This window comes from Parasteatoda tepidariorum, chromosome 3, assembly GCF_982258835.1.
Source record: "Parasteatoda tepidariorum strain Cologne lab strain chromosome 3, Ptep-v5.0, whole genome shotgun sequence".
Lineage (NCBI taxonomy): Eukaryota > Metazoa > Arthropoda > Arachnida > Araneae > Theridiidae > Parasteatoda > Parasteatoda tepidariorum.
This window is the reverse complement of record NC_141757.1, coordinates 14842295-14910763: the sequence shown is the minus strand read 5'-3', so window position 1 is coordinate 14910763 and position 68469 is coordinate 14842295. Positions and strand designations below refer to the sequence as shown.

The window sequence follows — 68469 nt, the reverse complement described above, 5'->3', positions numbered from 1 at the left end:
AGCTAAAATATTCATATATATATATATATATATATATATATATATATATATATATATATATATATATATATATATATATATATATATATATATATATATATATATATATATATATATATATATATATATATATATATATATATATATATCGAACTTTCATTTTACGAGTTACGCAAAAAGGAGTGCTTTCTAATATTGTATCAAATATAGCCAAAGCAAAATATATCAATACAATAGCGTGAAGAGCACTCAAAAAATAATTTTACAACAAATAAAATAGAACACAATAAGTAAAAATATCACGTAAAAACAGAAAATAAAATATAAAGAAAAACATGAAATGATATCTATAAAGCGAGTAGCTAATTCAAATGAACTTGCATGAACGGGAAACTTTTGAAGAATGATTTAAAATATTTTCGTAACAAGATTGCCAGATTGCAAAATGTGAAACCAAAAGGGCAAATTGAGGAAAAAGCGCAAATAGGGGGGTTTTGTATTAAAGTGCTTTCATACTGCAGTGTTGAAGTGCGTTTTATTTGTTAGTTACCAAGAATGGACCCGAAAATGGATATGCGAAGTTGACAATTAATAATTTCAGAAAATGATCGTATATAGAATTTAATTACTTTAGTTGGGTATCCATAGTTTTTTTTATCAAGTTTTGAAAGAGTTCATCTATTTGGTTTTTGGATAAATAAATATTACTACATATTCTTTTAATTCTATTCATTTCATTAAAAGTGGTATTTAAATAGACGTTCCTAGAAACATTAGAATTCCAAATAATTATATTATTAATATTAAAATTAAAATAATTTCTTCGATCGTATAAATCAGCAAAGCAAATATTTTCTTCTTTTATAATACCTAAATCCAAAAAATTGAAATTAATATTATCCTCATGATTTCGAAGCAAGATTAATTCCTCTGGGTAAATATTATTTAATAAAATAGTATAATCTTGAAAATTAAAGACAATGAAATAATCAATAAATCTAAAAACAAATTTAATATTAAGATTATATTTTTTTTCATAATAATGCAAAAAAAAATTAGCTAAGAGAGATGAATAATTAGATCCTTGGGATATTCCATCAATTTGAGGAAAAATATCTTTTCCATTGTAGAAGAATAAAACAAAGAAAAATTATAGACATATGGAAAAAAAGGGGGGGAATAATAGGTAAAAAAATAACAAAGAACAGTTAAAAAAAAAGGATGAAATTTTATTTAAAAAACCGGAAAAAAAAGATATAATCCTTTCATTAGCCCACACGATTATATCTGCAAAACAGAGTGCTTTCTGATATTGTATCAATAAAGCCAAAGCAAAATATATTAATACAATAGTGTGAGGAGCACTCAAAAAAATTTTTTTATAAAAGTTACAACAAATAAAAAAGAACACAAAAAGTAAAAATAAGTAAAAATAACATGTAAAAACAGAAAATAAAATAAAATAAAAAGAAAAAACAGCACAAAAATGGACTATAAAGCGAGTAGCTAAATCAGATAAACTTACATGGACGGGAAATTTGTCAAGAATGACTTGAAAATGTTTTCGCAGAAAGATTGTTAATTCAATTGTTTCGCAATCTTTCTGCGAAAACATTTTTAAATCATTCTTGAAAAATTTCCCGTCCATGTAAGTTGCTCTTTTTTCGCTACTCGCTTTATAATCTACTTTTATACTGTTTTTTCTTCTTATTTTACTTTATTTTCTGTTGTTACATGTTATTTTTACTTTTTGAGATCTTTTTTATTTGTAATTTTTATAAAAAATTGTATCAATATCCTCACACTATTGTATCCTCACACAGTATCCTCACACTATTGTATCAATATATTTTGCTTTGGCTTTATTGATACAATATCAGAAAGCACTCTGTTTTGCGGATATAATCGTGTGGGCTGATGAAAAGAGTATATCTTTTTTTCCGGTTTTTTAAATAAAATTTCATCTATTCAAACCTATTATTTCCCCCCCCCCTTTTTTTCATATGTCTATAATTTTTCTTTGTTTTATTCTTCATTTTGAACTTATCTAATGTCTGTTTACTTGCTGCTTAAGCGGAATAAATGAAACTTATTATTTTTCTTAACTTTCTTCGTGTTTTCTTGTATTTATTTATATATATATATATATATATATATATATATATATATATATATATATATATATATATATATATATATATATATATATATATATAAAATTTTTTTTAACTGTCCTATATTTTATGACTAACAGCAGAATTCGAATATGTAAACTGTCACTTCTGTTTTTAGTCTTTATCCTTGTAGTCAGATATTCAAAACGAATTTTCAAAACAAATACAAAGCACCATGAATGCATATTACAATGCATATTATGCATATTATACAATGTCAGCATAACCCTTAAAATATGGGGGGGGGGAGTGGACGTAAAATATTTCAACCCTAAAAATGAGGGGGGTAACTATGGTTCCAATAGTTTGGTTAGGAAAGAGGTCAAAAATTTAGACCCCTTAATGTTAATTTTACTTTTTGCTTATTTCGTCAAATTTCAAGAACTTTTTGAGCTCATCCAAACATTTTTGCACACAATTATAAAATTCGTTTATAGAGAGATTTTTCCATGCGAAAAATAATTTTTAATAATTATTTATTATTATCTTAGTTAATAATAGTCGGAAAAATTTTGAATAGTGTAACGCTTATCGTCACTTAATTCAGAATCACAATAAAACATTTAAAATAGATTTATCGTAAATTGCAAAACGTGACGCTTATCGTCACTTAATTCAGAATCACAATAAAACATTTAAAATAGATTTATCGTAAATTGCAAAACGTGACGCTTATCGTCACCTAAGTCAGAATCACAATAAAACATTTAAAATAGATTTATCATAAATTGCAAAACGTGACGCTTATCGTCACTTAATGCAGAACCACAATAAAACATTTAAAATAGATTTATCGTAAATTGCAAAACGTGACGCTTATCGTCACTTAATGCAGAATCACAATAAAACATTTAAAATAGATTTATCGTAAATTGCAAATCGTGACGCTTATTGTCACTCAATTCAGAATCACAATAAAACATTTAAAACGGATTTATCGTTAATTGCAAAATAATTTATTAGATTTAAAATACTGTGCAGACTTCCATTCATAGAACCTTAGCAAATACAAATAAACACTATTGATTAAAGTTAAGAAATACGTGTCGAAAAGGGTTAATCACAAGTCTATAGTCTAAGTTTGATCTCTTATGAGACCTTTCCAGAATTTGGCAATAGTTTTCATAGAAAAAAAAATATAGTATAAAAGATCAAAAAAGGACAACAAACGATAGAGAGAGGGTAGAACCGAGTCATTAGAGACTCACCAGCTTTTATAATGAACATCAGTATGGGTAAGTTCTCGCCATGCCAATTAGTTTTGTTTTAAATCAAAGTATATTAAATTAATTTAATTTGTTATTTTAATTTGTTATTGATTAAATTATTATTAATTTGAGTATTTTAAATAGTTAAAGTACGTAAATTAATTCGACAATATATGCATAAAATAAACGATCACTGGTTAAAATGATTAGTAGTAGTTTGCGTCTTTGAACCAACGTAACAATAGCGAGATATGCAAATTTATACATCATTTAAAGAATGCAATTTTATATGGCAAAATACAAAATTTGAACGAAATCGATTAAATAGTTCCTGGAAAAAAAACGAACTTTGAAATGCCACTTTTTTAAAATTTTATAACTCGAGATTTTGCATGAAGGATTTTAACTCTATTTCAGGCTTAAAATAGGGAGCTTTTTGCAAAAATGCAGTGTGTTGCATTAGCAAGTGCAGGGATACTTTTCAACGAATCCAACTCAGTGCATGCTCATGCAAACCAGCAGATATTAGGGGGACCGGAAAGTAATGCAGTTTCGGAGCATTTGATCTTTTTTTACCGATCTATACCGATCTTTTACCGAGATTTAATTTTTCATCAATAATGTATTCACCCTAGTTAGCAACAACCGGATCGAAAATGAATCGAAATGGATCGAAAAATATGAATTGGTTTTCAAGATTAACGAATATTTAATGAGCCGAAACGACTTCCTTTCCTTTCTTTCCTTTCTCCCTAATAGTTTACCCAAAATGAATTACGATTGACGTTTTCTTTTGATACGGAAAATGACAGGAAAAAAAAGGACTGTGTTTTAATGACACCGCAGAGAAAACGACGTGTTTTGCATAGTTAATGAAGACAGTCGTCATAGGAAAGTAAAAAAAAACTCATTCTGGATTTTTAAAAAAAAGAAACTAGGCGCTTTTTTACTAACACTGATTGAAAAATAAACAACCTTAATAGCTTTTAAAAAACATAAACTAAAAATAAACCCTTTTAATCACTTCTCAAAAACGCTACGCGTCCTGTAATTAATCGACCAACGACCTTTTTGCATATTAATTTCTTTCTGAAGTTACATAACAGTTTTTCCTTTAACCTATGTTACTAATCTCATTTAATATCTAACGCCGTAGAAGTTCACTAATTAAAATTTTAAAGCTTTTTATTTTATTTTATTTTATTTTATTTTATTTTATTTTATTTTATTTTATTTTATTTTATTTTATTTTATTTTATTTTATTTATATAGGTATTTAGCATCAGATCTTAATAAATTCTTTAACCTCTTTAATTAAGAAGCACTGTCCCTTTATCAAAAGTTTCAAGCCAGTACTCAAAACAAATTCAAAAGATTATCATTGTTGTTCCTTTGTCGTTGTTGAGTTATTTGTGTAGATTTGTATTTCGGGAAATCATTCTTTATTCATATAGCCATTACATAATTACTCACCTTATCATTCCAATCCATATATGATAATCAATCATTTAGAACATTTGTGGAAAAATCAGAAACCACCACTAGATGGCATTGTAGATCGTAATTGTCAATTGTGACCGTAACCACCATAAAAGATTCTTGTAATAAGGCATCTACATCTTTTGTACTAGTTGTAGTATTGTCTATTGTCCTGTATTCATCATGTTGATATAATATATTCTTTTTTGGTACTTGCACCTCTGACTAGTTGTTTTTCATTTGAGTAGTTTTCCTGAATTTCAAGAAAACGATAAACGATCCACTAATAATAGTTTAACCAATCTTCAGGGTAATTATAAACCCGATCGAAATAATTTGAAGTCGAAGTTTGTCTTTCGACTTCAATTATTTCTATCGGCTTTATAATTATACTGAAGATTGGTTAAACTATTATTAAATACATCTCGTTTTCTTGAAATACAGGTTTCTGATTTTTCCGCAAATCAGAAACCACCACTAGATGGCATCATTAATTCTCAATTGTAACCGTAACCGTCATAAAAGATTCTTGTAAAAAGACATCTACATCTTTTGTAATAGTTGTAGTAGTAGTTTCTATTGTCCTGTATTCATCATGCAGATATAATATATTCGTTTTGGTACTTGCCCCTCTGACTTATTATTTTTCATTTCAGTAGTTTTCCTGTATTTCAAGAAAACGAGATGCATTTAATAGTAGTTCAACCAATCTTTAGTGTAATTATAAACCCGATGGAAATAATTGAAGTCGAAAGACAAAACATTTTCTGTATTCCTTTTTTTCTCTCAAAAGTTCGATAACATTAAAATTTTTATTTCCTCTTTCTTCGGTTCTTACTCTAAACTTCTCATCAAACTTTCTTTTACCTTTCAATTTTGAACTCCAATTCACAGTCGGGAAATAAAAGATATAATTGAGAAACGATTGGTAGATTCACATCCGATTTTAAAGCAAAAAAAATCTATATCAACTTGATTTATTACTTAGTTTTTCCCTATTTCTCTTCATGTTTAGTATCAACATTGCACTAAGTATAGTACTTGGAGGTATTGAAGTGTGACATAGTGTCACGCACCGAATTTTTGATCGCTTTATTATATCGTCCCTGCAGTCACTCTCGTAATTTATACACTTTCCCTTTTTGGTAAGTCCGCGTGACACTCTCCCATTTTCCTCTAAAGTGCAGCTGCATCGGCGCCTTTGAGGTTTCATGTGCGTTCTCCATTTCTACTTTTTCCTAACCGTAACCACTCTCAATTTTTAAAACACTTTAACTTTTACTTTACTTACGGATTAATTTAATGTATAGTCCCTTAACGTGCTGATGCTAGAGATTTTCTTTTGATGCCGCTAGATGTATGTTCAACTACTGGTCAGAGATGGCCACTGCTGGCTCCCAAACACCACTTCTTCACGAGTATCGCTGTCTTATAATAATAATAATAATAATAATATTTATATATATATATATATATATATATATATATATATATATATATATATATATATATATATATATATATATATATATATATATATATATATATATTTAAATAGTGGCAACTTAACTTTGAAACTTCCAGAAGGGTGGGCTTGCCCAAATAGGATATGGGAGTGGTGAGATGGCACTGTTGTTGATGTGTAGATTCATATTGTTTTAAAAACATATTTGTATGTTTTGATAACGAAATAAAACGGAACTATATGCATTCGTGGATGATTACTTAAATACTGAACAGCTATGGTCTTTTCTTAACTTGCAACGGAGTAAAAATCGTAGTATAGAATAGTCTACTCTGGCGAGAAAAAAAAGAATAAGAACAGAACTATATGCATTCGCTGATGATTACTTAAATCTTGAACAGCTATGGTCTTTTCTTAACTTGCAACGGAGTGAAAATCGTAGTCAAGAATAGTCTATTCTGGCGAGAAAAAAAAGAATACGAACGGAACTATATGCATTCGTGTATGATTACTTAAATCCTGAACAGCTATAGTCCTTTCTTAACTTGCAACGGAGTAAAAATCGTAGTCTAGAATAGTCTACTCTGGCGAGAAAAAAAAGAATACGAATGGAACTATATGCATTCGCTGATGATTACTTAAATCCTGAACAGCTATGGTCTCTTCTTAACTTGCAACGGAGTATAAATGGTAGTCTAGAATAGTCTATTCTGGCGAGAAAAAGAAGAATACGAACGGAACTATATGCATTCGCGGATGATTACTTAAATCCTGAACAGCTATGGTCTTTTCTTAACTTGCAACGGAGTAAAAATCGTAGTCTAGAATAATCTATTCTGGCGGGAAAAAAAGAATACAAACGGAGCTACATGCATTCGCGGATGATTACTTAAATCCTGAACAGCTATGGTCTTTTCTTAACTTGCAACGGAGTAAAAATCGTAGTCTAGAATAGTCTATTCTGGCGGAAAAAAAAGAATACAAACGGAGCTACATGCATTCGTGGATGATTACTTAAATCCTGAACAGCTATGGTCTTTTCTTAACTTGCAACGGAGTAAAAATCGTAGTCTAGAATAGTCTATTCTGGCGGAAAAAAAAGAATACAAACGGAGCTACATGCATTCGTGGATGATTACTTAAATCCTGAACAGCTATGGTCTTTTCTTAACTTGCAACGGAGTAAAAATCGTAGTCTAGAATAGTCTATTCTGGCGAGAAAAAAAAGAATACGAATGGAACTATATGCATTCGCGGATGATTACTTAAATCCTGAACAGCAAATTATCTGAATGAACAACAAAAAAAGAAGAATACGAAATGTTTTTACAACCAGTTTTTAAGCTTTTGAGGTTAAGTAACTGATTTGTAACAGTTGGAAATTTTAACTGAGATTAATCTTGTATAAAGCCATAGTGTTATATGAATCGTTTTGCGATTGAGTTAATTCAAAGTACAATAAATAAATATTTTTATTAATTTCTTTTTATTTCAATTCCAATTTTTTATACACTAAAAAAGAAAGTTGCAATTTGTACCTAGGTGTTATATTTCACTTCGTTTCCTTCTTTTTCATGTATTGATTGATATAGAAAGGCGTAAAAAGACAAAAGAAAACAAGTCCGTGCAGGAATGTTAATATAGCTGTAAAAAATCTCAAATTGCAATTTTCGGGGCGTATTATCATCGCCAATCCAGTCGTTGCCATTATCACTATGAACTGGATCTGGAAGAGAGAAAAAAATTGTAAAATCGGAGCTTTTGGCTTTTAATTCAGCACGGGCGACTTCCTTTACAAAAATGTAAGGTGTTTTGAGGTTCTTTTGGGATGTTAAGGCTGATTTACATTTGATTTGAAGTTGACATCAAAAGTAACTTTTAAAAAATCACCTCTCAAAGTTTATAAACAAGGTGTATAAAGTTGTTTCATTCGCACTTGAGGTTGATCACCTTAGTGATTTTATGAGGTGTAAATGAGGGTGAAATTGAGGTTTATGGACCAGTTTATTTTTCTTGCAAAAGATAACCTCATTTTCTTCCTCATGTGTATTTTTTTTTTGCGTCTGTCAACCTCAAAAATACGTTATTTTTTTGTAAGGGATATAATATTTCTATTAACAATACTTTAAATAAACTACGGAAAGAGCATTTATAAAATAATGTATTATTATCTTTTTAAATAAAAATAAAATAATGAAATTCCTTAAAAAAGAAGTATTTTTCTCTTATAACCACTTTCAACGTTTATAACAGTTATTTTATTTATTTTCTGCATATGTATATTCAACGAAAATTGATTCATATGTAGAGTAGATATAGTACAAGGGCACAAATTTAACTATCGGACTTGAAACCTAATTTAAGATTATTAATTAATGGTAAAACGTAGAGAAATCTCCATTCCTCTAATTAAATATTTTAAACACGATTTTTAATGTGTTATAACTTTCATTATTACCTTAATAATGTATTAAGTCGGGGTTTTGTCGTATATTTTTTTTACACCGGTCAACCTCAATACAACATCAAAAACACCTTATTTTTTCTAAGAATTACATTTTTCTGAGCTTAAACTTTACTCAGTAATTAATCTGATCAAAAGCCGACCAAACTGTGTAGGGGGCAGGGAACTGTCCTTGCATCAGAAAGGTTCTGGGTTTGAATCCCGGGCAAGGCATGGATGTTTCTTTCTCTCTGGGTGTTCTGTGACCTTTCTCCTTTGTGTGCGTGAAAGTGACCCACCCTATAAACGGGTTTGTGGTTGAATGAATGGTGTGGCAGAAATCGAATTCTTGGCCATAGATTGCGCCACTGAAAACAAGAACAATCGCACCCCCTCTGCCTAAACAGGCATAAGACAAAAAAAAATTCTGATCAAAAACAGCAATTTTAAGAGAAATATGTTGTAAATCCATTAAAAATGTTTTGTTTTAACTACAAATTAAAAATATCCTGAAAAGCAAAACATCGATTGTATACCCACAAAATGCTCGTTTTAAAACAAGTTGAAACAATTATAACGCCTTTTTAATTGAGCGGTATAGCATCTTCTTAAGACTACCAAAAATAAAAAAAGCAAATGAACAGCCGAAAATATCATACCATCTGTACGTTTGTCACGTGTCTTTTCCACCAGATATACTTCTGAACTGAAGGACCAAGGGAAGACAATAGATAATAAGAGTACATCACAATGTGTGCAAAAGTATTAGTTAATGGTATAATTATTGCATATCCTCCTGAAAAATAAAACATTTTCAATGGTAGATTTTAATATTTTTCTTTGTACGCAAAATCTACATTGTCTATCATGAGATTCCTCTGGTCGTATTAATTTTTTGCTTCTACACAATAACAGTTTTTCTTGAGCAGAGAACTATAACTACACTGCGGCTTTGAGGAGAACTCCTCCAGACAAAAAGTCTGTTGCTATGGTAACGAGCAAGAGCTCATTTCAAATGGGGGTGCAATGGAGGAATGAAGGTGTCGATTAGTTTACTCACTTTGACCTATGCTAAGATCAAGTCAAAACTATTCACCCCACACCCCTATTCGAAGTGACTTTTCCTCGTAACCATGGTACCCGCCACTACGCGAGACTGATGTCTGGAGGAGTTCTCCTGAGAGCTGCGCTGTAGGCCTCTTAGTTTAGAATTATACTGCTGTGCAATTGAAAAATCAACGTAAGCAGCATAAAATTCGAAATTGAGATTTTTATATATTTGACATCTTTGTATGGTAAACTACATAATACCAAAAAATAAAAAAAATTCAATAGGTTTTATTTTATTAGTCTTTTGAAATTTTGTTTTAGCGTACATTTCGGAATCAACCGTGAAACAATAACGCTGTTTTTTCAATTGCACGGCAATATAGCAGTGATGTTTTGAAATTAAGAAGGTAATGTTGTAATTATGAATATTACAGAATTTTTACAGTTATTTATCATGGTGGGAGCTTTTAATTTTATCATCGTCTTTAAACACTAGTTACACAATACAATTGTTTTGGTACTTATTTTTTTAACTATAAATTTCAGTTTTTTTTAAAAAATAATAATAATAATAATGTTTTAAGGTCAAAAAAAATTTTTTTTTTCATTTTCTATTATAAAATTCTATACCCTTATGAGTTATTAAAGTTAACATTGTAATTTATAAGTATAGCATTGGTTTATATAGTATAACATAGTTTTTTCTGAGATGATTTTTATAAAATTACAGAAAAAAAATGGAAAGATATGTTTATCAAAAATCAGCATAGGCGATCAGCTTAGGCGTAGCGCGCACATTTTTTTATTATAACTGTTCTTTTATTTTAAATTTTATTCAGATATTTGTATATAAATATAAATACTTTTTATTTTATTTTATTTTATAACCATCGTTGAACAGCTGACCCAATTTTTGGGTTAACGGCTACTACTGTTCAACTCCGTAGCCTTGTAATTTTGAACCCAATCTAGAAGACAAGGGAACTCCTGGATCGAGTATTGGGAGAAATTTGCCTTCGTGGAGAACTTCTTGATGGAGCTTACCCGCATTAGTGTTATATGGGGAGGAAGACCACGAGAACCTCCCACAGTTAGACTAGCCGCAAGGGGACTCTTACTCATGATCCGTCTACCACTGAGGATATTTCACGTCAGCACTGTGGTCGGTGCAAGCCGGATGCGGAATTCGTATCGACCAGCCCTCGCCGGGATCGAGCCCCGGCTCAACTCATTGAAAGGCAAACGCTCTATCCCCTGAGCCATCGTGGCTCAATGTAAATACTTTAAAAAATATGCATATATGCATAAAAATTAAACTAAACGAGCAGTTTTCTAAAAACAAGAAAAAGTCTGATCCATGACAAACACACATTGGATGGGAAATGTTACATCATCCTCTTCATTCTCCTAACTACTCTCCATTTAGACTGCCTCTAGTGTTTGGTCGTGACTCGTGGATCATTGGTTAATGTTTTAGCACTAATGACAAGAATTTTTGAAAATAAGTAATTTATAAACATGAATGTTGTTTGAACTACTAGGACTAGTTAGGACGAGAGAAGAGTACTGTTTTATTGAATAAATTGCATTTTCATGAATTTATCGAGTCGCCATTAATCACTTAAAAATAATGTATTATACTCTTAAAGCGTATGACGCAAAACATTTAAATTTATTTTTTTGAAAGAAAGTAAGTAACTCAACTTACCACAACCATATTTAACGAAATGCCAAGTTGTAATTGGCATAATCGCGTGATGAAATAGATGCAAAAATGTAATTTGAGAATTCTTTTTCCGAAGAACAAAAAATATCTGCAAATTAAGTCATTGTTGTTAAGAACAGTTAAACAAAAAGTCCCAGAAAGATTACAGATAAATGTTAAAACATATACACAGAAGAGCCATTGCATTATGACCACCCTCCATCTATAACACTGGGCTCACTCAAGTATTCATGGTTTCTCGCCCAGGAACAATGTTTTATGGGGCACATTAGGACCCATAATCCTCATAGAACAATCCCTGAGGTCTGTAAGCTACTTGAATATAGTTGCAGACCTGGTTCACCCATTCATGGCAACAGTTTTTCCTGCGGGGGATAGTGTTTACCAACAGGATAATGCACCATGTCATAAGGGTCGAATAGTCGAGGAACATTCCAGTGACTTTCAAGTCATGTCATGGCCCCCAAATTCACCTGACCTTAATCCAATAGAGCATTTTTGGTCCTACATGGAAAACCAAATTCGTGCTGCCACGCTACCCACTCGCAATGTGAGGGAATTGCAGAACCAGTTGGTGAGCGCTTGGTACTAGATACCTCAGACTACCTATCAGCACCTTGTGGAATCAATGCCACGGCAGATGCTAGCAGTTTTGAGGGCTGAAGGTGGTCCTACATGTTATTAGCAGGGTAGTCATAATGTAATGGCTCTTCGGTGCATGTGCGTGTTTATAATCATCATAATATAATAAACCTCCTTAATATATTACAACCCCTGGGCGAATTATTAGACGTAGTATAAGATTCTATGTAAAATATTAATCATCAGGTGATGCTTAACAGTTTTATTGTTTGTACGCGACTGAAACCGGTTTGCACTTGTTTACGTTCGTGTATCAATTGGTTAAATTAGACGATATATAATATAAATTCGAAGATTAGATAAATTAGGCGATATATATTATATAAACATAGAATATTTGGTATATCAGGTATTATATTAGCATATTATAATAATTAGGCGAAATTATTAGACGCTCTGTAGTTTTTTTTAATAATTATATGCTTTCCACGAGTTTATATGCAATACTTTTGTATTTAAACATACCTGTAATAGGTTTTTATTTAGGAGATTTCTCATGTACTTCCTATTTATATTTATTTTCAGCGTATTGTATTACAATGTTAACCAACCGATACACGAACGTAAACAAGTGCAAACCAGTTACATCCGCGTAAGAACAATAAAGCTGTATAGTATCACCTGGTAATTAAGAGTTTATATAGAATCTCAAAGTGCGTCACAAATTCGGCCAAGGACTGTATATTAAAAATTTAAAAAGTAAACAAGAACAAAAAAAAAAAAATACTAGAAATGTTTACTATAAATAGAGTTTTTTTTTTTTAAGAAAAATGCAGTATTTTTACATGTAAGCTTAATAAAAATACAAACAAGAAAAATACAAAAAAAAGAAGAAAAAACATCATTTCATGAGACACAAGACAATTTTAGACAATATATTTGACGAAATACTTACTGTGTCTAGAAATTCAATGAATTTTGATATATAGTAGACGTAAAACGCTTCAAGCATCTAAAAAAATGATAATAATATTTTAATGGTAAATTAAATATCTCATACAGTTTCCTTATATGTAAAGTTGAAATATACGAAATGCAGGCTTTGTCTACAATGCCTGTACTTTTGTATACAATACCCGAATATCGGGCAAATGTTAACTGATAGATGGAACACACATCTGTAAACTACTTTTCCACAAGAACGTAAACTTAATATTTCAAATACTGAGCCGATATATACAACGCAGTAATGGATGATCTGAAATCGTCTGCTTACAGACATATGTGAAAAAAGAAAATTTAAACTTCTAAAATTAATTATCAAGCATTTAAGAGAAGCGCATCAAACTTTGCTGTAGTTTTAAAAATCAACATGTGGATAAAAGATATAAATGTCAACTAGGAGAAGTCAGATAAATTGGAATAAAACTTCTGGAAGAAACACATATTAATAAATGTTCCATTCCGGTTAGAATAATTTCTTTTTATTTCCCAAGTGTGCGTTTCGAAAGATTTTCAAAATAAATTTAAAATAATTTTAATAAAAAACTATAAGTTATTTCAACCGATCAAAAAATTATAGGGGAGAGTCGGGTAGCCCCGCTCACTTAAGAAGTATTGCTTACATTTCTGAATATAATATTGAGTAATAATCAACATTTTTTTATGTTTCTATTGTTTTATCATCTAATTAAATAATACAAAAAGAATAAACCGAAAAAAGAATAGTTTTACTTAAATAGAAATTTAATAAAACATGTTTTTCAATTCTTTTCAAAATGTGTCGGGTAGCCCCGCTCAGTTACAAAAATTATGTTTTCTGACTATTTTTACAGGTGTAAATGAAATCGACCAATGTATTGACAATAGGTAAACCTCGTTTATCATTTTTATCACAAAATTATTTTATTTATTGCATATTTATATACTTTTAGTGAATTCTATCATTTAATAACAACAAATGTCATACTTTTTATCATTATTAATGTATATTAATATATTATAATATTAATATATATTTATATTAAATATTTAACGAAAATAATTTAATTTAAGTAACAATAATTAATAACAATAGTTGTTTTTCAATATAAACTTATTTGGTTGATCTCTTCTTATAAACTTAATATAAAATACTTCTTATAAAATTACAAATTCACTTTGTATTTTGATTGCATTCAAATGCTTCTGTAGATTGATTCGTTCACAAATAAGTGAAATAAGTAAACAAATAGCTTATCATAATATTTATGATTTCCTGATATTAAATTTAATTTGGATATATCAATTACATTTTAAAAATATTTAATTTTTCATTTTTAAATATATAAATTTATGTTTCATATAATATTAAAACATATATTTGTTGTTAAAAATGCATATAACATTCAAATTTGAAGCAATAAAATAATAATCTTTGCAACCATAGATTTATCGACGAAATAAAATTGGGCGGTGATACCCGACATTCATGTAAGCGGGGCTACCCGAAATCCAATTTTTTTGTAAATTTGTAATTACTCGAATTTTTCACATATTGGCTTCTTTCTTTGTGCAAATTAAACTTAAGACTGCATACTTTAATGCTGTACGTATAGAAAAAATTATTATTTTAGTATTAAAATGAAGTTTAATCGAAACATTCAACCAATTTTTCTTAATTTCATGACTACTGTATTCAACATATTTTCAAAACTATTGTTTACCACGTTAACAGCTGCATAAATGCTTGAAACTTTGAAAATAAACTTTTTTTAATGTAACAATTAATGTCCGATGGCCCATTGACTTGAAAAAATATTCTATGCATATGAAATTGACAGTGGGCGGGGGTACCAGCTGGGCGGGGCAACCCGACTCTCCCCTACTTGGATCTCAAATTATCATCGCGTATCTTGCAGCTTTGAAGGTCAAAGAGAAAATTTGTTTTATTTTTAAAATCAGCTTACTAAATGGAGTTTAAACCAGTTCGGAACAATTTTCCAGGCACTGAACTAAAAACAAGCCTTGTTGATATGTGTTTCAACACAGCTATTCGGGGCACTTTTCTACTAGGTTATAATTTTTTTTAAAAAAAAGAAAATCAACAAAAAAGTTGTGATAGCCTTATGACGATCACTGGTCACTCATTGGTCAAATGCTTTTTCTTTCTAGATTGACTCCGTTAAACGACACAACATTTCAAATCATGGGTCGCAAAAACTGTCTCAATTGATGTTTGTCATCGGATTGATTTTCATATCCTGCCTATGTAGTACGTGTTTCAAGACGTCACGAAATACATTTCCTTCTTCAGCATTCGTATTCAGAATAAAATCACCCTCAGGCCAGTAATTATACTTAAAATAAATTAAAATAATATTATTAAAATTAAAATAATAAAAAGAATATAAAAATACTTTAAATTATTATTATGTAAATACATTAAAAATGCCTGCTAGTGAAAATAAAAAGAAAAACAGCAGCGGTTGCCCTAGCAACGCATGCAATGACGACGCATGCGCACTGTTTACTTTTACTCTTGAACACAGTTGAAAAGTGTGTGGACGCCATCAAATCCAACCAATGACCCATTTTGACAATTTCAAAAATCAGAATTTTTTGAGTGAGCATATATGGCGTAACTACCACTATAAATATTAAATACCAATTCACTAGTATATAAGACATGTTAACTTGATTCTATCATGAGGTACCTTTTGATAGATGAAGGTTGACATAGTCTAAACTTAATTCCCCACATTGGTGACCCGGACGTGACAAGAAATTGTCAATATTGATTGATGAATCCACATTAAAACAGTTGATTTGTTTAAAATATATATATATATATATATATATATATATATATATATATATATATATATATATATATATATATATATATATATATATATATATATATATATACTGCTCCAAAAAAATAAGAAATCCGGTGAAGTAAATAAAGTCTCCCGGTTAATAAATAATATTGAGCGAAATGCTAGAAAAAAAATAATAATAGCGAAAAGCTATAAAAAAATGATGGGAAAAAATAGCGAAAAAGCTATAAAAAAAAAAATAATAATAACGAGCGAAATGCTTGGAAGAAAAAAATGAAATATAATGAGCAAAAATTGAAGTTAATGAATAAACAGCATTAATCAACTAGTGGTATCTGTTCATCGAATTCTATCACAGATAAAATTCTGGAAGGGGAGTAATGTGGCGTAACTACCACTATAAATACTAAATACCAATTCACTAGTATATAAGACATGTTAACTTGATTCTATCATGAGGTACCTTTTGATAAATGAAGGTTGACATAATCTAAACTTAATTCCCCACACATATCTTGAGTTTCTAAAATATATTAAAATCACCAACTTTGACAGCAGCATCATCATTCGAAAAATCCATAGGTTCGCATATCCAGTTGAAGTTATTAAACCAGCCGTAAGCAGCAAACTGCAAGAAAAATTTCATAAATCAAGAAGTGCTCCAAACACTAATATAAATTGCAAAATAAAATAAGACGTTTTCACTGCACAAAAAAAAAAATGAAACGCCGTGAATAAATTTTGATCTAGTGATTGGATTTCCATCTATTTGGACTCAATGTTTCGAGAACTTCAAGCGATACAAATATGCTAACTAGTTAGAGCAGACGACATTTTAAATTGCGAAATCAGACACAAAACGTATTTTCGCCTAATAGTGGCTTACTTGACCGATTTCGCTCAAATTTTGTATTTCGCCACACAAAAATGAATTCTTTAAAATAATTAAAAAATATTAGTATTTTGTTATTGAAAAATGTTTCGACTATTATCATGTAACATAATTAAAAATAATAAATACTTATTAAAATATTTTTTTTGTGAAATTATCTTTAAGTAAACGAATTTAATAACTTAGTAGAAATTTTTTTCAATTCACTTAAAATGTTCGGGACTTCTACCTGAGCCTGGCGCAAGCAAATAATCGCCAAGAAATGTAGAATTGCGCCAAATTTCTTACTACCATATGGGAAATGTTAGCTTGGTGCCATGTGCTCTATTGTAAGAATTCTTTGGGGATAAAACTGTTTTGTTTACAATTCATTAATATTTGTTTACAGTTGAACTTGTTCTGCTTACTATTAATAAATATTTGTTTATAGTTGAAGAGCTTTAGACTTTTATTCCGTTGACTGTTTTGTCATTCGCTTCTCTTTGCGACTTGGCTCGCGTCTTGTTCACAATTGGCAACATTTGTGACAAGCTAACGGAAAAGTATCAAATACTCTATAGATACGAAAATATGTGGTCGTAAGTTTGGAAACTAAAATTTACATAAAAGGTACTAAATTTACGACTGACCAAACAAATACTAGGAACATTATATTTCCAAGATTACGAACAATATTTTTAGTTTTTATTTCAAAAATATTTTTAAAGACGAATATTTTTTTTTAAATCAGCGCACGCGTTTACCTTTTTGATAAGGCTATAGTTCACAAACTTCGGTGTCATTTAAAACTTAAACATTTCTTTTTGTATGAGAATAAGTAACCTTTAAAAATTATTGAACATGTGTTTCTCTTCAAGTTCTTTTTCTTTTCAATTATTTTTAGTTGATACACTTTTTGCCAGATACCATGAATATTGTCATGTATGTTTCCATAATCCGTATTGTTTTTATATATTCCAAACAGATACAGTCACTGAACAAATTATTAGACGCACTATAAAATTCTATGTAAAATCTTAATTATCAGGTGATAGTATACAGCTTCATTGTTTTTATGTGACAGAAACCGGTTTGCACTTGTTTAAGTCTGTGTATCAATTGGTTAAATTAGACGATAAATAATATAAATTCAACTATAGGATAAATTAGACGATATACAATATTATATAAATATAGAATATTTATTATATCAAGCACTATATTAGTATATTATAATAATTAGATCAAATTAGTAGACACACTGTAGTTTTTTAATAATTACATGATTTGCACCAGTTTATAGACAATGCTTAAATAATTAAACATACATGTAATGGGTTTTTATTCAGGAGATTCTTTCATATACTTATATACTTCCTATGAGTATTTATTTTTAACGTATTGCATTACAATGTTAACCAATTGATACAGGACGGTAAACAAATGCAAACCGGTTTCATCCGAGTAAAAATAATAAAGCTGTACAGTATCACCTGATAATTATAATTTTACATAGAATCTTATAGTGCGTCTTATAATATGGTCAAGGGTTGTATATTTTCTACATAACTTTAATTCTATTAATAGTATGTAAGTTTAAATTTCTAAAAGGAAATTGTATAAATAGTACTATGTATAAAGTCAGACTTGCCATATTTATCACCAAATAGGGTAAGAGACATAAAATTTTACAAGACGAAATTTCAGAAAGGCAAATAATTCTAAAAAAGTATGAAAATTCTTATTTCCTTTTGGATAAAATTGTAGAAAGCTGAATTATCCATTTGAATAAATAAACAAATAAATATATTTTAATTATTGCTGATAATAGACTTGACAAAATAAAAATACACACAACTGTAAAATTACTGAAACCACATAACATTCCAACATAAAATTTTCAAATATACAGCTCTCAAAATAAATTTATTAATTTTTTTTTCTCAACAGTTTCTCTAACACCACAGGAAATCCAATGGTATGCCTGCTGTTGATGTAGTATGGGTACCTTGATCCTTATAGGTTATTGAAACGTGGCATTTGTTTACATTAGCAACTGTTCTTTCCATTCTATTTCGATTAAGCCAAGCCCACCAAGTACCAGTTGTCTTAAGTGTCACACTTAAATTTCTTTAACAAAGATTCTTTCACAAAGATTTCATTTCTTTCACTGAATATTTCTTACTTAACACAAAGACAGGTACGATACCATGCAGAACAAAAACAAACTAATTATGCATCGAAGTTGCCAGGTACACAGAACATATGTCATGGTTACAATAAAATGCATAGCCAAAAAACAAATCTTATTTAAGTAAGAGACGTAGAAGAGAAATAATTATACTTTAACAAATTCGATGTGCGATGCGTCGCTGTATTTAATTAACTTTGTGTTTATTAATATTCCAACTTATGTGAAAAAACTTGGCTCGACTTTATCACGCCATTTTGTTTATAAACGATCAGATGATGCTGACGTCATAGATCACGTGTGTCTTCTTCTTAAAGTACAAGTACCAAATTATGTAATTTAAAAATCCATCAACTAATCCTTATGTTGTTTAAAAAGCAGCGAGATAAAATTTAAAAGATCCGCGATGGCTCAGGGGATGGAGCGTCCGCCTTCCAATGAGGTGAACCAGGGTTCGATCCCGGCGATGGCTGGTCGATACGAAATCTGCATCCGGCTTGCACCGACCACAGTGCTGACGTGAAATATCTTCAGTGGTAGACAGATCATGGATGAGAGTCCCGTTACCATCAGGCTGACCGTGGGAGATTTTCGTGATCTTCCTCTCCATGTAACGTAAATTCGGGTTAGTTCCATCGAAAAAGTCCTCCACGAAGGCAAACTTCTCCCAATACTTGATCGAGAAATTCCCTTGTCTTCTGAATCGGGTTCAAAATTACAAGGCTACGGAGTTGAACATTAGTAGTCTTAAACCCAAAAATTGGGTCGGCTGTTCAACGACGGTTATAAAATATATAAAATAAAATAAAATGTAGTTTAAAAGAATTATGCCAAAATATCTTTCAGACAGTGACAAAATGACACTGAATTAAAAATAAAATAAAGACCAATTTACTCACCCTATAAAACATCCATCCACTTAAAGCTACAAGAACAATGTTGTAAAGAAGCATCGGTGTTCTTAAATCATATGGATTCCTGTTTTTCATCATCTTAGGTCCAATTATTTTGATATAAATAAGAAAAATGATAACACCTGCGTATGTCTTGTATGGTGAATCCATCAAAGGATAAGAAATTACTCGTGGATCTAAAAATCACAAAGTTGGTTTTACGCTTAGGAAATTTAAATATTTGACTTTTATTAAATTTTCTATAATCATAAATAAGTTTTAACACATTGAACTCCGCTCGTTTTCTTAATTAAATCCCCGTCCTGCCATACGCGCTGTTTATTAGTGCTAGTATTGTGATATAGCAAATCGTAGCACACCACTGACAGATTAACATAAAAATTAAAGTATTTGTAATAAATAAAAATCAATTAAATTTTTAATAAATTTTCAGTAATTACTTAATAACTATGACATTTTTTTTTAGTTTTATCTTAATTTTTACACACTTAATAATGAATTTTTAGTTTTATACTAATTTTGTTACCGATGAGCAGCGTGGCATTTAATATTTTACTCTATAAGCGTCGCTGAACAGCAGACCCAATTTTTGGGTATACGACAACTAATGTTCAACTCCGTTGCCTTGTAATTTTGAACCCAATACAGAAGACAAGGGAACTCCTGGATCAAGTGTTAGGAGAAATGTCGCCTTCGTGGAGGACTTTTGATGAAACTAACCCGCATTTGCGTTATTTGAAGAGGAAGACCACTAAAACTTCCCACGGTTAGAATGACGGCATGGGAACTCTAACCCATGATCTGTCTACCACTGAGGATATTTCACGTCAGCACTGTGGTCGGTGCAAGCCGGATGCGGAATTCGTGGCATTCAATATATTGAAAATTAACGTAACTTTAAACAATAGTGTTTTTATTATAATAGTATCTATTATGTAGTGTCTCATATAATACTAGAACCCCCTACCGCTTGCTAGATTGCATCGCAATTTACGCTCGCTTAATTAACGTATTTTTACCCTGTTTCGTATATATATCGCGTTATTCGTTTTTAAAGTAAAGTTCTAAAACTAGGTAACATATACATCCTGTGAAACTTTTGATTCATATATATTTTTGTGCTCTTCGAGTTCGGCTGTCTTCAATCCTTTGTTGCCAACGCGAAAAAGAAATTTTATCAGTTTTTTTTTTGAAGTTATACTTCTTATGCGACTTCCAACAAGGTTGGGTTAAACGTTTAACGCTACATTTTTATTGGCCGGGAAATCACGTGGTAGGATCCAGTTTTCCCTCATTCATTTCCATATTGTTTTGGTTATCAGTAGCATAAAAATAATAAAAAAAGTATTGTTTTTCTATAAATATTTTTTTAGTTTGTTTTCATACACATATAACTTAATAGGATAGTATTTTTTTATTTTCAAATTTAGTGGATAACAATTGTAAAAAATGAGTGAAAACAATCCGACGGACAATACGACGGATTTAGGGTTATGTCAAGGTACATCTCTTGTGAATATCAATTGATTGTTAGGTTTTCTCTTCTGAAATTACATTATGACGCATTTCCATACATTATTAATGCAAATACATTTTCCATGGCGAGACGATAAGGCAACTACAAGCACTTCCACTGGTTCAAGAGGTCCACGAGGGAAAAATGCACAATATTACCGTGATTACAGAGCATGGAAGCGAGCGGATCAGGAAAAAGAGTCGTTGAATAGAACTAGTGATCCTTCTACGACTGCTGATTCTTCCACAATTAACGTCGCATGTTGCGAAGTTTAACTTCTTCCGCGCGGAGGGACTCCACGCTAAACATAATGCGCATTTCTGTTTTATAGAATAAGAATAAGACAGAGAGATAGTAACACTAATTTAATGTTTGGTGAAGTAAATAGAGTGGCCTGCCGGGATTGCTTTATATCTTACCGAAATATTGCTGCTCGCGTTGGTCGAGATCCCATGACTGTTAGCAGAATATGGAATAGATAGGTTCATGGCGGTCATATGGAATGCCATGCAGGATCTCAGTAGCGCCCCATCACTAACGGCCGAGAAGACAGACCTGTTATCCAAATGGCCTTAAGGGATCGTACAGCTACGTCACGAACCCTGAGTCAATAAATGGAGTGGGGTCATTTGTAAGACAACAATTGTCTGCACGAACAGTTCGTCAACGTTTGCTGCAGCATTGACTGCCAGCATGGCGACCATATCTTCGGTTACCTTTGACGCTGCATCACAGGCAGGAGCGCCTCCAATCAACCACGAATCTTGACGCAGAAATGGCATGACGTCGCCTTTTCAGGCAAATCCAGGTTCTGTACACAGCATCATGATGGCCGCATCCGTGTTTGCGACATCGTGGAGAACGTCCATTGGCAGCTTGCATTCGACATCGTCTTACTGGCCCATCACCTGGAGTAATGTTATAGGGTGCCATTGTATACACGTCTCCATCACCCCGTGTTCGCATTGCCGACACTTTGAACAGCAGCCGTTACATTTCTGATGTGTTAGGGCCAATTGCTCTCTGCCTTATCTTTGAGGCCTCCATAACGCTACATTTCAGCAGAGCAATGCACGACAGCATGTTGCCCGCACTGTTTTCACCTTCCTTGACACAGAACATGTTTGCCTGTTACTCTGACCAGCACGTTCTCCTGATCTTTCACCAAATGAAAACGTCTGGTCAATGGTTGCAGAACGACTGGCGTGCCACCACTCGTCAGTCACTACGGTCGATGAATTGTGGCATAATAATGAAGCTGTATAGAATGCTGAACCCGTCCATGCTATCCAATCTCTGTTCGACTCGATCCCCAGGAGAATAACTGCTATTATTGCTACCAAGGGAGGCTGCTCTGAGTACTGATTCCTCAAGATCTATACATCCAAATATCCTGAAAATTTAATCACTTGTTTTTCCAACCATAATGTATGTGCCCAATAAATAACATCCTGTCATTTGCAATCCTTCTTGGTGTAGCAATTTTAATGGCCAGTAGTGTATATGTGTGTGTATATGTTATATAGAAAGGTAAACTGGAACTTACCTCCATATTTTAGGACATAATCTACATCTACCGCAATATTATGAGAATGAGAATCCATTATCTCGGTGGCCATTTTACAGTAATCCAATCTGTAATAAATGCATTGTAAAATATATTTTGATTTAATAATTTTCTATAAAGAAATATATATCTTTTATTTTTTTAGGATACAAGCAAATTTGCAGGGGAAAGTTCGAAAATACCGGACGTCGCAACGATAATAAACCTTACAGCGCTTCAATTCCAAACTGCCTCTCAAGCAGCAGCATTTTTCCTGAAGCAGGCATAATTTATTTCAGAAATTGGAAATCGAGAATAAATTGTTGCCTTTCTACTAGAAAAAAAAAGTATTTTAAATCATTTTAACGCTTCAAGTTTGGCACACTTGTGTTAATATTTTTTTACATCATCCATTCAACTTTCTCCATTAATTGAGATATTTGTTTTCTTCAATTGTTAGCTACGAATTTTACTAAATTTAGATTATAAAAAATGCCAACTTAGAAAGTTAAGTGAAATTGCCCTTACATTGAAAACAAAAAAATATCGAATAACACTTTATTAAAAAAAAATTTTTTTCCGTAAGGAGTCAGCTTGGAATTGAAGAAAAAGAGCTGCACGCTTTGTAATCTAGCTACAGAATCCTAAAGTTTTCTCTTTTTTAATTCCTAAGCAGATATTTAAATAAATTCCTCAAATTTTTCTATGAATGATAAATAGGCCCTTTAGTTCAATAAGGTAAATGATATTAAATATAAAAAAATTAGTAAAATTTAATCAAATTAAAAAAAAACATTTTGATATCTTATCGGCCATTAAAACCCTATTTTTATTAAGTTTAAGTTTCATAATATATTTGACAAGTTAAATAATTTGTTTCCAGTAAAAGATTTTAACATAAATAAAAGATATAAATCTAATAAAATTCTTGGTAGGACAATTTTTAATTATAGCAAAAATAGTTCTTTATTACATATTATAGTTCATTATTAGCAAAAATTTAGAGAAAATGAATATATCCGATTATGAATGTCACTGTGATGGAGAGAAATATTTTGACTTTGTTGATAAATATCATAAATATATTACTACCGGTAATTTAAATATTATATAAAATTTGAAACTAATAAATTTCAATCTTAAAAGACCCTAAATATAGACCCATTCTATCAGTAAAATTCTAAAATGTTTCTTTAATGACCTCAATAACTTTTGTCTAAAGATCTCAATTTAATTCTCGTTACCTTCTGGTTTGTTAACAGAATGAAAATGTGCTGTTCATTACTAATTTAAAAACATTTTTTAAATAATGAAGGAATTTGAAAACCTTTTTTAATAACAGTAACAATTCATCAAATTTTTCTGAAACTGATCGAGCAATTTAGCAACTTCAAAAAAAAAAAAAAAAATCATTACCCCCATATACAAGGTTAACATTAACTATGGAATCTACCGTAAATTCTATTTTGGACTTTTAAGTAAGGAATTAATGAATTGTATACATTTTAAGTTTAGTAATTTAAATAACAATATTATCATTAAAAAAATTTGTTTTCGTTCAGAGGTTAAAAATTTAAAATTAATTCCATATTTAATAATAACAATAATAGCAACAATTCTACATTTTTTTTTCTAAAACTGATCGAGCATTTAAGCATTCACAAAAAAAAAAACTTTAATTACCCCCGTATAAAAAGCTAACAATAATTATGCAATCTCTTGATTTCCAAGATTTCTTTTCCTTTTGATGTCATTTTGAGTTACTACTATGATTATAAACGTATCCTTAATTGCATCTCTGATTATTGGGAAATTCTAATTATATATGTCTTTTTAATAATTATCTTTACAATGGAAAACATTTTTTTGTTCAAATAGATAGAATACAAGAGGAATCTAATTTTTCGTCGCATCTAGCTTGCATATTTTTTCACTTTAATGAGAGAGAAAATAAATTATACTCTTAATATTAAATATGTTTTTAGATTTATTTATGATTTAATTAACCTTAATTTTCAAATTTATACAATTTTGTTAAATAATCTTTTCCCCGAAGAATTAATCCCATTTTGTAATCGTGACGATAATATTATTTTTACTATTTTGGATTGAAGTAATAAAAAAGAGGAAAATATCCACATTGTTGACTTATTAGATAAAAGAAATCAATTATTAAATTCAATATAAATTAACTAATTACATGAAATTCTAGTGTTTCTATAAGCATTCATTTAAGTACTATTTTTAATCAGATAAAGAGAATTAAAATAATTTGTAATAAGTGAAACAAATCGAGAAACTTCACACTATTATAATGATATATTTTGCTTTGGCTATATTAATGCTATATTAGAAAGCATACTAATTTACGTGTGAGTCGACCACAAATTACATCTTTTTGTTCGAAATTGTATCTTTTTTCAGAGTACAATAAATTTGGTAAATAATTACCTAATTCTACTCTTATCACAAATCATTTTTATGTATAAATGATATATTCTATAATGAAAATAAATAAATGCAAATACATATTTTTTCATTATATCCCAGTCAATTTTTTATAAGAATCTTAACAATGTAACTCATATTGTTACGCTTGTCACATTAAGAAATGGTTTAAACAGATATAATTGCATTTTTGCACAAGAAATAACGTCGAACATTGAAAATAAAAATTTAAATACCTTTCTGAATGCTTGTCCTAGCAAATATTGTTCTTTCTATTGAAAAAAAGATAACTTTCGACTGTTTTCAAGTAGGCCTTCACTGTTTCTTCAGTACATCGCTATTCTATTTTTACAAGTAAATGCTCGGATCCAAGCATTTCCTCCATAATTATGGCATCATAATCTTTAAGGTCATGCGCGTGATAAATATCAGCCCATCATATAATAGAGGAAATAATTAATTTGAAAGGGAGAATGATTAAATACCTTAACAGAAGTAGTGATAGAAATCTAAAACTGACTGTGACTAACTAATTGATCGAAATGTAATACAAGTCCTCAGCTTGAAAAAATAATGTGTGTGTATTTCAGTAAATTTACAAATACTATTTTACAGTTTTTAAAGATAATTATAAGCAAAATATTTGACTAAACTAATTATTACTTTTATGCAAGAGCTAAAATATTCATATATATATATATATATATATATATATATATATATCGAACTTTCATTTTACGAGTTACGCAAAAAGTAGTGCTTTCTAATATTGTATCAAATATAGCCAAAGCAAAATATATCAATACAATAGCGTGAAGAGCACTCAAAAAATAATTTTACAACAAATAAAATAGAACACAATAAGTAAAAATATCACGTAAAAACAGAAAATAAAATATAAAGAAAAACATGAAATGAAATCTATAAAGCGAGTAGCTAATTCAAATGAACTTGCATGAACGGGAAACTTTTGAAGAATGATTTAAAATATTTTCGTAACAAGATTGCCAGATTGCAAAATGTGAAACCAAAAGGGCAAATTGAGGAAAAAGCGCAAATAGGGGGGTTTTGTATTAAAGTGCTTTCATACTGCAGTGTTGAAGTGCGTTTTATTTGTTAGTTACCAAGAATGGACCCGAAAATGGATATGCGAAGTTGACAATTAATAATTTCAGAAAATGATCGTATATAGAATTTAATTACTTTAGTTGGGTATCCATAGTTTTTTTTATCAAGTTTTGAAAGAGTTCATCTATTTGGTTTTTGGATAAATAAATATTACTACATATTCTTTTAATTCTATTCATTTCATTAAAAGTGGTATTTAAATAGACGTTCCTAGAAACATTAGAATTCCAAATAATTATATTATTAATATTAAAATTAAAATAATTTCTTCGATCGTATAAATCAGCAAAGCAAATATTTTCTTCTTTTATAATACCTAAATCCAAAAAATTGAAATTAATATTATCCTCATGATTTCGAAGCAAGATTAATTCCTCTGGGTAAATATTATTTAATAAAATAGTATAATCTTGAAAATTAAAGACAATGAAATAATCAATAAATCTAAAAACAAATTTAATATTAAGATTATATTTTTTTTCATAATAATGCAAAAAAAAAATTAGCTAAGAGAGATGAATAATTAGATCCTTGGGATATTCCATCAATTTGAGGAAAAATATCTTTTCCATTGTAGAAGAATAAAACAAAGAAAAATTATAGACATATGGAAAAAAAGGGGGGGAATAATAGGTAAAAAAATAACAAAGAACAGTTAAAAAAAAAGGATGAAATTTTATTTAAAAAACCGGAAAAAAAAGATATAATCCTTTCATTAGCCCACACGATTATATCTGCAAAACAGAGTGCTTTCTGATATTGTATCAATAAAGCCAAAGCAAAATATATTAATACAATAGTGTGAGGAGCACTCAAAAAAATTTTTTTATAAAAGTTACAACAAATAAAAAAGAACACAAAAAGTAAAAATAAGTAAAAATAACATGTAAAAACAGAAAATAAAATAAAATAAAAAGAAAAAACAGCACAAAAATGGACTATAAAGCGAGTAGCTAAATCAGATAAACTTACATGGACGGGAAATTTGTCAAGAATGACTTGAAAATGTTTTCGCAGAAAGATTGTTAATTCAATTGTTTCGCAATCTTTCTGCGAAAACATTTTTAAATCATTCTTGGAAAATTTCCCGTCCATGTAAGATGCTCTTTTTTCGCTACTCGCTTTATAATCTACTTTTATACTGTTTTTTCTTCTTATTTTACTTTATTTTCTGTTGTTACATGTTATTTTTACTTTTTGAGATCTTTTTTATTTGTAATTTTTATAAAAAATTGTATCAATATCCTCACACTATTGTATCCTCACACAGTATCCTCACACTATTGTATCAATATATTTTGCTTTGGCTTTATTGATACAATATCAGAAAGCACTCTGCTTTGCGGATATAATCGTGTGGGCTGATGAAAAGAGTATATCTTTTTTTCCTGTTTTTTAAATAAACTTTCATCTATTCAAACCTATTATTTCCCCCCCCCCTTTTTTTTCATATGTCTATAATTTTTCTTCGTTTTATTCTTCATTTTGAACTTATCTAATGTCTGTTTACTTGCTGCTTAAGCGGAATAAATTAAACTTATTGTTTTTCTTAACTTTCTTCGTGTTTTCTTGTATTTATATATATATAAATGCTAGAAAAAGAATTTTTCTTTTAGTCCCAGAATTGTTAATGCATAACACATAACATATGTTTTCTGTAAAATAAATTTTATTTATTTATTTCATTTGTTTTGAGTTTGAAAGAAAATTGCTTCAAAAAGCTTTCCTTTTTAAATGTATTAAAACCATTGAATTTGGATAGTTCCCCAGAAAGTATGACATTTATTTCTCCTGCATTATTTAATTTACTTCTGTCTTTTTTTAGACTATTATAGCTGACCAATTGCTTGTTTAAAAAGTAATTTTTTTTTAACTATCCTATATTTTATGACTAACAGCAGAATTCGAATATGTAAACTGTCACTTCTGTTTTTAGTCCTTATCCTTGTAGTCAGATATTCAAAACGAATTTTCAAAGCAAATACAAAGCACCATGAATACATATTATACATGTTATACAATGCATATTATGCATATTATACAATGTCAGCATAACCCTTAAAATATGGGGGGGGGGTGGACGTAAAATATTTCAACCCTAAAAATGAGGGGGGTAACTATGGTTCCAATAATTTGGTTAGGAAAGAGGTCAACAATTTAGACCCCTTAATGTTAATTTTACTTTTTCCTTATTTCGTCAAATTTCGAGAACTTTTTGAGCTCATCCAAACATTTTTGCACACAATTATAAAATTCGTTTATAGAGAGATTTTTCCATGCGAAAAATAATTTTTAATAATTATTTATTATTATCTTAGTTAATAATAGTCGGAAAAATTTTGAATAGTGTAACGCTTATCGTCACTTAATTCAGAATCACAATAAAACATTTAAAATAGATTTATCGTAAATTGCAAAACGTGACGCTTATCGTCACTTAATTCAGAATCACAATAAAACATTTAAAATAGATTTATCGTAAAGTGCAAAATGTGACGCTAATCGTCACCTAAGTCAGAATCACAATAAAACATTTAAAATAGATTTATCATAAATTGCAAAACGTGACGCTTATCGTCACTTAATGCAGAACCACAATAAAACATTTAAAATAGATTTATCGTAAATTGCAAAACGTGACGCTTATCGTCACTTAATGCAGAATCACAATAAAACATTTAAAATAGATTTATCGTAAATTGCAAATCGTGACGCTTATTGTCACTCAATTCAGAATCACAATAAAACATTTAAAACGGATTTATCGTTAATTGCAAAATAATTTATTAGATTTAAAATACTGTGCAGACTTCCATTCATAGAACCTTAGCAAATACAAATAAACACTCTTGATTAAAGTTAAGAAATACGTGTCGAAAAGGGTTAATCACAAGTCTATAGTCTAAGTTTGATCTCTTATGAGACCTTTCCAGAATTTGGCAATAGTTTTCATAGAAAAAAAAATATAGTATAAAAGATCAAAAAAGGACAACAAACGATAGAGAGAGGGTAGAACCGAGTCATTAGAGACTCACCAGCTTTTATAATGAACATCAGTATGGGTGAGTTCTCGCCATGCCAATTAGTTTTGTTTTAAATCAAAGTATATTAAATTAATTTAATTTGTTATTTTAATTTGTTATTGATTAAATTATTATTAATTTGAGTATTTTAAATAGTTAAAGTACGTAAATTAATTCGACAATATATGCATAAAATAAACGATCACTGGTTAAAATGATTAGTAGTAGTTTGCGTCTTTGAACCAACGTAACAATAGCGAGATATGCAAATTTATACATCATTTAAAGAATGCAATTTTATATGGCAAAATACAAAATTTGAACGAAATCGATTAAATAGTTCCTGGAAAAAAAACGAACTTTGAAATGCCACTTTTTTAAAATTTTATAACTCGAGATTTTGCATGAAGGATTTTAACTCTATTTCAGGCTTAAAATAGGGAGCTTTTTGCAAAAATGCAGTGTGTTGCATTAGCAAGTGCAGGGATACTTTTCAACGAATCCAACTCAGTGCATGCTCATGCAAACCAGCAGATATTAGGGGGACCGGAAAGTAATGCAGTTTCGGAGCATTTGATCTTTTTTTACCGATCTATACCGATCTTTTACCGAGATTTAATTTTTCATCAATAATGTATTCACCCTAGTTAGCAACAACCGGATCGAAAATGAATCGAAATGGATCGAAAAATATGAATTGGTTTTCAAGACTAACGAATATTTAATGAGCCGAAACGACTTCCTTTCCTTTCTTTCCTTTCTCCCTAATAGTTTACCCAAAATGAATTACGATTGACGTTTTCTTTTGATACGGAAAATGACAGGAAAAAAAAGGACTGTGTTTTAATGACACCGCAGAGAAAACGACGTGTTTTGCATAGTTAATGAAGACAGTCGTCATAGGAAAGTAAAAAAAAACTCATTCTGGATTTTTTAAAAAAAGAAACTAGGCGCTTTTTTACTAACACTGATTGAAAAATAAACAACCTTAATAGCTTTTAAAAAACATAAACTAAAAATAAACCCTTTTAATCACTTCTCAAAAACGCTACGCGTCCTGTAATTAATCGACCAACGACCTTTTTGCATATTAATTTCTTTCTGAAGTTACATAACAGTTTTTCCTTTAACCTATGTTATTAATCTCATTTAATATCTAACGCCGTAGAAGTTCACTAATTAAAATTTTAAAGCTTTTTATTTTATTTTATTTTATTTTATTTTATTTTATTTTATTTTATTTTATTTTATTTTATTTTATTTTATTTTATTTTATTTTATTTTATTTTATTTTATTTATATAGGTATTTAGCATCAGATCTTAATAAATTCTTTAACCTCTTTAATTAAGAAGCACTGTCCCTTTATCAAAAGTTTCAAGCCAGTACTCAAAACAAATTCAAAAGATTATCATTGTTGTTCCTTTGTCGTTGTTGAGTTATTTGTGTAGATTTGTATTTCGGGAAATCATTCTTTATTCATATAGCCATTACATAATTACTCACCTTATCATTCCAATCCATATATGATAATCAATCATTTAGAACATTTGTGGAAAAATCAGAAACCACCACTAGATGGCATTGTAGATCGTAATTGTCAATTGTGACCGTAACCACCATAAAAGATTCTTGTAATAAGGCATCTACATCTTTTGTACTAGTAGTAGTATTGTCTATTGTCCTGTATTCATCATGTTGATATAATATATTCTTTTTTGGTACTTGCACCTCTGACTAGTTGTTTTTCATTTGAGTAGTTTTCCTGAATTTCAAGAAAACGATAAACGATCCACTAATAATAGTTTAACCAATCTTCAGGGTAATTATAAACCCGATCGAAATAATTTGAAGTCGAAGTTTGTCTTTCGACTTCAATTATTTCTATCGGCTTTATAATTATACTGAAGATTGGTTAAACTATTATTAAATACATCTCGTTTTCTTGAAATACAGGTTTCTGATTTTTCCGCAAATCAGAAACCACCACTAGATGGCATCATTAATTCTCAATTGTAACCGTAACCGTCATAAAAGATTCTTGTAAAAAGACATCTACATCTTTTGTAATAGTTGTAGTAGTAGTTTCTATTGTCCTGTATTCATCATGCAGATATAATATATTCGTTTTGGTACTTGCCCCTCTGACTTATTATTTTTCATTTCAGTAGTTTTCCTGTATTTCAAGAAAACGAGATACATTTAATAATAGTTCAACCAATCTTCAGTGTAATTATAAACCCGATGGAAATAATTGAAGTCGAAAGACAAAACATTTTCTGCATTCCTTTTTTTCTCTCAAAAGTTCGATAACATTAAAATTTTTATTTCCTCTTTCTTCGGTTCTTACTCTAAACTTCTCATCAAACTTTCTTTTACCTTTCAATTTTGAACTCCAATTCACAGTCGGGAAATAAAAGATATAATTGAGAAACGATTGGTAGATTCACATCCGATTTTAAAGCAAAAAAAATCTATATCAACTTGATTTATTACTTAGTTTTTCCCTATTTCTCTTCATGTTTAGTATCAACATTGCACTAAGTATAGTACTTGGAGGTATTGAAGTGTGACATAGTGTCACGCACCGAATTTTTGATCGCTTTATTATATCGTCCCTGCAGTCACTCTCGTAATTTATACACTTTCCCTTTTTGGTAAGTCCGCGTGACACTCTCCCCTTTTCCTCGAAAGTGCAGCTGCATCGGCGCCTTTGAGGTTTCATGTGCGTTCTCCATTTCTACTTTTTCCTAACCGTAACCACTCTCAATTTTTAAAACACTTTAACTTTTACTTTACTTACGGATTAATTTAATGTATAGTCCCTTAACGTGCTGATGCTAGAGATTTTGTTTTGATGCCGCTAGATGTATGTTCAACTACTGGTCAGAGATGGCCACTGCTGGCTCCCAAACACCACTTCTTCACGAGTATCGCTGTCTTATAATAATAATAATAATAATAATATATATATATATATATATATATATATATATATATATATATATATATATATATATATATATATATATATATATATATATATATATATATATATATATATATATATATTTAAATAGTGGCAACTTAACTTTGAAACTTCCAGAAGGGTGGGCTTGCCCAAATAGGATATGGGAGTGGTGAGGTGGCACTGTTGTTGATGTGTAGATTCATATTGTTTTAAAAACATATTTGTATGTTTTGATAACGAAATAAAACGGAACTATATGCATTCGTGGATGATTACTTAAATACTGAACAGCTATAGTCTTTTCTTAACTTGCAACGGAGTATAAATGGTAGTCTAGAATAGTCTATTCTGGCGAGAAAAAGAAGAATACGAACGGAACTATATGCATTCGCAGATGATTACTTAAATCCAGAACAGCTATGGTCTTTTCTTAACTTGCAACGGAGTAAAAATCGTAGTATAGAATAGTCTACTCTGGCGAGAAAAAAAAGAATAAGAACAGAACTATATGCATTCGCTGATGATTACTTAAATCTTGAACAGCTATGGTCTTTTCTTAACTTGCAACGGAGTGAAAATCGTAGTCAAGAATAGTCTATTCTGGCGAGAAAAAAAAGAATACGAACGGAACTATATGCATTCGTGTATGATTACTTAAATCCTGAACAGCTATAGTCCTTTCTTAACTTGCAACGGAGTAAAAATCGTAGTCTAGAATAGTCTACTCTGGCGAGAAAAAAAAGAATACGAATGGAACTATATGCATTCGCTGATGATTACTTAAATCCTGAACAGCTATGGTCTCTTCTTAACTTGCAACGGAGTATAAATGGTAGTCTAGAATAGTCTATTCTGGCGAGAAAAAGAAGAATACGAACGGAACTATATGCATTCGCGGATGATTACTTAAATCCTGAACAGCTATGGTCTTTTCTTAACTTGCAACGGAGTAAAAATCGTAGTCTAGAATAATCTATTCTGGCGGGAAAAAAAGAATACAAACGGAGCTACATGCATTCGCGGATGATTAATCTTGTTAAATCCTGAACAGCTATGGTCTTTTCTTAACTTGCAACGGAGTAAAAATCGTAGTCTAGAATAGTCTATTCTGGCGGGAAAAAAAGAATACAAACGGAGCTACATGCATTCGTGGATGATTACTTAAATCCTGAACAGCTATGGTCTTTTCTTAACTTGCAACGGAGTAAAAATCGTAGTCTAGAATAGTCTATTCTGGCGGAAAAAAAAGAATACAAACGGAGCTACATGCATTCGTGGATGATTACTTAAATCCTGAACAGCTATGGTCTTTTCTTAACTTGCAACGGAGTAAAAATCGTAGTCTAGAATAGTCTATTCTGGCGAGAAAAAAAAGAATACGAATGGAACTATATGCATTTGCGGATGATTACTTAAATCCTGAACAGCAAATTATCTGAATGAACAACAAAAAAAAAGAATACGAAATGTTTTTACAACCAGTTTTTAAGCTTTTGAGGTTAAGTAACTGATTTGTAACAGTTGGAAATTTTAACTGAGATTAATCTTGTATAAAGCCATAGTGTTATATGAATCGTTTTGCGATTGAGTTAATTCAAAGTACAATAAATAAATATTTTTATTAATTTCTTTTTATTTCAATTCCAATTTTTTATACACTAAAAAAGAAAGTTGCAATTTGTACCTAGGTGTTATATTTCACTTCGTTTCCTTCTTTTTCATGTATTGATTGATATAGAAAGGCGTAAAAAGACAAAAGAAAACAAGTCCGTGCAGGAATGTTAATATAGCTGTCAAAAATCTCAAATTGCAATTTTCGGGGCGTATTATCATCGCCAATCCAGTCGTTGCCATTATCACTATGAACTGGATCTGGAAGAGAGACAAAAATTGTAAAATCGGAGCTTTTGGCTTTTAATTCAGCACGGGCGACTTCCTTTACAAAAATGTAAGGTGTTTTGAGGTTCTTTTGGGATGTTAAGGCTGATTTACATTTGATTTGAAGTTGACATCAAAAGTAACTTTTAAAAAATCACCTCTCAAAGTTTATAAACAAGGTGTATAAAGTTGTTTCATTCGCACTTGAGGTTGATCACCTTAGTGATTTTATGAGGTGTAAATGAGGGTGAAATTGAGGTTTATGGACCAGTTTATTTTTCTTGCAAAAGATAACCTCATTTTCTTCCTCATGTGTATTTTTTTTTTGCGTCTGTCAACCTCAAAAATACGTTATTTTTTTGTAAGGGATATAATATTTCTATTAACAATACTTTAAATAAACTACGGAAAGAGCATTTATAAAATAATGTATTATTATCTTTTTAAATAAAAATAAAATAATGAAATTCCTTAAAAAAGAAGTATTTTTCTCTTATAACCACTTTCAACGTTTATAACAGTTATTTTATTTATTTTCTGCATATGTATATTCAACGAAAATTGATTCATATGTAGAGTAGATATAGTACAAGGGCACAAATTTAACTATCGGACTTGAAACCTAATTTAAGATTATTAATTAATGGTAAAACGTAGAGAAATCTTCATTCCTCTAATTAAATATTTTAAACACGATTTTTAATGTGTTATAACTTTCATTATTACCTTAATAATGTATTAAGTCGGGGTTTTGCCGTATATTTTTTTTACACCGGTCAACCTCAATACAACATCAAAAACACCTTATTTTTTCTAAGAATTACATTTTTCTGAGCTTAAACTTTACTCAGTAATTAATCTGATCAAAAGCCGACCAAACTGTGTAGGGGGCAGGGAACTGTCCTTGCATCAGAAAGGTTCTGGGTTTGAATCCCGGGCAAGGCATGGATGTTTCTTTCTCTCTGGGTGTTCTGTGACCTTTCTCCTTTGTGTGCGTGAAAGTGACCCACCCTATAAACGGGTTTGTGGTTGAATGAATGGTGTGGCAGAAATCGAATTCTTGGCCATAGATTGCGCCACTGAAAACAAGAACAATCGCACCCCCTCTGCCTAAACAGGCATAAGACAAAAAAAAATTCTGATCAAAAACAGCAATTTTAAGAGAAATATGTTGTAAATCCATTAAAAATGTTTTGTTTTAACTACAAATTAAAAATATCCTGAAAAGCAAAACATCGATTGTATACCCACAAAATGCTCGTTTTAAAACAAGTTGAAACAATTATAACGCCTTTTTAATTGAACGGTATAGCATCTTCTTAAGACTACCAAAAATTAAAAAAACGAATGAACTGCCGGAATTATCATACCATCTGTACGTTTGTCACGTGTCTTTTCCACCAGATATACTTCTGAACTGAAGGACCAAGGGAAGACAAGAGATAATAAGAGTACATCACAATGTGTGCAAAAGTATTAGTTAATGGTAAAATTGTTGCATATCCTCCTGAAAAATAAAACATTTTCAATGGTAGATTTTAATATTTTTCTTTGTACGCAAAATCTACATTGTCTATCATGAGATTCCTCTGGTCGTATTAATTTTTTGCTTCTACACAATAACAGTTTTTCTTGAGCAGAGTACTATAACTACACTGCGGCTTTGAGGAGAACTCCTCCAGACAAAAAGTCTGTTGCTATGGTAACGAGCAAGAGCTCATTTCAAATGGGGGTGTAATGGAGAAATGAAGGTGTCGATTTGTTTACTCACTTTGACCTATGCTAAGATCAAGACAAAACTATTCACCCCACACCCCTATTCGAAGTGACTTTTCCTCGTAACCATGGTACCCGCCACTACGCGAGACTGATGTCTGGAGGAGTTCTCCTGAAAGCTGCGCTGTAGGCCTCTTAGTTTAGAATTATACTGCTGTGCAATTGAAAAATTACGTAAGCAGCATAAAATTCGAAATTGAGATTTTTATATATTTGACATCTTTGTATGGTAAACTACATAATACCAAAAAATAAAAAAATTTCAATAGGTTTTATTTTATTAGTCTTTTGAAATTTTGTTTTAGCGTACATTTCGGAATCAATCGTGAAACAATAACGCTGTTTTTTCAATTGCACGGCAATATAGCAGTGATGTTTTGAAATTAAGAAGGTAATGTTGTAATTATGAATATTACAGAATTTTTACAGTTATTTATCATGGCGGGAGCTTTAAATTTTATCATCGTCTTTAAACACTAGTTACACAATACAATTGTTTTGGTACTTATTTTTTTAACTATAAATTTCAGTTTTTTTTAAAAAATAATAATAATAATAATGTTTTAAGGTCAAAAAAATTTTTTTTTTCATTTTCTATTATAAAATTCTATACCCTTATGAGTTATTAAAGTTAACATTGTAATTTATAAGTATAGCATTGGTTTATATACAAGTAGTATAACATAGTTTCTTCTGAGATGATTTTTATAAAATTACAGAAAAAAAATGGAAAGAAATGCTTATCAAAAATCAGCATAGGCGATCAGCTTAGGCGTAACGCACACATTTTTTTATTATAACTGTTCTTTTATTTTAAATTTTATTCAGATATTTGTATATAAATATAAATCCTTTTTAATTTATTTTATTTTATAACCATCATTGAACAGCTGACCCAATTTTTGGGTTTGCGACTACTACTGTTCAACTCCGTAGCCTTGTAATTTTGAACCCAATCTAGAAGACAAGGGAACTCCTGGATCGAGTATTGGGAGAAATTTGCCTTCGTGGAGAACTTCTTGATGGAGCTTACCCGCATTAGCGTTATATGGGGAGGAAGACCACGAGAACCTCCCACAGTTAGACTAGCGGCAAGGGGACTCTTACTCACGATCCGTCAACCACTGAGGATATTTCACGTCAGCACTGTGGTCGGTGCAAGCCGGATGCGGAATTCGTATCGACCAGCCCTCGCCGGGATCGAGCCCCGGCTCACCTCATTGAAAGGCAAACGCTCTATCCCCTGAGCCATCGTGGCTGAATATAAATATTTTAAAAAAATATGCATATATGCATAAAAATTAAACTAAACGAGCAGTTTTCTAAAAACAAGAAAAAGTCTGATCCATCTGACACTACGTCTATGATGACTAGCATTGCTTCTATGCTCTTTAAATTTAGAAGCTGTCGAAGCCATTATTGTTGACGTGCACTTGACCTAATTACAAAACTTGCACTTGCACTAGGTTATAAACGATCAGCATTAAAGTACAGGATAGAAATTATCACCTTAAAGGAAAAAGACTGAACTCATACGGCAGAAGCGAGTAAATAAATGACAAACACACATTGGATGGAAAATGTTACATCATCCTCTTTATTCTCCTAACTATTCTCCATTTAGACTGCCTCTAGTGTTTGGTCGTGACCCGTGGATCATTGGTTAATGTTTTAGCACTAATAACAAGAATTTTTAAAAATAAGTAATTTATAAACATGTATGTTGTTTGAACTACTAGGACTAGTTAGGACGAGAGAAGAGTACTGTTTTATTGAATAAATTGCATTTTCATGAATTTATCGAGTCGCCATTAATCACTTAAAAATAATGTATTATACTTTTAAAGCGTATGACGCAAAACATTTAAATTTATTTTTTTTTTAAAAAGTAAGTAACTCAACTTACCACAACCATATTTAACGAAATGCCAAGTTGAAATTGGCATAATCGCGTGATGAAATAGATGCAAAAATGTAATTTGAGAATTCTTTTTCCGAAGAACAAAAAATATCTGCAAATCAAGAAAAAAATTTAAAGTTAAGTCATTGTTGTTAAGAACAGTGAAACAAAAATTCCCAGAAAGATTACAGATAAATGTTAAAACATATACACAGAAGAGCCATTGCATTATGACCACCCTCCATCTATAACACTGGGCTCGCTCAGGTATTCAAGGTTTCTCGCCCAGGAACAATGTTTTCATGGGGCACATTAGGAGCCATAATCCTCATAGAACAATCCCTGACGTCTGTAAGCTACTTGAATATAGTTGCAGACCAGGTTCACCCATTCATGGCAACAGTTTTTCCTGCGGGGGATAGTGTTTACCAACAGGATAATGCACCATGTCATAAGGGTCGAATCGTCGAGGAACATTCCAGTGACTTTCAAGTCATGTCATGGCCCCCAAATTCACCTGACCTTAATCCAATAGAGCATTTTTGGTCCTACTTGGAAAACCAAATTCGTGCTGCCACGCTACCCACTCGCAATGTGAGGGAATTGCAAGACCAGTTAATGAGCGCTTGGTACCAGATACCTCAGACTACCTATCAGCACCTTGTGGAATCAATGCCACGGCAGATGCTAGCAGTCTTGAGGGCTAAAGGTGGTCCTACATGTTATTAGCAGGGTAGTCATAATGTAATGGCTCTTCGGTGCATGTGCGTGTTTATAATCATCATAATATAATAAACCTCCTTAATATATTACAGCCCCTGGATGAATTATTAGGCGTACTATAAGATTCTATGTAAAATATTAATCATCAGGTGATGCTAAACAGTTTTATTGTTTGTACGCGAGTGAAACCGGTTTGCACTTGTTTACGTTCGTGTATCAATTGGTTAAATTCGACGATATATAATATAAATTCGAAGATAGGATAAATTAGGCGATATATTATATAAACATAGAATATTTGTTATATCAGGTATTATATTAGTATATTATAATAATTAGACGAAATTATTAGACGCTCTGTAGTTTTTTTAATAATTATATGCTTTCCACGAGTTTATATGCAATACTTTTGTATTTAAACATACCTGTAATGGGTTTTTATTTAGGAGATTTCTCATGTACTTCCTATGTATATTTATTTTCAGCGTATTGTATTACAATGTTAATCAATCGATACACGAACGTAAACAAGTGCAAACCGGTTACATCCGCGTAAGAACAATAAAGCTGTATAGTATCACCTGGTAATTAAGAGTTTATATAGAATAGTACAGTGCGTCACAAATTTGGCCAAGGACTGTATATTAAAAATTTAAAAATTAAACAAGAACAACAAAAAAAAAGAAATACTAGAAATGTTTACTATAAATAGAGTTTTTTTTTAGGAAAAATGCAGTATTTTTACGTGTAAGCTTTGTAAAAATACAAACAAGAAAATACAAAAAAAAAGAAGAAAAAACTTCAGTTTCATGAGACACAAGACAATTTCAAACAATATATTTTGACAAAATACTTACTGTGTCTAGAAATTCAATGAATTTTGATATATAGTAGACGTAAAAGGCTTCAAGCATCTAAAAAAATGATAAAAATATTTTTAATGGGAAATTAAATATCTCATACAGTTTCTTTATATGTAAAGTTGAAATATACGAAATGCAGGCTTTGTCTACAATGCCTGGACTTTTGTATACAATACCCGAATATCGGGCAAATGTTAACTGATAGATGGAACACACATCTGTAAACTACTTTTCCACAAGAACGTATACTTAATTACTCAAAAACTGAGCCAATATATACAATGCAGTAAAGAATGATCTGAAATCGTCTGCTTACAGACATATGCGAAAAAAGAAAATTTAAACTTCTGATATTAATTATCAAACATTTAAGAGAAGCGCATCAAACTTTGCTGTAGTTCTAAAAATCAACATGTGGATAAATGATATAAAAATCAACATGTGGATAAAAGATATAAATGTCAACTGGGAGAAGTCAGATAAATTGGAACAAAATTTCTGGAAGAAACACATATTAATAAATGTTCCATTCCGGTTAGAATCATTTCTTTTTATTTTCCCAAGTGTGCGTTTTGAAAGGTTTTCAAAATAAATTTAAAATAATTTTAATAAAAAACTATAAGTTATTTTAACCGATCAAAAAATTATAGGGGAGAGTCGGGTAGCCCCGCTCACTTAAGGAGTATTGCTTATATTTCTGTATATAATATTGAGTAATAATCAACATTTTTGTATGTTTCTATTGTTTTATCATCTAATTAAATAATTCAAAAAGAATAAACCGAAAAAAAAATAGTTTTACTTAAATAGAAATTGAAAAAAACATGTTTTTCAGTTCTTTTCATAATGTGTCGGGTAACCCCCCTCAGTTACAAAAATTATGTTTTATGACTATTTTTTCAGGAGTAAATGAAAATGACCAATGTATTGACAATAGGTAAATCTCGTTTATCATTTTTATCACAAAATTATTTTATTTATTACATATTTATATACTTTTAGTGAATTCTATCATTTAATAACAATCATTTAATAACAACAATATTTGTTGTTAAAAATGCATATAACATTCAAATTTGAAGCAATAAAATAATAATCTCTGCAACCGTACATTTATCGACGAAAGAAAATTGGTCGTTGATACCCGACATTTATGTGAGCGGGGCTACCCGAAATCCAATTTTTTTGTAAATTTGTAATTACTCGAACAATTTTTCACACATTGGCTTCTTTCTTTGTGCAAATTAAACTTAAGACTACATACTTTAATGCTGTATGTATAGAAAAAATTATTATTTTAGTATTAAAATGAAGTTTAATCGAAACATTCAACCAATTTTTCTTAATTTCATGACTACTGTATTCTACATATTTTCAAAACTATTGTTTACCATGTTAACAGCTGCGTAAATGCTTGAAACTTTGAAAATAAACTTTTTTTAATGTAATAATTAATGTCCGATGGCCCATTGACTTGAAAAAATATTCTATACATATGAAATTGACAGTGGGCGGGGGTACCCGCTGGGCGGGGCTACCCGACTCTCCCTTACTTGTATCTCAAATTATCATCGCGTATCTTGCAGCTTGCAGCTTTAAATCAGAATTTTTTGAGTGAGCATATCTTGAGTTTCTAAAATATATTAAAATCACTAACTTTGACGGCAGCATCATTATTCGAAAAATCCATAGGTTCACATATCCAGCTGAAGTTATTAAACCAGCCGTAAGCAGCAAACTGCAAGAAAAATTTCATAAATTAAGAAGTGTTCCATACACTAATATAAATTGCTAAATAAAATAAGACGTTTTCACTGCACAAAAAAAAAACGAAACGCCGTGAATAACTTTTGATCTAGTTATTAGATTTCCATCTATTTGGACTCAATGTTTCGAGAACTTCAAGCGTTACAAATATGCTAACTAGTTAGAGCAGATGACATTTTAAATTGCGAAATCAGACACAAAACGTATTTTCTCCTAATAGTGGCTTACTTGACCGATTTCGTTCAAATTTTGTATTTCGACACAAAAATAAATTCTTTAAAATAATTAAAAAATATGAGTATTTTGTTATTGAAAAATGTTTCGACTATTATCATGTAACATAATTAACGAAAGTAAACGAATTTAATAACTTAGTAGAAATTTTTTTCAATTCACTTAAAATGTTCGGGACTTCTCCCTGAGCCTGGCGCAAGCAAATAATCGCCAAGAAATGTAGAATTGTGCCAAATTTCTTACTACCATATGGGAAATGTTAGCTTGGTGCCATGTGCTCTATTGTAAGAATTCTTTGGGGATAAAACTGTTTTGTTTACAATTCATTAATATTTGTTTACAGTTGAACTTGTTCTGCTTACTATTAATAAATATTTGTTTATAGTTGAAGAGCTTTAGACTTTTATTCCGTTGACTGTTTTGTTTGTCATTCGCTTCTCTTTGCAACTTGGCTCGCGTCTTGTTCACAATTGGCAACATTAGTGACAAGCTAACGGAAAAGTATCAAATACTCTGTAGATACGATAATATGTGGTCGGAAGTTTGGAAACTAAAGTTTACATAAAAGGTACTAAATTTACGACTGTCCAAACAAATACTAGGAACATTATATTTCCAAGATTACGAACAATATTTTTAGTTTTTATTTCAAAAATATTTTTAAAGACGAATATTTTTTTTTTAAATCAGCGCACGCGTTTACCTTTTTGATAAGGCTATAGTTCACAAACTTCGGTGTCATTTAAAACTTAAACATTTCTTTTTGTATGAGAATAAGTAACCTTTAAAAAGTATTGAACATGTGTTTCTCTTAAAGTTCTTTTTTTTCTCAATTATTTTTAGTTGATACACTTTTTGGCCAGATACCATGAATATTGTCATGTATGTTTCCATAATCAGTATTGTTTTTATATATTCCAAACAGATACAGTCACTGAACAAATTATTAGACGCACTATAAAATTCTATGTAAAATCTTAATTATCAGGTGATACTATACAGCTTTATCGTTTTTATGTGACTGAAACCGGTTTGCACTTGTTTACGTTCGTGTATCAATGGGTTAAATTAGATGATATATAATATAAACTCTACGATAGGATAAATTAGATGATATACAATATTATATAAATATAGAATATATATTATATCAAGCACTATATTAGTATATTATAATAATTAGATCAATTTACTAGACACACTGTAGTTTTTTAATAATTATATGATTTGCACGAGTTTATAGGGAATGCTTTAATAATTAAACATGCATGTAATGGGTTTTTATTCAGGAGATTCTTTCATATACTTATATACTTCCTGTAGCGTATCTACCACTACAAAATTACAACTACAATTCACTAGTATATAAGACATGTTAACTCGGCTCTATGCCGGGGTACCTTTTCATAGATGACGGTTGACTTGGTCTAATACTCCTCTCCCCACATTGGTGACCTTCGGACGTGATGTGAACACGCCTGCCTAGGCAGTAACGCCCACTTCGATATGAACACGCCTACCTAGACAGTAACGCCTACTTCGATGGATAACCACATTAAACAGTTGACTTGCTACTTGTGACTGCGACATTATCCACCTCCTCGCACTGTTGCTACTCAGTCTCGTCTCGATCACGCACAACGTCGGCTTGCATACTTGTGATTACTCGACTGCTAACGGCAACAGAGGAGCGACTACGACCGTGAAGTTAATACACCTCTCACATTCAGCACTCAAAAAAAAATACGGTGATCATAGTACAGCTCTCCCGGCTTCTCACAAAACAGCAATGAATCAACTAGTGGTATTCGTTCATCGAATTCTATCACAGGTATAATTCTAGTGGGGGAGTACTGTAGCGAATCAACCACTACAAAATTACAACTACAATTCACTAGTATATAAGACATGTTAACTCGACTCTATGCCGGGGTACCTTTTCATAGATGACTGTTGACATGGTCTGTAACTCCGCTCCCCACACTTCCTATGAGTATTTATTTTTAACGTATTGCATTACAATGTTAACCAATTGATACAGGACGGTAAACAAGTGCAAACCGGTTTCATCCGAGTAAAAATAATAAAGCTGTACAGTATCACCTGATAATTATAATTTTACATAGAATCTTACAGTCCGTCTAATAATATGGTCAAGGGTTGTATATTTTCTACATAACTTTAATTCTATTAATAGTATGTAAGTTTAAATTTCTAAAAGGAAATTGTATAAATAGTACTATATATAAAGTCAAACTTGCCATATTTATCACCAAATAGGGTAAGAGACATAGAATTTTACAAGACGAAATTTCAGAAAGGTAAACAATTCTAAAAAAGTATGAAAATTCTTATTTCCTTTAGGATAAAATTGTAGAAAACTGAATTATCCATTTGAGTAAATAAACAAATAAATATATTTTAATTATTGCTGATAACAGACTTGACAAAATAAAAATACACACAACTGTAAAATTACTGAAACCACATAACATTCCAACATCAAATTTTCAAATATACAGCTCTCAAAATAAATTTATTGCATTTTTTTCCCTCAACAGTTTCTCTAACACTACAGGAAATCCAATGGTATGCCTGCTGTTGACGTAGTATGGGTACCTTGATCCTTATAGGTTGTTGAAACGTGGCATTTGCTTACATTAGCAACTGCTCTTTCCATTCTATTTCGATTAAGCCAAGCCCATCAAGTACCAGTTGTCTTAAGGGTCACACTTAAATTTCTTTCATAAAGATTCTTTCACAAAGATTTCATTTCTTTCACTGAATATTTCTTACTTAACACAAAGACAGGTACGAAACCATGCAGAACAAAAACAAACTAATTCTGCATCGAAGTTGCCAGGTACACAGAACATATGTCACGGTTACAATAAAATGCATAGCCAAAAAGCAAATCTTATTTAAGTAAGAAACGTAGAAGAGAAATAATTATATTTTGACAAATTCAATGTGCCCATCAGATGGCGCTAGCGTCATAAGTCACGTGTGTCTTCTAAAAGTGCAAGTACCAAATTATGTAATTTAAAAATCCATCAACTAATCCTTATGTTGTCTAAAAAGCAGCGAGATAAAATTTAAAAGAGCCGCGATGGCCCAGGGGATGGAGCGTCCGCCTTCCAATGAGGTGAACCAGGGTTCGATCCCGGCGATGGCTGGTCGATACGAAATCTGCATCCGAATTGCACCGACCACAGTGCTGACGTGAAATATCCTCAGTGGTAGAAAGTTCATGGGTGAGAGTCCCCTTACCATCAGGCTGACCGTGGGAGATTTTCGTGATCTTCCTCTCCATGTAACGTAAATTCGGGTTAGTTCCATCAAAAAAGTCCTCCACGAAGGCAAACTTCTCCCAATACTTGGTCGAGAAATTCCCTTGTCTTCTGAATCGGGTTCAAAATTACAAGGCTACGGAGTTGAACATTAGTAGTCTTAAACCCAAAAATTGGGTCGGCTGTTCAACGACGATTATAAAATATATAAAATAAAATAAAATGTTGTTTAAAAGAAATATGCCAAAATATCTTTCAGACAGTGACAAAATGACACTGAATTAAAAATAAAATAAAGACCAATTTACTCACCCTATAAAACATCCATCCACTTAAAGCTACAAGAACAATGTTGTAAAGAAGCATCGGTGTTCTTAAAACATATGGATTCCTGTTTTTCATCATCTTAGGTCCGATTATTTTGATATAAATAAGGAAAATGATAACACCTGCGTATGTCTTGTATGGTGAATCCATCAAAGGATAAGAAATTACTCGTGGATCTAAAAATCACAAATTCGTTTTACGCCTAAGAAATTTAAATATTAGACTTTTATTAAATTTTCTATAATCTATATATATAAAAGTGAATGTGTGTTTGTTTGTCCTCTATAGACTTCTAAACCAACCAATAGAAAGCTATGAAACTTGGCATACAGTTAGTTCAAAGCACGAGGAAGGTTTCTGTCGATATTAGAACATTCTGCGAAAAGCCGTTCCAGCGGTATCAGCGAAAATCGAAATGGAATTTTCTGATTGGTTAAAAGCTAGCCATTGTTTTAAATTTTGCTATAAACGATTCAGTTTTCAAATATCTTGAAGATAACAACAGTGATATTTTTTATCTTATAACTCTATTCATTTAGAAAAGTAAATTGCATATACTTCAATTTTTAATTCTTGCGTCTCTTTATGTCAGGTGAGCACAAGCAAGTAAAATCAACGAGAATAGATTTCTTAATTATTGGTCGCATCACGGATTCAGTTTAATAAATATAAAGACAAAAGCAAATTTCATTCAAATTGCACGTTTTCAAAAATATTTATATTTAGTATGTAATTTTATGGTAGCACAATTAAATATAGTTTTCGAAGATTTCCTTGCTGTGACAGTCGTCATTTGAAAACTATTAGTTTGTTTATTTATGCAAAGTTTTCAAATTCATCCATTTTATTTCCTTCATTTAAAAAATAGATTTTTGTTTTAAATTTTATAATTTTCATATTTCTTATTCATCTCATTTTTATTGCTCTTTTTATTATTTAAAATATATATGTGATATTTCGGTTTAGCAAATTTGTGACCACTGTCAACTTTTACATTTCTTTTTGTTTGTCAGAAAGAATATTTGCAAAAATATGCCGCCTAAGCAAATCGCTCTTAGTCGATCGACATCTCAAGCGCGCAAAAAGAGAACTACCCGTGTTTCAGAAATATCGGAGCAACGGGAAAAAAGATTTGAAACTAATCGAGAACAGAATGCTTTAGCCCGCTCCTTAGAAACGTCTGAGCAACAGGAAAGAAGACTGTCAACAAATCAACTACGCACTACGCAAGCCCGATCGTCGGAAACATCAGAGCAACGGGAAGCAAGAATGAATACCGATCGAGAACGCATTTCGCTATTCAGACGCTGCCAATACTCTGATTTGAATCTCAGTGCATTTCACTATGATCCGACAACAAACTATAGTCTTCCCCCAAGTGTCATCATCGGAGAAATAGGTCAATTATGTATGTTTTGTAATGCTCTCAAATTTAAAAGTGAAACAGCTTGAATTTGCTGTTCTAGAGGCATACTGAAACTACAAGATTTTACGTCGCCAGGCGAGCCATTATCAACCTTCTTATCAGGTCAAACAAACCAATCGAAACATTTTTTGGCGAATATACGCCGGTACAATTCGTATTTCTAAATGACTTCATTCGGTGCTACACGTATCGTGAACGAGAATTACATGCCAATAATCAAAGTGCAAGGCCAAATTTATCATCGTGCAGGATCATTTCTTCCATTGCCTGGCGCAGATCATAAATTTCTACAGATTTATTTCATGGATAACACAAATGATCAAGACAATCAACGCTGTCAGGTAAACAATGGCACTAAACGAGATATTGTTACCGCATTACAAAAATTTTTCGATCAACATAATCAGTTAATTAGGCTGTTCAGAATTGCCCTTGACTAAATGCCATCCGATATTTACAAAGTTGTTATTAGAGCTGAAAAAACACCTGTAGGCCACCACAAAGGAAAATACAATGCGCCAACATTGGATGAAGTGACTATTGTTATAGTTGGCGAAGAATTTACCTCCCGCGATACAGTTCTTCATCGCAGAAATGGTGACGTTCAAAGAGTTCTCAGAAACGTATCGATCCTATGATGCATTGCAATATCCTTTTTTATTTTGGCGAGGAGAGGAGGGATATTATTTTAACATAAAATTGAGAAATCCACAAACAGGCGAGAAAACCAATAAGAAAGCAAGAATAAGAATGTGCAATGAGTTTTTATGCATATTGATTAAGGTTTGCAAAAACGCTGATAATCATTATTTTAAAATGTCGATACTTATTTCATCAATACATTGTCGATATGTATGTGAAAATTGAAACTGAACGCCTACTGTAAATTAAATTAAATCAAATTACGTTCAGAAGAATACATTCATTTACGGGATGCAATAATTAATGATGGTAACGTTAATCCTAATGATGTGGGGAAAATGATTATATTGCCGACTACATTTGCAGGGAGTCCAAGGCACATGTATGAATATTCACAGGATGTAATGACACATGTTCGCAGATTTATTTATTAAATTTACATGCAATTCTGCTTGGGTTGAAATTAAAGAGCTTTTGTTACCAGGACAATCATAATCGGATCGTCATGATATTACAGCACGTAAGTTCAAACAAAAATTAAAATCTTTACTTGATTTCATTGTGAAGCGTCATGTTTTTAGAGAGACACGGTGTTGGATGTACTCTATTGAATGGCAAAAAAGAGGATCGCCACAGGCACACATTTTGATTTGGCTTATTGAAAAAATCCCACCATGCCAAACTGATCAAATATCAGCAGAAATTCCTGATGTCGCCATAGATCCAGTCTTATTTCAGATCATTGTCTAAAATATGTTTCATGGTCCGTGTGCATCACCATACATGTCTGTTTGAAAATGCACTAACGATATCCTAGAGAATTAACTGCTGAGACTATCACTGGTTTTTTTCATCATTAAAAAAATTTGCATTTCAAATCATAATCGCAAATCTCATTTACACACTTAAATACAAAATTAAAATTCAAACTGAAAGCGTTGCAACGCACGCAGGGTACAGCTAGTCATAAATAAGCTTTAACACAATGAGCTCACCTCGTTTTCTTAATTAAATCCCCGTCCGGCCATACGCGCTGCTTATTAGTGCTAGTATTGTGATATAGCAAATCGTAGCACACCACTGACAGATTAACATAAAAAATTAAAGTATTTTTAATAAATAAAAATCAATTAAATTTTTAATAAATTTTCAGTAATTACTTAATGACTATGAATTTTTTTTTAGTTTTATCTTAATTTTTACACACTTAATAATTAATTTTTAGTTTTATACTAATTTTGTTGCCGATCAGCAGCGTGGCATTTAATAATTTACTCTATAAGCGTCGTTGAACAGCAGACCCAATTTTTGGGTTTACGACAACTAATGTTCAACTCCGTAGCCTTGCAATTTTGAACCCAATACAGAAGACAAGGGAACTCCTGGATTAAGTGTTAGGAGAAATGTGGCCTTCGTGGGGGACTTTTGATGAAACTAACCCGCATTTGCGTTATTTGAAGAGGAAGACCACTAAAACCTCCCACGGTTAGAATGACAGCATGGGAACTCTAATCCATGATCTGTCTACCACTGAGGATATTTCACGTCAGCACTGTGGTCGGTGCAAGCCGGATGCGGAATTCGAGGCATTCAATATATTGAAAAATAACGTAACTTTAAACAATAGTGTTTTTAATATAATAATATCTATTATACAGTGTCTCATATAATACTAGAACCCCCTACCGCTTGCTAGATTGCATCGCAATTTACGCTCGCTTAATTAACGTATTTTTACTCTGCTTCGTATATATATCGCGCTATTCGTTCTTAAAGTAAAGTTCTAAAACTTAGTAACATATACATCCTGTGAAACTTTTGATTCATATATATTTTTGTGCTCTTCGAGTTCGACTGTCTTCAATCCTTTGTTGCCAACGCGAAAAAGAAATTTTATCAGTTTTTTTTTGGAGTTATACTTCTTATGCGACTTCCAACAAGGTTGCGTTAAACGTTTAACGCTACATTTTTATTGGCCGGGAAATCACGTGGTAGGATCCAGTTTTCCCTCATTCATTTATATATTGTTTTGGTTCTCACTAGCATAAAAATAATAAAAAAAGTATTGCTTTTCTATAAATATTTTTTTAGTTTGTTTTCATACACATATAATTTAATAGGATAGTATTTTTTTATTTTCAAATTTAGTGGATAACAATTGTAAAAAATGAACGAAAACAATCCCACGGACAATACGACGGATTTAGGGTTATATCAATCTCTTGTGAATATCAATTGATTGTTAGGTTTTCTCTTCTGAAATTACATTATGACGCATTCACACATTTCTACAAATACATTTTCCAGGGCGAGACGATAAGGCAACCACAAGCACTTCCACTGGTTCAAAAGGGAAAAATGCACAATATTACCGTGATTACAGAGCACGGAAGCGAGCGGAGCAGGAAAAAGAGTCGTTGAATAGAACTAGTGATCCTTCTACGACTGCTGATTCTTCTACAATTAACGTCGCAGTTTGCGAAGTTTAACTTCTTCCGCGCGGAGGGACTCCACGCACTATTTTTTTTTTTCTATTAAAATAAACATAATGCGTATTTCTGTTTTATAGAATAAGAATAAGACAGAGAGATAGTAACACTAATTTAAAGTTTGGTGAAGTAAATAGAGTGGCCTGCCGGGATTGCTTTATATCTTAACGAAATATTGCTGCTCGCGTTGGTCGAGATCCCATGACTGTAAGCAGAATATGGAATAGATAGGTTCATGACTGTCATATGGAACGCCATGCAGGATCTCAGTAGCGCCCCATCACTAACAGCCGAGAAGACAGACCTGTTATCCAAATGGCCTTAAGGGATCGTACAGCTACGTCACGAACCCTGAGTCAATAAATGGAGTGGGGTCATTTGTAAGACAACAATTGTCTGCACGAACACTTCGTCGAGGTTTGCTGCAGCATTGACTGCCAGCATGGCGACCATATCTTCAGCTACCTTTGACGCTGCATCACAGGCAGGAGCGCCTCCAATCAACCACGAATCTTGACGCAGAAATGGCATGACGTCGCCTTTTCAGGCAAATCCAGGTTCTGTATACAGCATCATGATGGCCGCATCCGTGTTTGGCGACATCGTGGAGAACGCCCATTGGCAGCTTGCATTCGACATCGTCTTAGTGGCCCATCACCTGGAGTAATGTTATAGGGTGCCATTGTATACACGTCTCTATCACCCCGTGTTCGCATTGCCGACACTTTGAACAGCAGCCGTTACATTTCTGATGTGTTAGGGCCAGTTGCTCTCTGTCTTATCTTTGAGGCCTCCATAACGCTACGTTTCAGCAGAGCAATGCACGACAGCACGTTGCCCGCACTGTTTTCACCTTCCTTGACACAGAACATGTTTGCCTGTTGCTCTGACCAGCACGTTCTCCAGATCTTTCACCAAATGAAAACGTCTGGTCAAGGGTTGCCGAACGACTGGCGTGCCACCACTCGTCAGTCACTACGGTCGATGAATTGTGGCATAGTAATGAAGCTGTATAGAATGCTGAACCCGTCCATGCTATCCAATCTCTGTTCGACTCGATCCCCAGAAGAATAACTGCTATTATTGCTGCCAAGGGAGGCTGCTCTGAGTACTGATTCCTCAAGATCTATACATCCAAATATCCTGAAAATTTTATCACTTGTTTTTCCAACTATAATGTATGTGCCCAATAAATAACATCCTGTCATTTGCAATCCTTCTTGGTGTAGCAATTTTAATGGCCAGTAGTGTATATGTGTGTGTATATGTTATATAGAAAGGTAAACTGGAACTTACCTCCATATTTTAGGACATAATCTACATCCACCGTAATATTATGAGAATGAGAATCCATTATCTCGGTGGCCATTTTGCAGTAATCCAATCTGTAATAAATGCATTGTAAAATATATTTTGATTTAATAATTTTCTATAAACAGATATATAGTCTTTTATTTTTTTAGGATACAAGCAAATTTGCAGGGGAAGGTTCGAAAATACCGGACGTCGCAACGATAATAAAACTTACAGCGCTTCAATTCCAAACTGCCTCTCAAGCAGCAGTATTTTTCCTGAAGCAGGCATAATTTATTTCAGAAATTGGAAATCGAGAATAAATTGTTGCCTTTTTACTAGAAAAAAAAAGTATTTTATATCATTTTAACGCTTCAAGTTTGGCACACTTGTGTTAATATTTTTTTACATCATCCATTCAAATTTCTCCATTAATTGAGATATTTGTTTTCTTCAATTGTTAGCTACGAATTTTACTAAATTTAGATTATAAAAAATGCCAGCTTAGAAAGGTAAGTGAAATTGCCCTTACATTGAAAACAAAAAAATATCGAATAACACTTTATTAAAAAAAAAAAATTTGCCGTAAGGAGTCAGCTTGGAATTGAAGAAAAAGAGCTGCACGCTTTGTAATCTTGCTACAGAATCCTAAAGTTTTCTCTTTTTTAATTCCTAAGCAGATATTTAAATAAATTCCTCAAATTTTTCTATGAATGATAAATAGGCCCTTTAGTTCAATAAGGTAAATGATATTAAATATAAAAAAATTTGTAAAATTTAATCAAATTTGAAAAAAAACATTTTGATATCTTATCGGCTTTCAAAACCCTATTTTTATTAAGTTTAAGTTTCATAATATATTTGACAAGTTAAATAATTTGTTTCCAGTAAAAGATTTCAACATAAATAAAAGATATAAATGTAATAAAATTCTTGGTAGGACAATTTTTAATTATAGAAAAAATAGTTCTTTATTACATATTATAGTTCATTATTAGCAAAAATTTAGAGAAAATGAATATATCTGATTATGAATGTCACTGTGTCGGAGAGAAATATTTTGACTTTGTTGATAAATATCATAAATATATTACTACCGGTAATTTAAATATTATATAAAATTTGAAACTAATAAATTTCAATCTTAAAAGACCCAAAATATAGACCCATTCTATCAGTAAAATTCTAAAATGTTTCCTTAATGACCTCAATAACTTTTGTCTAAAGATCTCAATTTGATTCTCGTTACCTTCTGATTTGTTAACAGAATGAAAATGTGCTATTCATTACTAATTTAAAAACCTTTTTTAAATAATGAAGGAATTTGAAAACCTTTTTAATAACAGTAACAATTCATCAAATTTTTCTGAAACTGATCGAGCAATTTAGCAACTTCAAAAAAAAAAAAAAAAATTATTACCCCCATATACAAGGTTAACATTAACTATGGAATCTACCGTAAATTCTATTTTGGACTTTTAAGTAAGGAATTAATGAATTGTAAACATTTTAAGTTTAGTAATTTAAATAACAATATTATCATTAAAAAAATTTGTTTTCGTTCAGAGGTTAAAAATTTAAAATTAATTCCATATTTAATAATAACAATAACAGCAACAATTCAACAATTTTTTTTTCTAAAACTGATCGAGCATTTAAGCATTCACAAAAAAAAACTTTAATTACCCCCGTATAAAAAGCTAACAATAATTATGCAATCTCTTGATTTCCAAGATTTCTTTTCCTTTTGATGTCATTTTGAGTTACTACTATGATTATAAACGTATCCTTAATTGCATCTCTGATTATTGGGAAATTCTAATTATATATGTCTTTTTAATAATTATCTTTACAATGGAAAACATTTTTTTGTTCAAATAGATAAAATACAAGAGGAATCTAATTTTTCGTTGCATCTAGCTTGCATATTTTTTCACTTTAATGAGAGAGAAAATAAATTATACTCTTAATATTAAATATGTTTTTAGATTTATTTATGATTTAATTAACCTTAATTTTCAAATTTATACAATTTTGTTAAATAATCTTTTCCCCGAAGAATTAATCCCATTTTGTAATCGTGACGATAATATTATTTTTACTATTTTGGATTGAAGTAATAAAAAAGAGGAAAATATCTACATTGTTGACTTATTAGATAAAAGAAATCAATTATTAAATTCAGTATAAATTAACTAATTACATGAAATTCTAGTGTTTCTATAAGCATTCATTTAAGTACTATTTTTAATCAAATAAAGAGAATTAAAATAATTTGTAATAAGTGAAACAAATCGAGAAACTCTTCAAAAATTTACTTAAAGGCAATGGATATCCAACTATTGTAATTAAATTCTATATAAAATCATTGAGTTATTTGTGAGTTGTAAGTATTTATGAATTCATTAACACAAAAAATTGCTATCCAAATTGATATTTTTGCCCATGTGCAAATTCAATTCGGATAAATTCGTTGTTAAAAATTTTCAAATATTTAATAAAGGATTTTTTGAATAAATGTTGAACGTTAATAATTTCTTCAAATTTAGAATGTTGTAACCTTTTATTAGTCATGTTTTAACTTTGATTAGTCACTAACTTCGAATTTTCCAGTGTAATATAATTGACTTGCGCAAATCCAGCTTCGGGCCGATCCAAGATAACAGACAAATCAAATACGTTTCTCTACTTCAGTAAAAACGAGCTGTAAAATATATCCCTCTATTCCCTATTTACGTTCTAATTTCATAGTTTGGAATCTGGTTTTTCATATTTTATAATCTAGTTACGAATATATTTTTATCAAGTATTCAGTAAGTAAATGGATGTCTGATCTCGCTACTTGCTTTATTTATCAAATTTTGAGTTATATTCTGTAGTTTTCTTTAATGTTTGTTTTATTTTGTATTTTTTGCTTCATATGTTTTATTCCATTTCGATTTTTTTTTGGTGCACTTCACACTATTATAATGATATATTTTGCTTTGGCTATATTAATGCTATATTAGAAAGCATACTAATTTACGTGTGAGTCGACCACAAATTACATCTTTTTGTTCGAAATTGTATCTTTTTTTAGAGTACAATAAATTTGGTAAATAATTACCTAATTCCACTCTTATCACAAATCATTTTTATGTATAAATGATATATTCTATAATGAAAATAAATAAATGCAAATACATATTTTTTCATTATATCCCAGTCTATTTTTTTTAAGAATCTTAACAATGTAACTCATATTGTTACGCTTGTCACATTAAGAAATGGTTTAAACAGATATAATTGCATTTTTGCACAAGAAATAACGTCGAACATTGAAAATAAAAATTTAAATACCTTTCTGAATGCTTGTCCTAGCAAATATTGTTCTTTCTGTTGAAAAAAAGATAACTTTCGACTGTTTTCAAGTAGGCCTTCACTGTTTCTTCAGTACATCGCTATTCTATTTTTACAAGTAAATGCTCGGATCCAAGCATTTCCGCCATAATTATGGCATCATAATCTTTAAGGTCATGCGCTTGATAAATATCAGCCCATCGTATAATAGAGGAAATAATTAATTTGAAAGGGAGAATGATTAAATACCTTAACAGAAGTAGTGATAGAAATCTAAAATTGACTGTGACTAACTAATTGATCGAAATGTAATACAAATCCTCAGCTTGAAAAAATAATGTGTGTGTATTTCAGTAAATTTACAAATACTATTTTACAGTTTTTACAGATAATTATTAGCAAAATATTTGACTAAACTAATTATTACTTTTATGCAAGAGCTAAAATATTCATATATATATATATATATATATATATATATATATATATATATATATATATATATATATATATATATATATACAGTCGAACTTTCATTTTACGAGTTACGCAAAAAGGAGTGTTTTCTAATATTGTATCAAATATAGCCAAAGCAAAATATATCAATACAATAGCGTGAAGAGCACTCAAAGAATAATTTTACAAACAATTTACAACAAATAAAATAGAACACAATAAGTAAAAATATCACGTAAAAACAGAAAATAAAATATAAAGAAAAACATGAAATGAAATCTATAAAGCGAGTAGCAAATTCAAATGAACTTGCATGAAGTTGACAATTAATAATTTCAGAAAATGATCGTATATAGAATTTAATTACTTTAGTTGGGTATCCATAGTTTTTTTTTATCAAGTTTTGAAAGAGTTCATCTATTTGTTTTTTGGATAAATAAATATTACTACATATTCTTTTAATTCTATTCATTTCATTAAAAGTGGTATTTAAATAGACGTTCCTAGAAACATTAGAATTCCAAGTAATTATTTTATTAATATTAAAATTAAAATAATTTCTTCGATCGTATAAATCAGCAAAGCAAATATTTTCTTCTTTTATAATACCTAAATCCAAAAAATTGAAATTAATATTATCCTCATGATTTCGAAGCAAGATTAATTCCTCTGGGTAAATATTATTTAATAAAATAGTATAATCTTGAAAATTAAAGACAATGAAATAATCAATAAATCTAAAAACAAATTTAATATTAAGATTATATTTTTTTTCATAATAATGCAAAAATAAATTAGCTAAGAGAGATGAATAATTAGATGCTTGTGATATTCCATCAATTTGAAGAAAAATACCTCTTCCATTGTAAATATATATATATATATAAATATATATATATATATAAGTTCAAAATGAAGAATAAAACAAAGAAAAATTATAGACATATGGAAAAAAAAGGGGGGGGGGAATAATAGGTAAAAAAATAACAAAGAACAGTTAAAAAAAAAAAGGATGAAATTTTATTTAAAAAACCGGAAAAAAAAGATATAATCCTTTCATTAGCCCACACGATTATATCCGCAAAACAGAGTGCTTTCTGATATTGTATCAATAAAGCCAAACCAAAATATATTAATACAATAGTGTGAGGAGCACTCAAAATTTTTTTTTATAAAAGTTGCAACAAATAAAAAAGAACACAAAAAGTAAAAATAAGTAAAAATAACATGTAAAAACAGAAAATAAAATAAAATAAAAAGAAAAAACAGCACAAAAATGGACTATAAAGCGAGTAGCTAAATCAGATAAACTTACATGGACGGGAAATTTTTCAAGAATGACTTGAAAATGTTTTCGCAGAAAGATTGTTAATTCAATTGTTTCGTAATCTTTCTGCGAAAACATTTTTAAATCATTCTTGAAAAATTTCCCGTCCATGTAAGTTGATCTTTTTTCGCTACTCGCTTTATAATCTACTTTTATACTGTTTTTTCTTCTTATTTTACTTTATTTTCTGTTTTTACATGTTATTTTTACTTTTTGAGATCTTTTTTATTTGTTGTAATTTTTATAAAAAATTGTATCAATATCCTCACACTATTGTATCAATATATTTTGCTTTGGCTTTATTGATACAATATCAGAAAGCACTCTGTTTCGCGGATATAATCGTGTGGGCTGATGAAAAGAGTATATCTTTTTTTCCGGTTTTTTAAATAAAATTTCATCTATTCAAACCTATTATTACTCCCCCCCCCCCCTTTTTTTTCATATGTCTATAATTTTTCTTTGTTTTATTCTTCATTTTGAACTTATCTAATGTCTGTTTACTTGCTGCTTAAGCGGAATAAATGAAACTTATTGTTTTTCTTAACTTTCTTCGTGTTTTCTTGTATTTATTTATATATATATATATATATATATATATAATTTTTTTTTAACTGTCCTATATTTTATGACTAACAGCAGAATTCGAATATGTAAACTGTCACTTCTGTTTTTAGTCTTTATCCTTGTAGTCAGATATTCAAAACGAATTTTCAAAACAAATACAAAGCACCATGAATGCATATTACAGTGCATATTATGCATATTATACAATGTCAGCATAACCCTTAAAATATGGGGGGGGGTGGACGTAAAATATTTCAACCCTAAAAATGAGGGGGGTAACTATGGTTCCAATAGTTTGGTTAGGAAAGAGGTCAAAAATTTAGACCCCTTAATGTTAATTTTACTTTTTGCTTATTTCGTCAAATTTCAAGAACTTTTTGAGCTCATCCAAACATTTTTGCACACAATTATAAAATTCGTTTATAGAGAGATTTTTCCATGCGAAAAATAATTTTTAATAATTATTTATTATTATCTTAGTTAATAATAGTCGGAAAAATTTTGAATAGTGTAACGCTTATCGTCACTTAATTCAGAATCACAATAAAACATTTAAAATAGATTTATCGTAAATTGCAAAAGTGACGCTTATCGTCACCTAAGTCAGAATCACAATAAAACATTTAAAATATATTTATCGTAAATTGCAAAACGTGACGCTTATCGTCACCTAAGTCAGAATCACAATAAAACATTTAAAATAGATTTATCGTAAAGTGCAAAACGTGACGCTTATCGTCACCTAATTCAGAATCACAATAAAACATTTAAAATAGATTTATCGTAAATTGCAAAATAATTGATTAGATTTAAAATACTGTGGAGACTTCCATTAGTACATAGAACCTTAGCAAATACAAATAAACACTCTTGATTAAAGTTAAGAAATACGTGTCGGAAAGGGTTAATCACAGGTCTATGGTCCAAGTTTGATCTCTTATGTGATCTTTCCACAATTTAGCTATAGTTTTTATAGAACAAAAAATTTAGTATAAAAGATCAAAAAAAGACAGCAAACGAGAGAGAGTGATTAGAGGCTCATCAGCTTTTATAATGAACATCAGTATGGGTAAGCTCTCTCTCCATGCCAATCAGTTTGTTTTAAATCAAAGTATTTTAAATTAATTTAATTTATTATTTTAATTTGTCATTGATTAAATTATTATTAATTTGAGGATTTTAAATAGTTAAAGTATGTAAATTAATTCGACAATATATGCATAAAATAAACGATCACTGGTTGAAATGATTAGTAGTAGTTTGCGTCTTTGAACCACTGTAACAATAGCGAGATATGCAAATTTATACATCATTTTAAAGAATGCAATTTTATTTGGCAAAATACAAAATTTGAACGAAATCGATTAAATAGTTCCTGGAAAAAAAACGAACTTTGAAATGCCACTTTTTTAAAATTTTATAACTCGAGATTTTGCATGAAGGATTTTAACTCTATTTCAGGCTTAAAATAGGGAGCTTTTTGCAAAAATGCAGTGTGTTGCATTAGCAAGTGCAGGGATACTTTTCAACGAATCCAACTCAGTGCATGCTCATGCAAACCAGCAGATATTAGGGGGACCGGAAAGTAATGCAGTTTCGGAGCATTTGATCTTTTTTTACCGATCTATACCGATCTTTTACCGAGATTTAATTTTTCATCAATAATGTATTCACCCTAGTTAGCAACAACCGGATCGAAAATGAATCGAAATGGATCGAAAAATATGAATTGGTTTTCAAGACTAACGAATATTTAATGAGCTGAAACGACTTCCTTTCCTTTCTTTCCTTTCTCCCTAATAGTTTACCCAAAATGAATTACGATTGACGTTTTCTTTTGATACGGAAAATGACAGGAAAAAAAAGGACTGTGTTTTAATGACACCGCAGAGAAAACGACGTGTTTTGCATAGTTAATGAAGACAGTCGTCATAGGAAAGTAAAAAAAAAACTCATTCTGGATTTTTAAAAAAAAGAAACTAGGCGCTTTTTTACTAACACTGATTGAAAAATAAACAACCTTAATAGCTTTTAAAAAACATAAACTAAAAATAAACCCTTTTAATCACTTCTCAAAAACGCTACGCGTCCTGTAATTAATCGACCAACGACCTTTTTGCATATTAATTTCTTTCTGAAGTTACATAACAGTTTTTCCTTTAACCTATGTTACTAATCTCATTTAATATCTAACGCCGTAGAAGTTCACTAATTAAAATTTTATTTTATTTTATTTTATTTTATTTTATTTTATTTTATTTTATTTTATTTTATTTTATTTTATTTTATTTTATTTTATTTTATTTTATTTTATTTTATTTATATAGGTATTTAGCATCAGATCTTAATAAATTCTTTAACCTCTTTAATTAAGAAGCACTGTCCCTTTATCAAAAGTTTCAAGCCAGTACTCAAAACAAATTCAAAAGATTATCATTGTTGTTCCTTTGTCGTTGTTGAGTTATTTGTGTAGATTTGTATTTCGGGAAATCATTCTTTATTCATATAGCCATTACATAATTACTCACCTTATCATTCCAATCCATATATGATAATCAATCATTTAGAACATTTGTGGAAAAATCAGAAACCACCACTAGATGGCATTGTAGATCGTAATTGTCAATTGTGACCGTAACCACCATAAAAGATTCTTGTAATAAGGCATCTACATCTTTTGTACTAGTAGTAGTATTGTCTATTGTCCTGTATTCATCATGTTGATATAATATATTCATTTTTGGTACTTGCACCTCTGACTAGTTGTTTTTCATTTGAGTAGTTTTCCTGAATTTCAAGAAAACGATAAACGATCCACTAATAATAGTTTAACCAATCTTCAGGGTAATTATAAACCCGATCGAAATAATTTGAAGTCGAAGTTTGTCTTTCGACTTCAATTATTTCTATCGGCTTTATAATTATACTGAAGATTGGTTAAACTATTATTAAATACATCTCGTTTTCTTGAAATACAGGTTTCTGATTTTTCCGCAAATCAGAAACCACCACTAGATGGCATCATTAATTCTCAATTGTAACCGTAACCGTCATAAAAGATTCTTGTAAAAAGACATCTACATCTTTTGTAATAGTTGTAGTAGTAGTTTCTATTGTCCTGTATTCATCATGCAGATATAATATATTCGTTTTGGTACTTGCCCCTCTGACTTATTATTTTTCATTTCAGTAGTTTTCCTGTATTTCAAGAAAACGAGATGCATTTAACAGTAGTTCAACCAATCTTTAGTGTAATTATAAACCCGATGGAAATAATTGAAGTCGAAAGACAAAACATTTTCTGCATTCCTTTTTTTCTCTCAAAAGTTCGATAACATTAAAATTTTTATTTCCTCTTTCTTCGGTTCTTACTCTAAACTTCTCATCAAACTTTCTTTTACCTTTCAATTTTGAACTCCAATTCACAGTCGGGAAATAAAAGATATAATTGAGAAACGATTGGTAGATTCACATCCGATTTTAAAGCAAAAAAAATCTATATCAACTTGATTTATTACTTAGTTTTTCCCTATTTCTCTTCATGTTTAGTATCAACATTGCACTAAGTATAGTACTTGGAGGTATTGAAGTGTGACATAGTGTCACGCACCGAATTTTTGATCGCTTTATTATATCGTCCCTGCAGTCACTCTCGTAATTTATACACTTTCCCTTTTTGGTAAGTCCGCGTGACACTCTCCCCTTTTCCTCGAAAGTGCAGCTGCATCGGCGCCTTTGAGGTTTCATGTGCGTTCTCCATTTCTACTTTTTCCTAACCGTAACCACTCTCAATTTTTAAAACACTTTAACTTTTACTTTACTTACGGATTAATTTAATGTATAGTCCCTTAACGTGCTGATGCTAGAGATTTTGTTTTGATGCCGCTAGATGTATGTTCAACTACTGGTCAGAGATGGCCACTGCTGGCTCCCAAACACCACTTCTTCACGAGTATCGCTGTCTTATAATAATAATAATAATAATAATAATAATAATAATAATATATATATATATATATATATATATATATATATATATATATATATATATATATATATATATATATATATATATATATATATATATATATATATATATATATATATATATATTTAAATAGTGGCAACTTAACTTTGAAACTTCCAGAAGGGTGGGCTTGCCCAAATAGGATATGGGAGTGGTGAGGTGGCACTGTTGTTGATGTGTAGATTCATATTGTTTTAAAAACATATTTGTATGTTTTGATAACGAAATAAAACGGAACTATATGCATTCGTGGATGATTACTTAAATACTGAACAGCTATAGTCTTTTCTTAACTTGCAACGGAGTATAAATGGTAGTCTAGAATAGTCTATTCTGGCGAGAAAAAGAAGAATACGAACGGAACTATATGCATTCGCAGATGATTACTTAAATCCAGAACAGCTATGGTCTTTTCTTAACTTGCAACGGAGTAAAAATCGTAGTATAGAATAGTCTACTCTGGCGAGAAAAAAAAAGAATAAGAACAGAACTATATGCATTCGCTGATGATTACTTAAATCTTGAACAGCTATGGTCTTTTCTTAACTTGCAACGGAGTGAAAATCGTAGTCAAGAATAGTCTATTCTGGCGAGAAAAAAAAGAATACGAACGGAACTATATGCATTCGTGTATGATTACTTAAATCCTGAACAGCTATAGTCCTTTCTTAACTTGCAACGGAGTAAAAATCGTAGTCTAGAATAGTCTACTCTGGCGAGAAAAAAAAGAATACGAATGGAACTATATGCATTCGCTGATGATTACTTAAATCCTGAACAGCTATGGTCTCTTCTTAACTTGCAACGGAGTATAAATGGTAGTCTAGAATAGTCTATTCTGGCGAGAAAAAGAAGAATACGAACGGAACTATATGCATTCGCGGATGATTACTTAAATCCTGAACAGCTATGGTCTTTTCTTAACTTGCAACGGAGTAAAAATCGTAGTCTAGAATAATCTATTCTGGCGGGAAAAAAAGAATACAAACGGAGCTACATGCATTCGCGGATGATTACTTAAATCCTGAACAGCTATGGTCTTTTCTTAACTTGCAACGGAGTAAAAATCGTAGTCTAGAATAGTCTATTCTGGCGGAAAAAAAAGAATACAAACGGAGCTACATGCATTCGTGGATGATTACTTAAATCCTGAACAGCTATGGTCCTTTCTTAACTTGCAACGGAGTAAAAATCGTAGTCTAGAATAGTCTATTCTGGCGGAAAAAAAAGAATACAAACGGAGCTACATGCATTCGTGGATGATTACTTAAATCCTGAACAGCTATGGTCTTTTCTTAACTTGCAACGGAGTAAAAATCGTTGTCTAGAATAGTCTATTCTGGCGAGAAAAAAAAGAATACGAATGGAACTATATGCATTCGCGGATGATTACTTAAATCCTGAACAGCAAATTATCTGAATGAACAACAAAAAAAAGAATACGAAATGTTTTTACAACCAGTTTTTAAGCTTTTGAGGTTAAGTAACTGATTTGTAACAGTTGGAAATTTTAACTGAGATTAATCTTGTATAAAGCCATAGTGTTATATGAATCGTTTTGCGATTGAGTTAATTCAAAGTACAATAAATAAATATTTTTATTAATTTCTTTTTATTTCAATTCCAATTTTTTATACACTAAAAAAGAAAGTTGCAATTTGTACCTAGGTGTTATATTTCACTTCGTTTCCTTCTTTTTCATGTATTGATTGATATAGAAAGGCGTAAAAAGACAAAAGAAAACAAGTCCGTGCAGGAATGTTAATATAGCTGTCAAAAATCTCAAATTGCAATTTTCGGGGCGTATTATCATCGCCAATCCAGTCGTTGCCATTATCACTATGAACTGGATCTGGAAGAGAGAAAAAAATTGTAAAATCGGAGCTTTTGGCTTTTAATTCAGCACGGGCGACTTCCTTTACAAAAATGTAAGGTGTTTTGAGGTTCTTTTGGGATGTTAAGGCTGATTTACATTTGATTTGAAGTTGACATCAAAAGTAACTTTTAAAAAATCACCTCTCAAAGTTTATAAACAAGGTGTATAAAGTTGTTTCATTCGCACTTGAGGTTGATCACCTTAGTGATTTTATGAGGTGTAAATGAGGGTGAAATTGAGGTTTATGGACCAGTTTATTTTTCTTGCAAAAGATAACCTCATTTTCTTCCTCATGTGTATTTTTTTTTTGCGTCTGTCAACCTCAAAAATACGTTATTTTTTTGTAAGGGATATAATATTTCTATTAACAATACTTTAAATAAACTACAGAAAGAGCATTTATAAAATAATGTATTATTATCTTTTTAAATAAAAATAAAATAATGAAATTCCTTAAAAAAGAAGTATTTTTCTCTTATAACCACTTTCAACGTTTATAACAGTTATTTTATTTATTTTCTGCATATGTATATTCAACGAAAATTGATTCATATGTAGAGTAGATATAGTACAAGGGCACAAATTTAACTATCGGACTTGAAACCTAATTTAAGATTATTAATTAATGGTAAAACGTAGAGAAATCTTCATTCCTCTAATTAAATATTTTAAACACGATTTTTAATGTGTTATAACTTTCATTATTACCTTAATAATGTATTAAGTCGGGGTTTTGCCGTATATTTTTTTTACACCGGTCAACCTCAATACAACATCAAAAACACCTTATTTTTTCTAAGAATTACATTTTTCTGAGCTTAAACTTTACTCAGTAATTAATCTGATCAAAAGCCGACCAAACTGTGTAGGGGGCAGGGAACTGTCCTTGCATCAGAAAGGTTCTGGGTTTGAATCCCGGGCAAGGCATGGATGTTTCTTTCTCTCTGGGTGTTCTGTGACCTTTCTCCTTTGTGTGCGTGAAAGTGACCCACCCTATAAACGGGTTTGTGGTTGAATGAATGGTGTGGCAGAAATCGAATTCTTGGCCATAGATTGCGCCACTGAAAACAAGAACAATCGCACCCCCTCTGCCTAAACAGGCATAAGACAAAAAAAAATTCTGATCAAAAAGAGCAATTTTAAGAGAAATATGTTGTAAATCCATTAAAAATGTTTTGTTTTAACTACAAATAAAAAATATCCTGAAAAGCAAAACATCGATTGTATACCCACAAAATGCTCGTTTTAAAACAAGTTGAAACAATTATAACGCCTTTTTAATTGAGCGGTATAGCATCTTCTTAAGACTACCAAAAATTAAAAAAACGAAAGAACTGCCGGAAATATCATACCATCTGTACGTTTGTCACGTGTCTTTTCCACCAGATATACTTCTGAACTGAAGGACCAAGGGAAGACAAGAGATAATAAGAGTACATCACAATGTGTGCAAAAGTATTAGTTAATGGTAAAATTGTTGCATATCCTCCTGAAAAATAAAACATTTTCAATGGTAGATTTTAATATTTTTCTTTGTACGCAAAATCTACATTGTCTATCATGAGATTCCTCTGGTCGTATTAATTTATTGCTTCTACACAATAACAGTTTTTCTTGAGCAGAGTACTATAACTACACTGCGGCTTTGAGGAGAACTCCTCCAGACAAAAAGTCTGTTGCTATGGTAACGAGCAAGAGCTCATTTCAAATGGGGGTGCAATGGAGGAATGAAGGTGTCGATTAGTTTACTCACGTTGACCTATGCTAAGATCAAGACAAAACTATTCACCCCACACCCCTATTCGAAGTGACTTTTCCTCGTAACCATGGTACCCGCCACTACGCGAGACTGATGTCTGGAGGAGTTCTCCTGAAAGCTGCGCTGTAGGCCTCTTAGTTTAGAGTTATACTGCTGTGCAATTGAAAAATCAACGTAAGCAGCATAAAATTCGAAATTGAGATTTTTATATATTTGACATCTTTGTATGGTAAACTACATAATACCAAAAAATAAAAAAATTTCAATAGGTTTTATTTTATTAGTCTTTTGAAATTTTGTTTTAGCGTACATTTCGGAATCAATCGTGAAACAATAACGCTGTTTTTTCAATTGCACGGCAATATAGCAGTGATGTTTTGAAATTAAGAAGGTAATGTTGTAATTATGAATATTACAGAATTTTTACAGTTATTTATCATGGCGGGAGCTTTTAATTTTAGCATCGTCTTTAAACACTAGTTACACAATACAATTGTTTTGGTACTTATTTTTTTAACTATAAATTTCAGTTTTTTTTAAAAAAATAATAATAATAATAATGTTTTAAGGTCAAAAAAAATTTTTTTTGTCATTTTCTATTATAAAATTCTATACCCTTATGAGTTATTAAAGTTAACATTGTAATTTATAAGTATAGCATTGGTTTATATAGTATAACATAGTTTTTTCTGAGATGATTTTTATAAAATTACAGAAAAAAAAATGGAAAGAAATGCTTATCGAAAATCAGCATAGGCGATCAGCTTAGGCGTAGCGCACACATTTTTTTTATTATAACTGTTCTTTTATTTTAAATTTTATTCAGATATTTGTATATAAATATAAATACTTTTTATTTTATTTTATTTTATAACCACCGTTGAACAGCTGACCCAATTTTTGGGTTTACGACTACTACTGTTCAACTCCATAGCCTTGTAATTTTGAACCCAATCTAGAAGACAAGGGAACTCCTGGATCGAGTATTGGGAGAAATTTGCCTTCGTGGAGAACTTCTTGATGGAGTTTACCCGCATTAGCGTTATATGGGGAGGAAGACCACGAGAACCTCCCACAGTTAGACTAGCGGCAAGGCGACTCTTACTCATGATCCGTCTACCACTGAGGATATTTCACGTCAGCACTGTGGTCGGTGCAAGCCGGATGCGGAATTCGTATCGACCAGCCCTCGCCGGGATCGAGCCCCGGCTCACCTCATTGAAAGGCAAACGCTCTATCCCATGAGTCATCGTGGCTCAATATAAATACTTTAAAAAAATATGCATATATGCATAAAAATAAACTAAACGAACAGTTTTTTAAAAACAAGAAAAAGTCTGATCCATCTTACACTACATCCATGATGACTAGCATTGCTTCTATGCTCTTTAAATTTAGAAGCTGTCGAAGCCATTATTGTTGAGGTGCACTTGACGTAATTACAAAACTTGCACTTGCACTAGGTCATAAACGATCAGCATAAAAATACAGCATAGAATTTATCACCTTTAAGAAAAAGGACTGAACTCATACGGCAGAAGCGAGTAAATAATTGACAAAAATACATTGGATGGGAAATGTTACATCATCCTCTTTATTCTCCTAACTACTCTCCATTTTGACTGCCTCTAGTGTTTGGTCGTGACGCGTGGATCATTGGTTAATGTTTTAGCACTAATGACAAGAATTTTTGAAAATAAGTAATTTATAAACATGTATGTTGTTTGAACTACTAGGACTAGTTAGGACGAGAGAAGAGTACTGTTTTATTGAATAAATTGCATTTTCATGAATTTATCGAGTCGCCATTAATCACTTAAAAATAATGTATTATACTTTTAAAGCGTATGACGCAAAACATTTAAATTTATTTTTTTAAAAAAAGTAAGTAACTCAACTTACCACAACCATATTTAACGAAATGCCAAGTTGTAATTGGTATAATCGCGTGATGAAATAGATGCAAAAATGTAATTTGAGAATTCTTTTTCCGAAGAACAAAAAATATCTGCAAATCAAGAAAAAAATTTAAAGTTAAGTCATTGTTGTTAAGAACAGTTAAACAAAAAGTCCCAGAAATATTACAGATAAATGTTAAAACATATACACAGAAGAGCCATTGCATTATGACCACCCTCCATCTATAACACTGGGCTCGCCCAGGTATTCATGGTTTCTCGCCCAGGAACAATGTTTTCATGGGGCACATTAGGACCCATAATCCTCATAGAACAATCCCTGACGTCTGTAAGCTACTTGAATATAGTTGCAGACCAGGTTCACCCATTCATGGCAACAGTTCTTCCTGCGGGGGATAGTGTTTACCAACAGGATAATGCACCATGTCATAAGGGTCGAATCGTCGAGGAACATTCCAGTGACTTTCAAGTCATGTCTTGGTTCCAAATTCACCTGACCATAATCCAATAGAGCATTTTTGGTCCTACATGGAAAACCAAATTCGTGCTGCTACGCTACCCACTCACAATGTGAGGGAATTGCAGGACCAGTTGGTGAGCGCTTGGTACCAGATACCTCAGATTACCTATCAGCACCTTGTGGAATCAATGCCACGGCAGATGCTAGCAGTTTTGAGGGCTAAAAGTGGTCCTACATGTTATTAGCAGGGTAGTCATAATGTAATGGCTCTTCGGTGCATGTGCGTGTTTATAATCATCATAATATAATAAACCTCCTTAATATATTACAGCCCCTGGGCGAATTATTAGGCGTACTATAAGATTCTATGTAAAATATTAATCATCAGGTGATGCTAAACAGTTTTATTGTTTGTACGCGACTGAAACCGGTTTGCACTTGTTTACGTTCGTGTATCAATTGGTTAAATTCGACGATATATCATATAAATTCGAAGATAGGATAAATTAGGCGATATATTATATAAACATAGAATATTTGTTATATCAGGTATTATATTAGTATATTATAATAATTAGACGAAATTATTAGACGCTCTGTAGTTTTTTTAATAATTATATGCTTTCCACGAGTTTATATGCAATACTTTTGTATTTAAACATACCTGTAATGGGTTTTTATTTAGGAGATTTCTCATGTACTTCCTATGTATATTTATTTTCAGCGTATTGTATTACAATTTTAATCAATCGATACACGAACGTAAACAAGTGCAAACCGGTTACATCCGCGTAAGAACAATAAAGCTGTATAGTATCACCTGGTAATTAAGAGTTTATATAGAATCGTATAGTGCGTCACAAATTTGGCCAAGGACTGTATATTAAAAATTTAAAAAGTAAACAAGAACAACAAAAAAAAGAAATACTAGAAATGTTTACTATAAATAGAGTTTTTTTTAGGAAAAATGCAGTATCTTTACGTGTAAGCTTAGTAAAAATACAAACAAGAAAAACACAAAAATAAAAAACTTCAGTTTCATGAGACACAAGACAATTTCAAACAATATATTTTGACAAATTACTTACTGTGTCTAGAAATTCAATGAATTTTGATATATAGTAGACGTAAAAGGCTTCAAGCATCTAAAAAATGATAATAAGATTTTAATGGTAAATTAAATATCTCATGCAGTTTCTTTATATGTAAAGTTGAAATATACGAAATGCAGGCTTTGTCCACAATGCCTGGACTTTTGTATACAATAACCGAATATCGGGCAAATGTTAACTGATAGATGGAACACACATCTGTAAACTACTTTCCCACAAGAACGTATACTTAATTACTCAAATACTGAGCCAATATATACAATGCAGTAATGAATTATCTGAAATCCTCTGCTTACAGACATATGTGAAAAAAGAAAATTTAAACTTCTAAAATTAATTATCAAACATTTAAGAGAAGCGCATCAAACTTTGCTGTAGTTTTAAAAATCAACATGTGGATAAAAGATATAAATGTCAACTGGGAGAAGTCAGATAAATTGGAATAAAACTTCTGGAAGAAACAC

General features: G+C 30.8%; 3 protein-coding genes across 5 annotated transcripts in view; all 3 read right to left on the bottom strand.

Moving 5' to 3' along the window:
• Positions 1-7795: 7795 nt before the first annotated feature.
• On the bottom strand, positions 7796-25809 carry LOC147812971 (very long chain fatty acid elongase AAEL008004-like). The gene is made up of 8 exons (XM_087158848.1): positions 25671-25809; positions 22987-23075; positions 19910-20100; positions 16496-16576; positions 13083-13139; positions 11528-11633; positions 9429-9565; positions 7796-8052 (listed from the first exon to the last, which is right to left on the bottom strand). Exons 2-8 carry the CDS (start codon positions 23057-23059, stop codon positions 7879-7881), a joined length of 819 nt encoding a protein of 272 aa, XP_087014974.1. The 5' UTR covers positions 23060-23075; positions 25671-25809; the 3' UTR covers positions 7796-7878.
• An 8361-nt stretch (positions 25810-34170) lies between these two features.
• On the bottom strand, positions 34171-54655 carry LOC107454137 (very long chain fatty acid elongase AAEL008004). Of its 2 annotated transcripts, XM_087158846.1 has the most exons (8): positions 54503-54655; positions 51167-51255; positions 45299-45489; positions 41353-41433; positions 39690-39746; positions 38116-38221; positions 35804-35940; positions 34171-34427 (listed from the first exon to the last, which is right to left on the bottom strand). In XM_087158846.1, exons 2-8 carry the CDS (start codon positions 51237-51239, stop codon positions 34254-34256), a joined length of 819 nt encoding a protein of 272 aa, XP_087014972.1. In that variant the 5' UTR covers positions 51240-51255; positions 54503-54655; the 3' UTR covers positions 34171-34253. The 2 variants fall into 2 exon arrangements, with proteins under 2 accessions (XP_087014972.1, XP_087014973.1); XM_087158847.1 differs by lacking the exon at positions 41353-41433 and having other exon boundaries at positions 54503-54640.
• Positions 54656-62459: 7804 nt separating this feature from the next.
• LOC147812970 (very long chain fatty acid elongase AAEL008004-like) overlaps positions 62460-68469 on the bottom strand; it is a 21729-nt gene continuing 15719 nt past the window's right edge. For both annotated transcript variants that reach the window (XM_087158843.1, XM_087158845.1), the window contains 4 exons: positions 67982-68038; positions 66417-66522; positions 64108-64244; positions 62460-62731 (listed from right to left, as the gene is read on the bottom strand). In XM_087158843.1, coding sequence (XP_087014969.1) covers positions 62558-62731; positions 64108-64244; positions 66417-66522; positions 67982-68038 — 474 coding nt within the window. In that variant the 3' untranslated portion in view covers positions 62460-62557. The remainder of the gene's footprint in view (positions 62732-64107; positions 64245-66416; positions 66523-67981; positions 68039-68469) is intronic.

Coding starts and splice junctions, on each gene's coding strand:
- LOC147812971 (XM_087158848.1), bottom strand. CDS start 23,059: ATGGCCACCGAGATAATGGATTCTCATTCTCATAATATTGCGGTAGAT. Junction 16,577..19,909: donor GTGGATGGATGTTTTATAGG/GTGAGTAAATTG, acceptor TTTTTCTTGCAG/TTTGCTGCTTACGGCTGGTT. Junction 13,140..16,495: donor ATGATGATGCTGCTGTCAAA/GTTGGTGATTTT, acceptor TCATTTTTTTAG/ATGCTTGAAGCGTTTTACGT.
- LOC107454137 (XM_087158846.1), bottom strand. CDS start 51,239: ATGGCCACCGAGATAATGGATTCTCATTCTCATAATATTACGGTGGAT. Junction 41,434..45,298: donor GTGGATGGATGTTTTATAGG/GTGAGTAAATTG, acceptor TTTTTCTTGCAG/TTTGCTGCTTACGGCTGGTT. Junction 34,428..35,803: donor ACGTGACAAACGTACAGATG/GTATGATAATTC, acceptor TCTCTCTTCCAG/ATCCAGTTCATAGTGATAAT.